Here is a 72,089-nt window from a genome sequence, read left to right on the forward strand (position 1 = left end):
AAACTGTGAACTTGTGTATTAGCATCTTTTCGACACTAGGAATCGTAAATCTGAAATTTAGGTAAGAAATAGAATAACACGTCATAATTGGTGATAAACTATTGTAAACGCAATAAAGTAGTTCTATTCACACTATATTTTTTAAACAACACAGTGTACTGCACTCCCTATTGACTACCCTTAGGTATTTTACTTTAAGGCTACCATGTTTATGCACAAAGTTGTAAAGCTATACACAGTACTTTAGTCATAATAACAATGTGTTGCTAGGACAGCAGAGGCCCAGCGTTGAAAAGATAAAAGAAAATATAGTTTACTAAGAAGAAACATTCATATCAGTAACCTTTGTTGGTCAGTAATAACAAAATTCTACTTACAATTCATTATACTACTCATAACATCATCATTCAAGTGCCATTTATAGCTAGCTACAGGCCACCAAAATATCTTGACTTTGAAGGCAAATTTTTCAGAGCAAAAAAATGTAAGCACCGGAACGTCGATTTCTTCTGGTAATACAATGTTTGAAATTAATAAAAATAACTATGAATAGTCTTGGAAAACTTTAGAATGTTAGTTTTAGGCATTTTCATATGCTCCTTTTGCCCCTGTCGGAAAAAAAATACGTTCTTGACAATGAAATGTTTTTCTTTCGTTTTCTTGCTTTTCACCATAGCCACCAACAATTTTTTTGTCTTCGCCAACATGTTATCAAACATTATAAAATTAAAACAAACGCTTTATAGTCATGAAAGTCAGCCTTTGTTCAAAATCAGTAGAGCATCCAATTTGTAAAACAATGTTTATCAGGCATGCGACGATGTCTACCATCTTGAAAAAATTACAAAATATTTCGCGAATGTTGCGCACGCGCATTCTGAATTTCACATTCTGAACGAACGTGGGGTCAACAACTTCGTTTCCAGATTTTATATTTTAGCCGTAAATTTAATAAACGAGGCATTTAAAAGAGACGAGTGTCTCATATATTTGTGATTTTTTGTACTGATACAGGATAGTTGTACTTTAGGGTCAACAACCTCGTTTCAAGTTTTTATACTTTAGACGTAAAATTGATAAACGAGGCATTTAAAAGAGACGAGTGTCTCATATATTTGTGATTTTTTGTACTGATACAGGATAGTTGTACTTTAGGGTCAACAACCTCGTTTCAAGTTTTTATATTTTAGACGTAAAATTGATAAACGAGGCATCAAAACGAGACGAGTGTCTCATATATTTGCGATTTTTTGTATTGATACAGGATAATTGTACTTGGGTCAACAACCTCGTTTCAAGTTTCTATATTTTAGACGTAAAATTGATAAACGAGGCACTTAAAAGAGACGAGTGTCTCATATATTTGCGATTTTTTATATTGATACAGGATAATTGTACTTTAGGGTCAACAACCTCGTTTCAAGTTTTTATACTTTAGACGTAAAATTGATAAACGAGGCATTTAAAAGAGACGAGTGTCTCATATATTTGCGATTATTTGTATCAATACAGGATAATTGTACTTTAGGGTCAACAACCTCGTTTCAAGTTTTTATATTTTAGACGTAAAATTGATAAACGAGGCATTTAAAAGAGACGAGTGTCTCATATATTTGCGATTTTTTGTATTGAAACTGGATAATTGTACTTTAGGGTCAACAACCTCGTTTCAAGTTTTTATATTTTAGAAGTTAAATTGATAAACGAGGCATTTAAAAGAGACGAGTGTCTCATATATTAGCGATTATTTGTATCAATACAGGATAATTGTAATTTAGGGTCAACAACCGCGTTTCAAGTTTTTATATTTTAGACGTAGGATTGATAAACGAGGCACTTAAAAGAGACAAGTGTCTCATATATTTGCGATTATTTGTATCAATACAGGATAATTGTACTTTAGGGTCAACAACCTCGTTTCAAGTTTTTATATTTTAGACGTAGCATTGATAAACGAGGCACTTAAAAGAGACGAGTGTCTCATATATTTGCGATTATTTGTATCAATACAGGATAATTGTACTTTAGGGTAAACAACCTCGTTTCAAGTTTTTATATTTTAGACGTAAAATTGATAAACGAGGCATTTAAAAGAGACGAGTGTCTCATATATTTGCGATTTTTAGTATTGATACAGGATAATTGTACTTTAGGGTCAACAACCTCGTTTCAAGTTTTTATATTTTAGACGTAAAATTGATAAACGAGGCATTTAAAAGAGACGAGTGTCTCATATATTTGCGGTTTTTTGTACTGATACAGGATAATTGTACTTTAGGATCAACAACCTCGTTTCAAGTATTTAGATTTTAGACGTAGGATTGATAAACGAGGCACTTAAAAGAGACGAGTGTCTCATATATTTGCGATTTTTTGTATTGATACAGGATAATTGTACTTTAGGGTCAACACCTCGTTTCAAGTTCTTATACTTTAGCCGCAAAATTGATAAACGAGGCATTTAAAAGAGACGAGTGTCTCATATATTTGCGATTATTTGTATCAATACAGGATAATTGTACTTTAGGGTCAACAACCTCGTTTCCAGACTTTATATTTTAGCCGTAAATTTGATAAACGAGGCATTCAAAAGAGACGAGTGTCTCATAAATGCGATTTTTTGTATTAATGCAGAATAATTGTACTTTAGTGTCAACTACCTCGTTTCAAGTTTTTATATTTTAGACGTAGGATTGATAAACGAGGCAATTAAAAGAGACGAGTGTCTCATATATTTGCGATTATTTGTATCAATACAGGATAATTGTACTTTAGGGTCAACAACCTCGTTTCAAGTTTTTATATTTTAGACGTAACATTGATAAACGAGGCATTTAAAAGAGACGAGTGTCTCATATATTTGCGATTTTTTGTTTTGATACAGGATAATTGTACTTTAGGGTCAACAACCTCGTTTCAAGTTTTTATATTTTAGACGTAAAATTGATAAACGAGGCATTTAAAAGAGACGAGTGTCTCATATATTTGTGATTTTTTGTACTGATGCAGGAGGACACTTTGGGGTCAACAATCTCGTTTCAAGTTTTTATGTTTTAGACGTAGCATTGATAAACGAGGCACTTAAAAGAGACGAGTGTCTCATATATTTGCGATTATTTGTATCAATACAGGATAATTGTACTTTAGGGTAAACAACCTCGTTTCAAGTTTTTATATTTTAGACGTAAAATTGATAAACGAGGCATTTAAAAGAGACGAGTGTCTCATATATTTGCGATTTTTAGTATTGATACAGGATAATTGTACTTTAGGGTCAACAACCTCGTTTCAAGTTTTTATATTTTAGACGTAAAATTGATAAACGAGGCATTCAAAAGAGACGAGTGTCTCATAAATGCGATTTTTTGTATTAATGCAGAATAATTGTACTTTAGGGTCAACTACCTCGTTTCAAGTTTTTATATTTTAGACGTAAAATTGATAAACGAGGCATTTAAAAGAGACGAGTGTCTCATATATTTGTGATTTTTTGTACTGATGCAGGAGGATACTTTGGGGTCAACAACCTCGTTTCAAGTTTTTATATTTTAGACGTAAAATTGATAAACGAGGCATTTAAAAGAGACGAATGTCTCATATATTTGTGATTTTTTGTACTGATGCAGGATAATTGTACTTTAGGGTCAACAACCTCGTTTCAAGTTTTTAGATTTTAGACGAAAAATTGATAAACGAGGCACTTAAAATAGACGAGTGTCTCTTATATTTTCGATTATTTGTATCAATACAGGATAATTGTACTTTAGGGTCAACAACCTCGTTTCCAGATTTTATATTTTAGCCGTAAATTTGATAAACGAGGCATTTAAAAGAGACGAATGTCTCATATATTTGTGATTTTTTGTACTGATGCAGGATAATTGTACTTTAGGGTCAACAACCTCGTTTCAAGTTTTTAGATTTTAGACGAAAAATTGATAAACGAGGCACTTAAAAGAGACGAGTGTCTCTTATATTAGCGATTATTTGTATCAATACAGGATAATTGTACTTTAGGGTCAACAACCTCGTTTCCAGATTTTATATTTTAGCCGTAAATTTGATAAACGAGGCATTTAAAAGAGACGAATGTCTCATATATTTGTGATTTTTTGTACTGATGCAGGATAATTGTACTTTAGGGTCAACAACCTCCTTTCAAGTTTTTAGATTTTAGACGAAAAATTGATAAACGAGGCACTTAAAAGAGACGAGTGTCTCATATATTTGCGATTATTTGTATCAATACAGGAAAATTGTACTTTAGGGTCAACAACCTCGTTTCCAGATTTTATATTTTAGCCGTAAATTTGATTAACGAGGCATTCAAAAGAGACAAGTGTCTCATATATGCGATTTTTTGTATTGATACAGGATAATTGTACTTTAGGGTCAACAACCTCGTTTCAAGTTTCTATATTTTAGACGTAAAATACGAGGCACTTAAAAGAGACGAGTGTCTCATATATTTGCGATTTTTTATATTGATACAGGATAATTGTACTTTAGGGTCAACAACCTCGTTTCAAGTTTTTATACTTTAGACGTAAAATTGATAAACGAGGCATTTAAAAGAGACGAGTGTCTCATATATTTGTGATTTTTTGTACTGATACAGGATAGTTGTACTTTAGGGTCAACAACCTCGTTTCAAGTTTTTATATTTTAGACGTAAAATTGATAAACGAGGGATTCAAAAGAGACGAGTGTCTCATATATGCGATTTTTTGTATTAATGCAGAATAATTGTACTTTAGGGTCAACAACCTCGTTTCAAGTTTTTATATTTTAGACGTAAAATACGAGGCACTTAAAAGAGACGAGTGTCTCATATATTTGCGATTTTTTGTATTGAAACTGGATAATTGTACTTTAGGGTCAACAACCTCGTTTCAAGTTTTTATATTTTAGAAGTAAAATTGATAAACGAGGCATTTAAAAGAGACGAGTGTCTCATATATTTGCGATTATTTGTATCAATACAGGATAATTGTAATTTAGGGTCAACAACCGCGTTTCAAGTTTTTATATTTTAGACGTAGGATTGATAAACGAGGCACTTAAAAGAGACAAGTGTCTCATATATTTGCGATTATTTGTATCAATACAGGATAGTTGTAATTTAGGGTCAACAACCGCGTTTCAAGTTTTTATATTTTAGACGTAGGATTGATAAACGAGGCACTTAAAAGAGACGAGTGTCTCATATATTTGCGATTATTTGTATCAATACAGGATAATTGTACTTTAGGGTAAACAACCTCGTTTCAAGTTTTTATATTTTAGACGTAAAATTGATAAACGAGGCATTTAAAAGAGACGAGTGTCTCATATATTTGCGATTTTTAGTATTGATACAGGATAATTGTACTTTAGGGTCAACAACCTCGTTTCAAGTTTTTATATTTTAGACGTAAAATTGATAAACGAGGCATTTAAAAGAGACGAGTGTCTCATATATTTGCGATTATTTGTATCAATACAGGATAATTGTACTTTAGGGTCAACAACCTCGTTTCCAGACTTTATATTTTAGCCGTAAATTTGATAAACGAGGCATTCAAAAGAGACGAGTGTCTCATAAATGCGATTTTTTGTATTAATGCAGAATAATTGTACTTTAGGGTCAACTACCTCGTTTCAAGTTTTTATATTTTTGACGTAGGATTGATAAACGAGGCAATTAAGAGAGACGAATGTCTCATATATTTGCGATTATTTGTATAAATACAGGATAATTGTACTTTAGGGTCAACAACCTCGTTTCAAGTTTTTATATTTTAGACGTAACATTGATAAACGAGGCATTTAAAAGAGACGAGTGTCTCATATATTTGCGATTTTTTGTTTTGATACAGGATAATTGTACTTTAGGGTCAACAACCTCGTTTCAAGTTTTTATATTTTAGACGTAAAATTGATAAACGAGGCATTTAAAAGAGACGAGTGTCTCATATATTTGTGATTTTTTGTACTGATGCAGGAGGATACTTTGGGGTCAACAACCTCGTTTCAAGTTTTTATATTTTAGACGTAAAATTGATAAACGAGGCATTTAAAAGAGACGAGTGTCTCATATATTTGCGATTTTTAGTATTGATACAGGATAATTGTACTTTAGGGTCAACAACCTCGTTTCAAGTTTTTATATTTTAGACGTAAAATTGATAAACGAGGCATTTAAAAGAGACGAGTGTCTCATATATTTGCGATTTTTTGTATTGATACAGGATAATTGTACTTTAGGGTCAACACCTCGTTTCAAGTTCTTATACTTTAGCCGCAAAATTGATAAACGAGGCATTTAAAAGAGACGAGTGTCTCATATATTTGCGATTATTTGTATCAATACAGGATAATTGTACTTTAGGGTCAACAACCTCGTTTCCAGACTTTATATTTTAGCCGTAAATTTGATAAACGAGGCATTCAAAAGAGACGGGTGTCTCATAAATGCGATTTTTTGTATTAATGCAGAATAATTGTACTTTAGGGTCAACTACCTCGTTTCAAGTTTTTATATTTTTGACGTAGGATTGATAAACGAGGCAATTAAGAGAGACGAATGTCTCATATATTTGCGATTATTTGTATCAATACAGGATAATTGTACTTTAGGGTCAACAACCTCGTTTCAAGTTTTTATATTTTAGACGTAACATTGATAAACGAGGCATTTAAAAGAGACGAGTGTCTCATATATTTGCGATTTTTTGTTTTGATACAGGATAATTGTACTTTAGGGTCAACAACCTCGTTTCAAGTTTTTATATTTTAGACGTAAAATTTATAAACGAGGCATTTAAAAGAGACGAGTGTCTCATATATTTGTGATTTTTTGTACTGATGCAGGAGGATACTTTGGGGTCAACAACCTCGTTTCAAGTTTTTATATTTTAGACGTAAAATGGATAAACGAGGCATTTAAAAGAGACGAATGTCTCATATATTTGTGATTTTTTGTACTGATGCAGGATAATTGTACTTTAGGGTCAACAACCTCGTTTCAAGTTTTTAGATTTTAGACGAAAAATTGATAAACGAGGCACTTAAAATAGACGAGTGTCTCTTATATTTGCGATTATTTGTATCAATACAGGATAATTGTACTTTAGGGTCAACAACCTCGTTTCCAGATTTTATATTTTAGCCGTAAATTTGATAAACGAGGCATTTAAAAGAGACGAATGTCTCATATATTTGTGATTTTTTGTACTGATGCAGGATAATTGTACTTTAGGGTCAACAACCTCGTTTCAAGTTTTTAGATTTTAGACGAAAAATTGATAAACGAGGCACTTAAAATAGACGAGTGTCTCTTATATTTGCGATTATTTGTATCAATACAGGATAATTGTACTTTAGGGTCAACAACCTCGTTTCAAGTTTTTAGATTTTAGACGTAGGATTGATAAACGAGGCACTTAAAAGAGACGAGTGTCTCATATATTTGCGATTTTTGTATTGATACAAGATATTTGTACTTTAGGGTCAACAACCTCGTTTCAAGTTTTTATATTTTAGACGTAAAATTGATAAACGAGGCATTTAAAAGAGACGAGTGTCTCATTTATTTGAGATTTTTTGTACTGATACAGGATAATTGTACTTTAGGGTCAACAACCTCGTTTCAAGTTTTTAGATTTTAGACGAAAAATTGATAAACGAGGCATCAAAACGAGACGAGTGTCTCATATATTTGCGATTTTTTGTATTGATACAGGATTAAATTTGATAAACGAGGCATTCAAAAGAGACGAGTGTCTCATATATGCGATTTTTTGTATTAATGCAGAATAATTGTACTTTAGGGTCAACAACCTCGTTTCAAGTTTTTATATTTTAGACGTAGGATTGATGAACGAGGCACTTAAAAGAGACGAGTGTCTCATATATTTGTGATTTTTTGTACTGATGCAGGATAATTGTACTTTAGGGTCAACAACCTCGTTTCAAGTTTTTAGATTTTAGACGTAAAATTGATAAACGAGGCATTTAAAAGAGACGAGTGTCTCATACATTTGTGATTTTTTATTTTGATACAGGATAATTGTACTTTAGGGTCAACAACCTCGTTTCAAGTTTTTATACTTAAGACGTAAAATTGATAAACGAGGCATTTAAAAGAGACGAGTGTCTCATATATTTGTGATTTTTTGTACTGATGCAGGAGGATACTTTGGGGTCAACAACCTCGTTTCAAGTTTTTATATTTTAGACGTAAAATGGATAAACGAGGCATTTAAAAGAGACGAATGTCTCATATATTTGTGATTTTTTGTACTGATGCAGGATAATTGTACTTTAGGGTCAACAACCTCGTTTCAAGTTTTTAGATTTTAGACGAAAAATTGATAAACGAGGCACTTAAAATAGACGAGTGTCTCTTATATTTGCGATTATTTGTATCAATACAGGATAATTGTACTTTAGGGTCAACAACCTCGTTTCCAGATTTTATATTTTAGACGTAAAATTGATAAACGAGGCATTTAAAAGAGACGAGTGTCAAATATATTTGCGATTTTTTGTATTGATGCAGGATAATTGTACTTTAGGGTCAACAACCTCGTTTCAAGTTTTTATACTTTAGACGTAAAATTGATAAACGAGGCATTTAAAAAAGACGAGTGTCTCATATATTTGTGATTTTTTGTACTGATACAGGATAGTTGTACTTTAGGGTCAACAACCTCGTTTCAAGTTTCTATATTTTAGACGTAAAATTGATAAACGAGGCACTTAAAAGAAACGAGTGTCTCATATATTTGCGATTTTTTATATTGATACAGGATAATTGTACTTTTGGGTCAACAACCTCGTTTCAAGTTTTTATACTTTAGACGTAAAATTGATAAACGAGGCATTTGAAAGAGACGAGTGTCTCATATATTTGTGATTTTTTGTACTGATACAGGATAGTTGTACTTTAGGGTCAACAACCTCGTTTCAAGTTTTTATATTTTAGACGTAAAATTGATAAACGAGGCATCAAAACGAGACGAGTGTCTCATATATTTGCGATTTTTTGTATTGATACAGGATAATTGTACTTTAGGGTCAACAACCTCGTTTCAAGTTTCTATATTTTAGACGTAAAATTGATAAACGAGGCACTTAAAAGAGACGAGTGTCTCATATATTTGCGATTTTTTATATTGATACAGGATAATTGTACTTTAGGGTCAACACCTCGTTTCAAGTTCTTATACTTTAGCCGCAAAATTGATAAACGCGGCATTTAAATGAGACGAGTGTCTCATATACTTGCGATTTTTTGTAATGATACAGAATAATTGTACTTTAGGGTCAACAACCTCGTTTCCAGATTTTATATTTTAGACGTAAAATTGATAAACGAGGCATTTAAAAGAGACGAGTGTCAAATATATTTGCGATTTTTTGTATTGATGCAGGATAATTGTACTTTAGGGTCAACAACCTCGTTTCAAGTTTTTATACTTTAGACGTAAAATTGATAAACGAGGCATTTAAAAAAGACGAGTGTCTCATATATTTGTGATTTTTTGTACTGATACAGGATAGTTGTACTTTAGGGTCAACAACCTCGTTTCAAGTTTCTATATTTTAGACGTAAAATTGATAAACGAGGCACTTAAAAGAAACGAGTGTCTCATATATTTGCGATTTTTTATATTGATACAGGATAATTGTACTTTTGGGTCAACAACCTCGTTTCAAGTTTTTATACTTTAGACGTAAAATTGATAAACGAGGCATTTGAAAGAGACGAGTGTCTCATATATTTGTGATTTTTTGTACTGATACAGGATAGTTGTACTTTAGGGTCAACAACCTCGTTTCAAGTTTTTATATTTTAGACGTAAAATTGATAAACGAGGCATCAAAACGAGACGAGTGTCTCATATATTTGCGATTTTTTGTATTGATACAGGATAATTGTACTTTAGGGTCAACAACCTCGTTTCAAGTTTCTATATTTTAGACGTAAAATTGATAAACGAGGCACTTAAAAGAGACGAGTGTCTCATATATTTGCGATTTTTTATATTGATACAGGATAATTGTACTTTAGGGTCAACACCTCGTTTCAAGTTCTTATACTTTAGCCGCAAAATTGATAAACGCGGCATTTAAATGAGACGAGTGTCTCATATACTTGCGATTTTTTGTAATGATACAGAATAATTGTACTTTAGGGTGATTAACCTTGTTTCAAGTTCTTATATTTTAGCCGTAAAATTGATAAACAAGGCATTAAAAAGAGACGAGTGTCTCATATATGCGATTTTTTGTATTAATGCAGGATAATTGTACTTTAGGGTCAACAACCTCGTTTCAAGTTTTATATTTTAGACGTAAAATTGATAAACGAGGCATTTAAAAGAGACGAGTGTCTCATATATTTGTGATTTTTTGTACTGATACAGGATAATTGTACTTTAGGGTCAACAACCTCGTTTCAAGTTTTTATACTTTAGACGTAAAATTGATAAACGAGGCATTTAAAAGAGACGAGTGTCTCATATATTTGTGATTTTTTGTACTGATACAGGATAGTTAAACTTTAGGGTCAACAACCTCGTTTCAAGTTTTTATACTTTAGACGTAAAATAGATAAACGAGGCATTTAAAAGAGACGAGTGTCTCATATATTTGTGATTTTTTTGTACTGATACAGGATAGTTGTACTTTAGGGTCAACAACCTCGTTTCAAGTTTTTATATTTTAGACATAAAATTGATAAACGAGGCATCAAAACGAGACGAGTGTCTCATATATTTGCGATTTTTTGTATTGATACAGCATAATTGTAGTTTAGGGTCAACAACCTCGTTTCAAGTTTTTAGATTTTAGACGAAAAATTGATAAACGAGGCATCAAAACGAGACGAGTGTCTCATATATTTGCGATTTTTAGTATTGATACAGGATAATTGTACTTTAGGGTCAACAACCTCGTTTCAAGTTTTTATATTTTAGACGTAAAATTGATAAACGAGGCATTTAAAAGAGACGAGTGTCTCATATATTTGCGATTTTTTGTATTGATACAGGATAATTGTACTTTAGGGTCAACACCTCGTTTCAAGTTCTTATACTTTAGCCGCAAAATTGATAAACGAGGCATTTAAAAGAGACGAGTGTCTCATATATTTGCGATTATTTGTATCAATACAGGATAATTGTACTTTAGGGTCAACAACCTCGTTTCCAGACTTTATATTTTAGCCGTAAATTTGATAAACGAGGCATTCAAAAGAGACGAGTGTCTCATAAATGCGATTTTTTGTATTAATGCAGAATAATTGTACTTTAGGGTCAACTACCTCGTTTCAAGTTTTTATATTTTTGACGTAGGATTGATAAACGAGGCAATTAAGAGAGACGAATGTCTCATATATTTGCGATTATTTGTATCAATACAGGATAATTGTACTTTAGGGTCAACAACCTCGTTTCAAGTTTTTATATTTTAGACGTAACATTGATAAACGAGGCATTTAAAAGAGACGAGTGTCTCATATATTTGCGATTTTTTGTTTTGATACAGGATAATTGTACTTTAGGGTCAACAACCTCGTTTCAAGTTTTTATATTTTAGACGTAAAATTTATAAACGAGGCATTTAAAAGAGACGAGTGTCTCATATATTTGTGATTTTTTGTACTGATGCAGGAGGATACTTTGGGGTCAACAACCTCGTTTCAAGTTTTTATATTTTAGACGTAAAATGGATAAACGAGGCATTTAAAAGAGACGAATGTCTCATATATTTGTGATTTTTTGTACTGATGCAGGATAATTGTACTTTAGGGTCAACAACCTCGTTTCAAGTTTTTAGATTTTAGACGAAAAATTGATAAACGAGGCACTTAAAATAGACGAGTGTCTCTTATATTTGCGATTATTTGTATCAATACAGGATAATTGTACTTTAGGGTCAACAACCTCGTTTCCAGATTTTATATTTTAGCCGTAAATTTGATAAACGAGGCATTTAAAAGAGACGAATGTCTCATATATTTGTGATTTTTTGTACTGATGCAGGATAATTGTACTTTAGGGTCAACAACCTCGTTTCAAGTTTTTAGATTTTAGACGAAAAATTGATAAACGAGGCACTTAAAATAGACGAGTGTCTCTTATATTTGCGATTATTTGTATCAATACAGGATAATTGTACTTTAGGGTCAACAACCTCGTTTCAAGTTTTTAGATTTTAGACGTAGGATTGATAAACGAGGCACTTAAAAGAGACGAGTGTCTCATATATTTGCGATTTTTGTATTGATACAAGATATTTGTACTTTAGGGTCAACAACCTCGTTTCAAGTTTTTATATTTTAGACGTAAAATTGATAAACGAGGCATTTAAAAGAGACGAGTGTCTCATTTATTTGAGATTTTTTGTACTGATACAGGATAATTGTACTTTAGGGTCAACAACCTCGTTTCAAGTTTTTAGATTTTAGACGAAAAATTGATAAACGAGGCATCAAAACGAGACGAGTGTCTCATATATTTGCGATTTTTTGTATTGATACAGGATTAAATTTGATAAACGAGGCATTCAAAAGAGACGAGTGTCTCATATATGCGATTTTTTGTATTAATGCAGAATAATTGTACTTTAGGGTCAACAACCTCGTTTCAAGTTTTTATATTTTAGACGTAGGATTGATGAACGAGGCACTTAAAAGAGACGAGTGTCTCATATATTTGTGATTTTTTGTACTGATGCAGGATAATTGTACTTTAGGGTCAACAACCTCGTTTCAAGTTTTTAGATTTTAGACGTAAAATTGATAAACGAGGCATTTAAAAGAGACGAGTGTCTCATACATTTGTGATTTTTTATTTTGATACAGGATAATTGTACTTTAGGGTCAACAACCTCGTTTCAAGTTTTTATACTTAAGACGTAAAATTGATAAACGAGGCATTTAAAAGAGACGAGTGTCTCATATATTTGTGATTTTTTGTACTGATGCAGGAGGATACTTTGGGGTCAACAACCTCGTTTCAAGTTTTTATATTTTAGACGTAAAATGGATAAACGAGGCATTTAAAAGAGACGAATGTCTCATATATTTGTGATTTTTTGTACTGATGCAGGATAATTGTACTTTAGGGTCAACAACCTCGTTTCAAGTTTTTAGATTTTAGACGAAAAATTGATAAACGAGGCACTTAAAATAGACGAGTGTCTCTTATATTTGCGATTATTTGTATCAATACAGGATAATTGTACTTTAGGGTCAACAACCTCGTTTCCAGATTTTATATTTTAGACGTAAAATTGATAAACGAGGCATTTAAAAGAGACGAGTGTCAAATATATTTGCGATTTTTTGTATTGATGCAGGATAATTGTACTTTAGGGTCAACAACCTCGTTTCAAGTTTTTATACTTTAGACGTAAAATTGATAAACGAGGCATTTAAAAAAGACGAGTGTCTCATATATTTGTGATTTTTTGTACTGATACAGGATAGTTGTACTTTAGGGTCAACAACCTCGTTTCAAGTTTCTATATTTTAGACGTAAAATTGATAAACGAGGCACTTAAAAGAGACGAGTGTCTCATATATTTGCGATTTTTTATATTGATACAGGATAATTGTACTTTTGGGTCAACAACCTCGTTTCAAGTTTTTATACTTTAGACGTAAAATTGATAAACGAGGCATTTGAAAGAGACGAGTGTCTCATATATTTGTGATTTTTTGTACTGATACAGGATAGTTGTACTTTAGGGTCAACAACCTCGTTTCAAGTTTTTATATTTTAGACGTAAAATTGATAAACGAGGCATCAAAACGAGACGAGTGTCTCATATATTTGCGATTTTTTGTATTGATACAGGATAATTGTACTTTAGGGTCAACAACCTCGTTTCAAGTTTCTATATTTTAGACGTAAAATTGATAAACGAGGCACTTAAAAGAGACGAGTGTCTCATATATTTGCGATTTTTTATATTGATACAGGATAATTGTACTTTAGGGTCAACACCTCGTTTCAAGTTCTTATACTTTAGCCGCAAAATTGATAAACGCGGCATTTAAATGAGACGAGTGTCTCATATACTTGCGATTTTTTGTAATGATACAGAATAATTGTACTTTAGGGTGATTAACCTTGTTTCAAGTTCTTATATTTTAGCCGTAAAATTGATAAACAAGGCATTAAAAAGAGACGAGTGTCTCATATATGCGATTTTTTGTATTAATGCAGGATAATTGTACTTTAGGGTCAACAACCTCGTTTCAAGTTTTATATTTTAGACGTAAAATTGATAAACGAGGCATTTAAAAGAGACGAGTGTCTCATATATTTGTGATTTTTTGTACTGATACAGGATAATTGTACTTTAGGGTCAACAACCTCGTTTCAAGTTTTTATACTTTAGACGTAAAATTGATAAACGAGGCATTTAAAAGAGACGAGTGTCTCATATATTTGTGATTTTTTGTACTGATACAGGATAGTTAAACTTTAGGGTCAACAACCTCGTTTCAAGTTTTTATACTTTAGACGTAAAATAGATAAACGAGGCATTTAAAAGAGACGAGTGTCTCATATATTTGTGATTTTTTTGTACTGATACAGGATAGTTGTACTTTAGGGTCAACAACCTCGTTTCAAGTTTTTATATTTTAGACATAAAATTGATAAACGAGGCATCAAAACGAGACGAGTGTCTCATATATTTGCGATTTTTTGTATTGATACAGCATAATTGTAGTTTAGGGTCAACAACCTCGTTTCAAGTTTTTAGATTTTAGACGAAAAATTGATAAACGAGGCATCAAAACGAGACGAGTGTCTCATATATTTGCGATTTTTTGTATTGATACAGGATTAAATTTGATAAACGAGGCATTCAAAAGAGACGAGTGTCTCATATATGCGATTTTTTGTATTAATGCAGAATAATTGTACTTTAGGGTCAACAACCTCGTTTCAAGTTTTTATATTTTAGACGTAGGATTGATGAACGAGGCACTTAAAAGAGACGAGTGTCTCATATATTTGTGATTTTTTGTACTGATGCAGGATAATTGTACTTTAGAGTCAATAACCTCGTTTCAAGTTTTTAGATTTTAGACGTAAAATTGATAAACGAGGCATTTAAAAGAGACGAGTGTCTCATACATTTGTGATTTTTTATTTTGATACAGGATAATTGTACTTTAGGGTCAACAACCTCGTTTCAAGTTTTTAGATTTTAGACGTAAAATTGATAAACGAGGCATTTAAAAGAGACGAGTGTCTCATACATTTGTGATTTTTTATTTTGATACAGGATAATTGTACTTTAGGGTCAACAACCTCGTTTCAAGTTTTTATACTTAAGACGTAAAATTGATAAACGAGGCATTTAAAAGAGACGAGTGTCTCATATATTTGTGATTTTTTGTACTGATGCAGGAGGATACTTTGGGGTCAACAACCTCGTTTCAAGTTTTTATATTTTAGACGTAAAATGGATAAACGAGGCATTTAAAAGAGACGAATGTCTCATATATTTGTGATTTTTTGTACTGATGCAGGATAATTGTACTTTAGGGTCAACAACCTCGTTTCAAGTTTTTAGATTTTAGACGAAAAATTGATAAACGAGGCACTTAAAATAGACGAGTGTCTCTTATATTTGCGATTATTTGTATCAATACAGGATAATTGTACTTTAGGGTCAACAACCTCGTTTCCAGATTTTATATTTTAGACGTAAAATTGATAAACGAGGCATTTAAAAGAGACGAGTGTCAAATATATTTGCGATTTTTTGTATTGATGCAGGATAATTGTACTTTAGGGTCAACAACCTCGTTTCAAGTTTTTATACTTTAGACGTAAAATTGATAAACGAGGCATTTAAAAAAGACGAGTGTCTCATATATTTGTGATTTTTTGTACTGATACAGGATAGTTGTACTTTAGGGTCAACAACCTCGTTTCAAGTTTCTATATTTTAGACGTAAAATTGATAAACGAGGCACTTAAAAGAGACGAGTGTCTCATATATTTGCGATTTTTTATATTGATACAGGATAATTGTACTTTTGGGTCAACAACCTCGTTTCAAGTTTTTATACTTTAGACGTAAAATTGATAAACGAGGCATTTGAAAGAGACGAGTGTCTCATATATTTGTGATTTTTTGTACTGATACAGGATAGTTGTACTTTAGGGTCAACAACCTCGTTTCAAGTTTTTATACTTTAGACGTAAAATTGATAAACGAGGCATTTAAAAGAGACGAGTGTCTCATATATTTGTGATTTTTTGTACTGATGCAGGATAATTGTACTTTAGGGTCAACAACCTCGTTTCAAGTTTTTAGATTTTAGACGAAAAATTGATAAACGAGGCACTTAAAGTAGACGAGTGTCTCTTATAATTGCGATTATTTGTATCAATACAGGATAATTGTACTTTAGGGTCAACAACCTCGTTTCCAGATTTTATATTTTAGCCGTAAATTTGATAAACGAGGCATTTAAAAGAGACGAATGTCTCATATATTTGTGATTTTTTGTACTGATGCAGGATAATTGTACTTTAGGGTCAACAACCTCGTTTCAAGTTTTTAGATTTTAGACGAAAAATTGATAAACGAGGCACTTAAAATAGACGAGTGTCTCTTATATTTGCGATTATTTGTATCAATACAGGATAATTGTACTTTAGGGTCAACAACCTCGTTTCAAGTTTCTATATTTTAGACGTAAAATTGATAAACGAGGCACTTAAAAGAGACGAGTGTCTCATATATTTGCGATTTTTTATATTGATACAGGATAATTGTACTTTTGGGTCAACAACCTCGTTTCAAGTTTTTATACTTTAGACGTAAAATTGATAAACGAGGCATTTAAAAAAGACGAGTGTCTCATATATTTGTGATTTTTTGTACTGATACAGGATAGTTGTACTTTAGGGTCAACAACCTCGTTTCAAGTTTCTATATTTTAGACGTAAAATTGATAAACGAGGCACTTAAAAGAGACGAGTGTCTCATATATTTGCGATTTTTTATATTGATACAGGATAATTGTACTTTTGGGTCAACAACCTCGTTTCAAGTTTTTATACTTTAGACGTAAAATTGATAAACGAGGCATTTGAAAGAGACGAGTGTCTCATATATTTGTGATTTTTTGTACTGATACAGGATAGTTGTACTTTAGGGTCAACAACCTCGTTTCAAGTTTTTATACTTTAGACGTAAAATTGATAAACGAGGCATTTAAAAGAGACGAGTGTCTCATATATTTGTGATTTTTTGTACTGATGCAGGATAATTGTACTTTAGGGTCAACAACCTCGTTTCAAGTTTTTAGATTTTAGACGAAAAATTGATAAACGAGGCACTTAAAATAGACGAGTGTCTCTTATATTTGCGATTATTTGTATCAATACAGGATAATTGTACTTTAGGGTCAACAACCTCGTTTCCAGATTTTATATTTTAGCCGTAAATTTGATAAACGAGGCATTTAAAAGAGACGAATGTCTCATATATTTGTGATTTTTTGTACTGATGCAGGATAATTGTACTTTAGGGTCAACAACCTCGTTTCAAGTTTTTAGATTTTAGACGAAAAATTGATAAACGAGGCACTTAAAATAGACGAGTGTCTCTTATATTTGCGATTATTTGTATCAATACAGGATAATTGTACTTTAGGGTCAACAACCTCGTTTCAAGTTTTTAGATTTTAGACGTAGGATTGATAAACGAGGCACTTAAAAGAGACGAGTGTCTCATATATTTGCGATTTTTGTATTGATACAGGATATTTGTACTTTAGGGTCAACAACCTCGTTTCAAGTTTTTATATTTTAGACGTAAAATTGATAAACGAGGCATTTAAAAGAGACGAGTGTCTCATTTATTTGTGATTTTTTGTACTGATACAGGATAATTGTACTTTAGGGTCAACAACCTCGTTTCAAGTTTTTAGATTTTAGACGAAAAATTGATAAACGAGGCATCAAAACGAGACGAGTGTCTCATATATTTGCGATTTTTTGTTTTGATACAGGATTAAATTTGATAAACGAGGCATTCAAAAGAGACGAGTGTCTCATATATGCAATTTTTTGTATTAATGCAGAATAATTGTACTTTAGGGTCAACAACCTCGTTTCAAGTTTTTATATTTTAGACGTAGGATTGATGAACGAGGCACTTAAAAGAGACGAGTGTCTCATATATTTGTGATTTTTTGTACTGATGCAGGATAATTGTACTTTAGGGTCAACAACCTCGTTTCAAGTTTTTAGATTTTAGACGTAAAATTGATAAACGAGGCATTTAAAAGAGACGAGTGTCTCATACATTTGTGATTTTTTATTTTGATACAGGATAATTGTACTTTAGGGTCAACAACCTCTTTTCAAGTTTTTATACTTAAGACGTAAAATTGATAAACGAGGCATTTAAAAGAGACGAGTGTCTCATATATTTGTGATTTTTTGTACTGATGCAGGAGGATACTTTGGGGTCAACAACCTCGTTTCAAGTTTTTATATTTTAGACGTAAAATGGATAAACGAGGCATTTAAAAGAGACGAATGTCTCATATATTTGTGATTTTTTGTACTGATGCAGGATAATTGTACTTTAGGGTCAACAACCTCGTTTCAAGTTTTTAGATTTTAGACGAAAAATTGATAAACGAGGCACTTAAAATAGACGAGTGTCTCTTATATTTGCGATTATTTGTATCAATACAGGATAATTGTACTTTAGGGTCAACAACCTCGTTTCCAGATTTTATATTTTAGACGTAAAATTGATAAACGAGGCATTTAAAAGAGACGAGTGTCAAATATATTTGCGATTTTTTGTATTGATGCAGGATAATTGTACTTTAGGGTCAACAACCTCGTTTCAAGTTTTTATACTTTAGACGTAAAATTGATAAACGAGGCATTTAAAAAAGACGAGTGTCTCATATATTTGTGATTTTTTGTACTGATACAGGATAGTTGTACTTTAGGGTCAACAACCTCGTTTCAAGTTTCTATATTTTAGACGTAAAATTGATAAACGAGGCACTTAAAAGAGACGAGTGTCTCATATATTTGCGATTTTTTATATTGATACAGGATAATTGTACTTTTGGGTCAACAACCTCGTTTCAAGTTTTTATACTTTAGACGTAAAATTGATAAACGAGGCATTTGAAAGAGACGAGTGTCTCATATATTTGTGATTTTTTGTACTGATACAGGATAGTTGTACTTTAGGGTCAACAACCTCGTTTCAAGTTTTTATATTTTAGACGTAAAATTGATAAACGAGGCATCAAAACGAGACGAGTGTCTCATATATTTGCGATTTTTTGTATTGATACAGGATAATTGTACTTTAGGGTCAACAACCTCGTTTCAAGTTTCTATATTTTAGACGTAAAATTGATAAACGAGGCACTTAAAAGAGACGAGTGTCTCATATATTTGCGATTTTTTATATTGATACAGGATAATTGTACTTTAGGGTCAACACCTCGTTTCAAGTTCTTATACTTTAGCCGCAAAATTGATAAACGCGGCATTTAAATGAGACGAGTGTCTCATATACTTGCGATTTTTTGTAATGATACAGAATAATTGTACTTTAGGGTGATTAACCTTGTTTTAAGTTCTTATATTTTAGCCGTAAAATTGATAAACAAGGCATTAAAAAGAGACAAGTGTCTCATATATGCGATTTTTTGTATTAATGCAGGATAATTGTACTTTAGGGTCAACAACCTCGTTTCAAGTTTTATATTTTAGACGTAAAATTGATAAACGAGGCATTTAAAAGAGACGAGTGTCTCATATATTTGTGATTTTTTGTACTGATACAGGATAATTGTACTTTAGGGTCAACAACCTCGTTTCAAGTTTTTATACTTTAGACGTAAAATTGATAAACGAGGCATTTAAAAGAGACGAGTGTCTCATATATTTGTGATTTTTTGTACTGATACAGGATAGTTAAACTTTAGGGTCAACAACCTCGTTTCAAGTTTTTATACTTTAGACGTAAAATAGATAAACGAGGCATTTAAAAGAGACGAGTGTCTCATATATTTGTGATTTTTTTGTACTGATACAGGATAGTTGTACTTTAGGGTCAACAACCTCGTTTCAAGTTTTTATATTTTAGACATAAAATTGATAAACGAGGCATCAAAACGAGACGAGTGTCTCATATATTTGCGATTTTTTGTATTGATACAGCATAATTGTAGTTTAGGGTCAACAACCTCGTTTCAACTTTCTATATTTTAGACGTAAAATTGATAAACGAGGCATTTAAAAGAGACGAGTGTCTCATATATTTACGATTTTTTATATTGATACAGGATAATTGTACTTTAGGGTCAACAACCTCGTTTCAAGTTTTTATACGTTAGACGTAAAATTGATAAACGAGGCATTTAAAAGAGACGAGTGTCTCATATATTTGTCATTTTTTGTACTGATACAGGATAGTTGTACTTTAGGGTCAACAACCTCCTTTCAAGTTTTTATACTTTAGATGTAAAACTGATAAACGAGGCATTTAAAAGAGACGAGTGTCTCATATATTTGCGATTTTTTGTACTGATACAGGATAATTGTACTTTAGGGTCAACAACCTCGTTTCAAGTTTTTATACTTTAGACGTAAAATTGATAAACGATGCATTTAAAAGAGACGAGTGTCTCATATATTTGTGATTTTTTGTACTGATACAGGATAGTTGTACTTTATGGTCAACAACCTCGTTTCAAGTTTTTTATATTTTAGACGTAAAATTGATAAACGAGGCACTTAAAAGAGACGAGTGTCTCATATATTTGCGATTTTTTATATTGATACAGGATAATTGTACTTTAGGGTCAACACCTCGTTTCAAGTTCTTATACTTTAGCCGCAAAATTGATAAACGCGGCATTTAAATGAGACGAGTGTCTCATATACTTGCGATTTTTTGTAATGATACAGAATAATTGTACTTTAGGGTGATTAACCTCGTTTCAAGTTTTTATACTTTAGATGTAAAATTGATAAACGAAGCATTTAAAAGAGACGAGTGTCTCATATATTTGCGATTTTTTGTACTGATACAGGATAATTGTACTTTAGGGTCAACAACCTCGTTTCAAGTTTTTATACTTTAGACGTAAAATTGATAAACGAGGCATCAAAACGAGACGAGTGTCTCATATATTTGCGATTTTTTGTATTGATACAGCATAATTGTAGTTTAGGGTCAACAACCTCGTTTCAAGTTTCTATATTTTAGACGTAAAATTGATAAACGAGGCACTTAAAAGAGACGAGTGTCTCATATATTTGTGATTTTTTATATTGATACAGGATAATTGTACTTTAGGGTCAACAACCTCGTTTCAAGTTTTTATACTTTAGACGTAAAATTGATAAACGAGGCATTTAAAAGAGACGAGTGTCTCATATATTTGCGATTTTTTATATTGATACAGGATAATTGTACTTTAGGGTCAACAACCTCGTTTCAAGTTTTTATACGTTAGACGTAAAATTGATAAACGAGGCATTTAAAAGAGACGAGTGTCTCATATATTTGTCATTTCTTGTACTGATACAGGATAGTTGTACTTTAGAGTCAACAACCTCGTTTCAAGTTTTTATACTTTAGATGTAAAACTGATAAACGAGGCATTTAAAAGAGACGAGTGTCTCATATATTTGCGATTTTTTGTACTGATACAGGATAATTGTACTTTAGGGTCAACAACCTCGTTTCAAGTTTTTATACTTTAGACGTAAAATTCATAAACGATGCATTTAAAAGAGACGAGTGTCTCATATATTTGTGATTTTTTGTACTGATACAGGATAGTTGTACTTTAGGGTCAACAACCTCGTTTCAAGTTTTTTATATTTTAGACGTAAAATTGATAAACGAGGCACTTAAAAGAGACGAGTGTCTCATATATTTGCGATTTTTTATATTGATACAGGATAATTGTACTTTAGGGTCAACAACCTCGTTTCAAGTTTTTATACGTTAGACGTAAAATTGATAAACGAGGCATTTAAAAGAGACGAGTGTCTCATATATTTGTCATTTTTTGTACTGATACAGGATAGTTGTACTTTAGGGTCAACAACCTCGTTTCAAGTTTTTATACTTTAGATTTAAAATTGATAAACGAGGCATTTAAAAGAGACGAGTGTCTCATATATTTGCGATTTTTTGTACTGATACAGGATAATTGTACTTTAGGGTCAACAACCTCGTTTCAAGTTTTTATACTTTAGACGTAAAATTGATAAACGAGGCAATTAAAAGAGACGAGTGTCTCATATATTTGTGATTTTTTGTACTGATACAGGATAGTTGTACTTTAGGGTCAACAACCTCGTTTCAAGTTTTTTATATTTTAGACGTAAAATTGATAAACGAGGCATCAAAACAAGACGAGTGTCTCATATATTTGCGATTTTTTGTATTGATACAGGATAATTGTACTTTAGGGTCAACAACCTCGTTTCAAGTTTTTATACTTTAGACGTAAAATTGATAAACGAGGCATTTAAACGAGACGAGTGTCTCATATATTTGTGATTTTTTGTACTGATACAGGATAGTTGTACTTTAGGGTCAACAACCTCGTTTCAAGTTTTTATATTTTAGACGTAAAATTGATAAACGAGGCATTTAAAAGAGACGAGTGTCTCATATATTTGTGATTTTTTGTATTGATACAGGATAATTGTACTTTAGGGTCAACAACCTCGTTTCAAGTTTTTATACTTTAGACGTAAAATTGATAAACGAGGCACTTAAAAGAGACGAGTGTCTCATATATTTGTGATTTTTTGTACTGATACAGGATAGTTGTACTTTAGGGTCAACAACCTCGTTTCAAGTTTTTATACTTTAGACGTAAAATTGATAAACGAGGCATTTAAAAAAGACGAGTGTCTCATATATTTGTGATTTTTTGTACTGATACAGGATAGTTGTACTTTAGGGTCAACAACCTCGTTTCAAGTTTTTATATTTTAGACGTAAAATTGATAAACGAGGCATCAAAACGAGACGAGTGTCTCACATATTTGCGATTTTTTGTATTGATACAGGATAATTGTACTTTAGGGTCAACAACCTCGTTTCAAGTTTCTATATTTTAGACGTAAAATTGATAAACGAGGCACTTAAAAGAGACGAGTGTCTCATATATTTGCGATTTTTTATATTGATACAGGATAATTGTACTTTAGGGTCAACAACCTCGTTTCAAGTTTTTATACTTTAGACGTAAAATTGATAAACGAGGCATTTGAAAGAGACGAGTGTCTCATATATTTGAGATTTTTTGTACTGATACAGGATAGTTGTACTTTAGGGTCAACAACCTCGTTTCAAGTTTTTATATTTTAGACGTAAAATTGATAAACGAGGCATCAAAACGAGACGAGTGTCTCATATATTTGTGATTTTTTGTACTGATACAGGATAATTGTACTTTAGGGTCAACAACCTCGTTTCAAGTTTTTATACTTTAGACGTAAAATAGATAAACGAGGCATTTAAAAGAGACGAGTGTCTCATATATTCGCGATTTTTTGTACTGATACAGGATAATTGTACTTTAGGGTCAACAACCTCGTTTCAAGTTTTTATATTTTAGACGTAAAATTGATAAACGAGGCATCAAAACGAGACGAGTGTCTCATATATTTGCGATTTTTTGTATTGATACAGGATAATTGTACTTTAGGGTCAACAACATCGTTTCAAGTTTTTATATTTTAGACGTAAAATTGATAAACGAGGCATTTAAAAGAGAAGAGTGTCTCATATATTTGCGATTTTTTGTACTGATACGGGATAATTGTACTTTAGGGTCAACAACCTCGTTTCAAGTTTTTTATATTTTAGACGTAAAATTGATAAACGAGGCATCAAAACGAGACGAGTGTCTCATATATTTGCGATTTTTTGTAAGGCATTAAAAAGAGACGAGTGTCTCATATATGCGATTTTTTGTATTAATGCAGGATAATTGTACTTTAGGGTCAACAACCTCGTTTTAAGTTTTTAAATTTTAGACGTAGGATTGATAAACGAGGCACTTAAAAGAGACGAGTGTCTCATTGCGGAGAGAAGCGGAGGGCGCGTCAGCGCCCGGAGCGTAGCGGAGCCCATTTCCTCATTAAATAAGCCAAATATAAGGGACGGAGGAGAGTGTATAGGATTTCCGCACGGATACATCAAAATTTTCAATTTTCGTCAACTTTTTTGACTGGGTTGCCCAGTAGCTTACTGTGGTCATTTTCCCCGTAAATTTATGATTCAGCGAGACAAAATCTAAGGTACGGCGATGGAGTGCTTTTGTTATTTTTAAAGATGGGCTAGTGGGGATTTCCAGTTGAGATTAAGTTAGCTTTAGCCATGTGATATATGGTCACTTTGACTAATATCATGTGACTTTTTCTCGGATAACATAGCGCCTCAAACTCAAACTTCCGTTAATCTAAGCTAGCTATATCGCAGCCGACGGAGGAAGGGCTTGTTCATGAAAACGAAGAAAGGGTATGTTTAGCTCGCTAGTATATCACTATTTTTTACATGTAATGAACCCATTCTTATTCTCACTCACACCTAAAGCTAGCTAGCTTAAAACTGCAGATTTGGATAGAATAATAATAGAACCTAGATAGCATTTAGCTACCTAGCTACTGTAAGAGTTATCTAGCATAAAAACCAACAAACAATGCCATATAGCTAGCATAAAACTAGCTACAAAGCTTGCATAAAATTAACTACTTAGCTGGGATAGAACTACCCATGTAGCTAGCAATAAATTTCTATTTTTGCTGGCATAAAATAAGCAACATAGCTAGCATAGAAAAATTCTTTGAGAAAGATTTTCTGCCTATCCTCTAGCTAGCTATTATACATATATACTACACAGTGAGTGAGATAATTCTACTCTGTAGGAATGTCCCATCATACAGCTTGTTCTAGCTACAATCGTCCACAAAATGGCCAAACATAGCCAGCTAGATATTTTGCAGATAGTACGTTCTGTTCTCACTCGTGATCAATGTTTATATACAGCTATGTCACGTGTAATTGTTTACGTTGTTTAGCCACAAAAGGGCAGTTCTTAACATTAAGGGGGAATAGACAGCTATATTTTCGTGGACGATTGTAGCTAGCTATATATATTGTACACACGTCAGGAAATAAACTTTTCCCATAAAATATTGCAGTTTTTTTTGCTTTAAGAGGGTAAAAACAGGTTATAAACTGTATTTTTATTTTTAAATGTTACAAAATTTTCCACAAAGTAAAATTGTTTTAGGTGCGTAGGATAACAACAGCTTGTTAACTGTCTGTTTGTTTGAACCGAAGTTAGGATAGTTTTTTGGAAATGGGTATTATGCCGAAACGTATGTGCGAAACAGTATACCTGTGCAAATCACTCAGCCCAGTGTTAACAGCAAGCTGTTACCTGTGTTTCTATTTAACAGAGGTTGCGCTAATTTTATGTTTGAAATGGTATTAAACCTATATGGATGTGCAACATTGTTTACCTATACTAAGCGCTCACCCTGGATTAAAATTCACTTTTAAGTTTTGAGAAATTCGCTAAGATGGGCACAACATATAAACTGTATTTTTGAAGAAAAGTTATTATTTGAAAAATATATTACACCTGAAACATCTTACTGTTGTGTGTGGTTCACATAATTTATGATATACAGCATACTTGTACTAAAGCGCTCCACATGAATGTGTAGCACAGTTTACAAAACGTATAAATCGCTCTACACCAGACGTTTAACGACGGGTGTTACAGTTACTTGCGACTAAACCAGACATTTCAACGCCAGGTACCCCTGTCTAGTTAGTAAAAAGGCTATGTGAGCATATATAAGATGCACATGTGAAGTTTTTCATATATATATATTTATGCCCTGTTGGTCTAATGGCTATGACACTCATGCAAATGAGAGATCCAGGTTCAAATCCTGGACAGGGCTAGGAAAAATATAATTATCTTGCATCTACAACAAGCAGGTATTCATAAGTATATGATATTAGCTATATTGAGTATAATAGGTAATCTTTTGAGTCGTAGAGGGGGAATTGCGTACATTTATCACTTTCATTTATAGAGCCCAAAATGCTTTGTTTTTGTAATAGATCTATCACTTTATGGTAAAAAGTTACCATGTTTGTTTACATTTGAGCAGTTTCTAATTCGTCAGATTATAAACAAAAAATAATGTCATTGGCCCGTGAAATATTGCGTCTGAAACTGGGAATTTGCTAATACCGAAGCGCTCTGGTAAATTTTCCAAAAACAAACATTTTTTATTTGATTGGACAGAATGGATCACGTGAATCTTTCCAAACACAAACATTTTTTGCTTTGATTGGACAAACTGGAACACGTGTTTTAGGCGATCGAAATATACTCTTTTGGCGCAACTTTTTTTCAAACCCTCTGGAAATTTTCTGGAGCGCGTTGTGTTTGTTTGCTGGAACGAAATTGATACTTCCTGGATTATTGGATAAGTATTATTTGATAATTTTGTCTGTGCCTTGTGTTAGAAAACAAACAAACATTTAGCTAGGTATAAATTGCAGCTAGGTGCATCTTTATATCTGATTTTTTTGCGCCTGATGTGTCCCTGCATTTTGGCGTAAGCTAGATAGCTAGCAATTGTAGCTTACTGTTTGTATCTCTTTTTTGTCCCCTGCTCTGTCCTGTATTTTGATGCAAGGACTATAAATACATTGCCACAGTCAGCAAGGAAGTAGATTTACTTTTGTTTAATCTGATTTAGGTGCTAACTGCAGCTCTAGGTAGCGGTAGCAACCGTAGCATCGTAGAAATCGTGTCTCATTGTAGTCAATTGTAGCATTGTAGAACAATCAGACAAACTAATCATGATATCTGTCCAAGCATATCGTGCCACCATTGGTTCTTTTTATAATGTAGCTGCTAGCCACTCCAAAAATATGACAAATGAAACAATAAATTTTCACAGCTATTCAGGAATGGTTTTTGATGACAAGGTGGATAATAACAACGACTTCAATCATTTTTTTGAAACTTTTTATTTCAATAATTTTCATGTGTTGTCTGAGCTGTAATATCAATCTTGCATCTTTGAAGTTACTGTTATTGTTATCTGGTGACATTGAAAGCAATCCTGGACCCTTTTAATAACAATGATATTGACTTCCAAATATCACTACAGGAATCTTATGCCATCTTCTAAATCAGTCGAATTCTGCTGATCGTATAGTCGCTTATGCTAGAAGTATTGGTCTGTCAAATATAACATATCAAGAAGTGACAATAGGGGATGGCAACTGCTTTTATAGAGCAGTAGTACAGCAACTTAGTCGCCCTGAGATCAGACAAATTGTCCCCCCTGACCTACACTTTCAAAATCACATTCAACTACGAGCAGCTGTGGTCAAGTTTGTTCGCGAAAATAGTAATGTAGGAATTTTTCAAATTAACAGAGACTTTTTATCCATAAGCTCTGAAGAGTGGGAACGGGACTTACAAATTCAGTCAAGGTCTACTGTTGATGTTGTGGAAATTTTCATACGAGCTGCGTCAATAATGTTGGGCGTCAACATTTTGATAACATCCGATACCAGTACTGCAATACACCCATATACCCTTATTAGTCCTACTCATGATGAAACACATAATATTCCTGGTGAACAACAAGTGGCACATCTATTGACTGATGGTACCACTGCTGGTGCTTTTATTTTGCTTGGTAGGGTTAATGAAAATCACTACCAATCGTTGGTCTTTGATGACAAAGTGAGCAATCCTTCCGTTACATCACCCACATCACTCAGTCCATCTAAAAAATATCCCCGTTTGTCATCACAAAATCCTAAAAATATAACCAATCAAAAACCTGTTGAAATGGAAATTACTACTTTGAATCAAAATCCAGACTTCCTAGTAGAAAAAATAATGAAATCTTATATGTCTGCTACTATAATACCAAAAAGAGTCAAGTCTAAACGCAAGCCAAATTATAATAAAGAAGCTGCTTTGAAGCTAAAGTGTCTGCAGTTAAATATTAAATATGAAGAACCTAAAGTTAATGAAACAAATATCGAAACAATAAACAGACACAGGCGAATAAGTTATAGCTGCAAAAAAACCGTTTCTAAAACAGCCATGGATAAGCAGAAAAATGCTAATTTGAAAAAACCACCTGCCTGCAAACGTACATGCGCCCCGCCACCTAATACACTTCCAATTATTACACACAACCAGGTGAATATTTTACCAACCACACAGTCCATACCATCCACACAGTCAGTGCCTACAATTGTCACAGACAACCTGACCACTGAACAAGATCAAATTTATGAAAATGAAACATCCACCATTCATCAAAATCCTGATGTTGTGGCAGCTGTAATACAGTTTGAGGAAGGTGAGAAGTTACATAGCTTGGCAACCTGTAAAACTTGTCGTGAAACCGGGCCAGTATTTCATGCTACTCCCCCTATCAGTCCTACTGCAGAAAATGAAACAAAACCAATTACCGTAAAGCCTTGGAAAATTTTTAGCGATAAAAGGTGTGACAGGTGTCATCGAGAGAGCCTTAGTCGTTTTAAAAAGAATGTAACAACTCCTGCTAGATTTTCCGGTATACTGTCAGTTGATGATGATGATTTGGGCCCATTACACGATAACATCCGCCATAACGATATGCATTTTTTACCGGTACCACCATATCTCCAAAATTTGACCATACTGGAAGTAGCATTGATTCGTCGTATCACTGTTATCATGAATATACACCTCCTGCGATATGGCATGCTTGCATCAAAAGGACATTGTATCAGTTTTCCTCAGAGAATGCAAATTGCTAAAGAATTGCCATCGTTACCATCTGAGGTTGGAATAGTGGTTATTAAAAAGAAAGGAAGTCGAAATTCAGTTCAACAGTATACTGTGCAAAGGAATAAAGTTGAAAATGCATTACGAGGGCTGTGTTTTGGATACCCAGAAGGTGGCACTGAATATTCAGATACTAATAGTGAACATCTATACAATGGCTCTGATCACATTGACAAACCTTTAAAAGGACGCTACTTTCAGTTCCTACCGAATGAGTACTATAAGGATGTTTCGATAAAATATGAGCGCATTCAAAATTTACTAGAGATGCGTTCTGAATTACCTGGCTTGCCTGTTGTTGAAATGCCACATATTATACCAGAGGAACACAAGGGTCCTGCTGAAAATCAATTTCTGGAAAACTTACCTCAAGATGACGAAAGTATAACCCGTTCTGGTTTAGTTTGTCCACTTGAATCTAAAGATGCTGACAAAGAGTTGCGAACAATACTGCAGAAGCTCTTGGGCTCTGAAGATGCAGTTAATCAAGCTCTTGAACATGGCACAATTGCGAATGCAAATTTGGAATATACGCGAGAGCAGCCTATTCGAGAATTAAAAACTCCTGGTTTTTTTACTATGGCATACCCAACTGTTTTTATTAATGGAAATTGCGACTTAACGGTTCCAAGGTTGAGTAAAATTAACTTTGAAGAATACATCGAACATATATATTATTGTTCTGATAATCGCGTAGCGCGTCATCCGTACTTAAAATTTTTCTTATTAAATATGCGTTTACGAATGCAAGCACTACAGCAGGGTAGCTTTCTTGTTTCCCAACAATTAAATGATGCGCATCTCACAATTGCTGAACTGAGAGATAATTTACAAAATGACGATGATTCAGTTCCACGAAAAATTATTAGTATTGGAAAAAACCTGGTGAATACTGATCCATACTGGAGAGACCAAAAAAAAAAAGTGGATGCTCTGTTGTTTTTCAGACGAAATGAGTTTGGCGATTTACCGGCCTATTTTGATACCAACAGTTGTGCAGAATTTCATTGGAAACCATTACATGAATTACTTATTAAGTATCATGCCTTAATAAACAACTTAAACGAAGATACTGTGCGGCAACAAATGGAAAACGACAGCAAATTCAAGCGGGAAATGATTCTACAAAATCTTCATATCGTCACACAGTATTTTGATGCAAGGACTATAAATTACTTTGCCACAGTCAACAAGAAAGTGTTTCAATATAATGATAGTTGGTGGCGATATGAATTCGCTAAAGGTCGAGGTGAGATACATGGTCACGCAATTATATCGTCCTCTAAACACGCTCAAAAGGTCAAAACAATCATGGATGGATTGTCGAATGATGTACCTGACTCACAAGCATCCCAAACTGCTGCACAAGAACTTCAAAATTGGTTGCAAACCACAAATGAAGACAGTGATGACATTTTTTCACCCATATTTACTTCACTGCATCCTGCTGGGGGGAATGAAATTATAGATGCCTCTGGAATTAGAACTTGGGTTCCAAACAAAAATCAATGGGCAACACCAGAAGGGAGTCAAGCTCCTCCAGACCATAACCCATTGGTGCAAGAACTTGCAGATGTCGCTAACCATGAAGGTGGTATTGGAGAGCAACATACTTATCTTGTTAATAGAATAGGTCTCCATAATTGTAATTCCAGTTGTTTGCGTTATCGTCGTAAGAATAAAAAGGAAAAGGATACCGCTCCAAAAAAGTACTGTCGTTTTCATTTTGGTGATCTTGATCCACAAACCAAAAAAACAAGTGGCAAAGAGATTCATCCTTTTCATGCTGTCATAACAAAAGGGGAACATCCTAGATATGAGGGACCACGCGATCATCCTCGCCTAATGATGCATGTTAAAACACGTCTGCTTAGTTGGCTAGCAAATTGTGACAGTCAAGTCATTATCGATCAGGATCTTCTGGCTCTTCAAAAATACATTGCTGGTTATGCTTGCAAGGGGGCAGCCTCAACTGAAGATTTGGTACATGTTTATCAGCATCTCATTGAAAACACTGCTGATGGAAGCACTGTTAAAAATTTGGCTTAACGACTACTTCAAAAAATTGCTGGTCTAGTAGATGTACCAGGTGCTGCGGCAGATTTTATTAATAGTGGTGGCCGTTTGACTAGATGTACCAGGAATTTTCGATACATTGGTATCAGTGGCTTCCGAGCATTGGATACTTCTGGTGAAGATGGAACCGTTACAAAGAGTAGCACATTGGATAAATACTTGAGCGATAAGCGTAGAGAAACTGAGCCAGAAATATCATTATGGAACTGGAGCAAGAAATGTAATTGTACCTGCAAAGTAGATCACGTGCCAGTTTTTACAGGAATATCTACAAAACCTGTTTGGCCTGTTACTGAGGACTATGCAAAAGCTATGCTCGTTATATTTTCTGTTGGAACGTGGCATAATACTGAAGAATTGAAGGGACAACATGAGTCATTTGCTGCTGCTTTGGCTTCCCTTGTTCAAACTGAAAACTGTCCCCCTATATTAATAGATGCATTGAAGGAGGCTAAACAATCATTCAATAAAAAGAGTGAGAGAAAACAAAGTCACACTCGTGTAATCAATAATGAAACCGATAATCAGTCTTCATGTCAATCATCACAATATACAGATGCAAGTCCTCAAAGTTCCCAAAATTCAGTCATTGCACAAATGAACATAGGCAGAGCGATAATGAGAGATATTGCAAGGCATCACGTTGCTGATATCAATGAGCCGGATGTACAACAAGTTCTTCCCAATGGAGGGCCTACATTTGATTGGAATAATTATGCAGTTCAAAGTTTTGGTAGTCAATGGCCAATTAATGCTGACACATGGTTACAATCTATATCTGAAGAAGCAGAAAAAAATGAATTGCAGCTGGCTGATGATTGTACCTTACCCCAAATAAACATCTTAAATGCTAATGAATTACAGAGAACAGTCATTGGTATAAATCTTCAGCATTTATTGCAAGTTGCAAAAGGAACTTTGCCAACAGGCACCCAGCCATTACGTTTATTAATACAAGGAACAGCTGGTGTTGGGAAAACATTCATCATTACTGCGCTCACCAGAATCGTTCGTCGTATTTTTAAGCGAAATTCTGCTGTTATGAACTTGGCCCCAACTGGTGCAGCAGCAGTCCTCATACCTAATGGTCGCACCATACATTCAATGACTCCACCACCACACAAACTAAAAAAAGATAAGAATTTAAATTCTGTCCAGTTTTCTGACTATCCGTTGGGTGATGTATCTCTAAGAAAGCTGAGAAAGTATACAGGTATGCATGAAAACAATGAGCTGAAATTATTTCAACTTAATATTGATGAACGTAGCATGCAGTCGAAGCTTCTTGTGGCCTGGTGCAGCCAAAGATTATGCGAGGCTACGGGAGACTTTGATAATTATTACGGTGGTGTACCAGCTGTCAATTTCTTTGGTGACCTTGGTTAGCTTGGACCAATTCGTGCTTTGGATCTACATCAGCCACCAAAACACGATGATTCGACAATCAACTTCGCTGGCTATGCAATCTATCGCTCGTTTCAAGATGTTATTGTTCTTACAGAAACAATGCGTCAAGGCCCAGATCAGTTAGCTCTTTTGCAGCGACTACTTAGAATACGTAATGGATCGATCACTCAACAAGACTGGCAAGATATAAATAGTCGTTACGAAGATGCTTTGCCACAAACCGAAAAATGTAACTTTTCGCATGGTCGTGTCCTTACATTGATGGAAACATGGAATGAAGTTAATGAGGAAAATCACAATAAATTAGCTAGCCTTGGTGTGCCTGTTGCTGTAATTCCATCAAGAGGCCGTGGTAAACACCACTCTTTGACTGATAAGCAACTGGGTCAAATACCGCTGAGATCTTCAATGGCAGTTGGTGCAACTGTAATACTCACTAAGAACCAAAAAGGTCTTACGGGCCTCGGTCTTAATAATGGTGCGATGGGGAAAGTAATTGCAATCCTTTATTCGCCAAATATGTCACCACCTGAATTTCCTATAGCTGTCATTGTCGATTTCCCAAATTATAAAGGCCCAATATGGATTCCAGAACATCCAACATGGATACCAATTACTGCTGTTGAAGGTCGATGTGAATCTAATTGTTGCAGCAGAAATGGCCTGCCATTGATGCCAGGATATGCGATAACAATTGCTAAAAGTCAGGGTATGTCGATTGGAGATGGTAAAACTGCCACCCACATGCGTATCAAGTTACAACAATCAATTCAGATGGAAAAAAATAACCTTGGTACAGCTTACACTGCATTTTCAAGATGCGAAAAAGAAAGGAATTGGGCACTTGTCGAGCCAATTACTCAAGAACGTCTCTTGTACGTTAATACACATCCTCGTATGAAAGCCAGACAAGAGGAAGAGCAACGGCTGAAAGCATTATCGAATGAAACCATCAAAAAATTTGATATCACTATAGTAAAGTATATTAACTTGCTGAAAGACCTTGACGAGTTTTGCGATGATGATATTGAAGATGCAGTTTGTCCTTCACCATCTACAGATTGCTCATGTATTATATGCACATGTCAATCATAATGATAATCACAACTGAAATTAACCTATGTTGCAGATAATATATACATTAAAAATCATTGTATATGTTCATATATTTGTTGTGAAATCAATATGCGAAGTAAAATTTTGATTTAGAAAATAAACAAAATAAAAACCGTCTGACCATGAATTCGTAATTATTGGATGTAATAAGCCGAAGTCAAATACTTGATTTAATATCAATGTATAGTAAGCTGTATCCAAGAATCATGGTAAACATTTTTAATTCAGCAGACAGAATAGTTGTTTCTCAAAACAACCGTCTGCCCATGAATTCGTAATTATTGGATGTAATAAGCCGAAGTCAAATACTTGATTATAATATCAATGTATAGTAAGCTGTATCCAAGAACCATGGTAAACATTTTTAGTTCGACAGACAGAATAGTTGTTTCTGAAAACAACCGTCCGCCCATGAATTCGTAATTATTGGATGTAATAAGCCGAAGTCAAACACTTGATCTAATATCAATGTGTAGTAAGCTGTATCCAAGAATCATGGTAAACATTTTTAGTTCAACAGACAGAATAGTTGTTTCTCAAAACAACCGTCTGCCCATGAATTCGTAATTTTTGGACGTAATAAGCCGAAGTCAGATACTTGATTTAATATCAATGTATAGTAAGCTGTATCCAAGAATCATGGTTAAAATAAAGTAAAAATACTCTGCCTAACATCAGGCATCACGATGTGTGATTATTATCAACAAACTCAATTTAAAGGCAAATTAATCCTCGTTTTTTGTAAGAAGCCTAAGCATTTGTGTGCACTCAAAGTTTATTAAAGTTTTGATAATTTGTGCATCAAATTTAAATTGTCCTTATTTAACACTGAAAAATCTTTTATTTACAAGGCTTTTTGTCTAAAATACATGCTCATTAACACATACCAAGTCTTAAATTACTGAAGGCCCTAATATAATCAAGTTTGTAACCTGACTTTTCGGTTGATTTACCTTCTTGTCTTTTTTCCTTCTAAGAATGTAAAACAAAAGGTTTTTAACATTAAGCTAAGTCAATTTAAAAGTGGGTCACTTCTTGGTTTCCTCCCCTTTTTTTGTACTAAATTTTATGTGTTAATAAAAGCATACAGTGTATGACATTCTAAAAATATATTGCGTATGTATATATACTTAAAATTATGCCAGGGGTTCATATAACTTAATTTATGGAAACGTTACTGAGAGAAAACGTTTAAGCCAAAAAAGAAATGTTTTTTTTGCATAAAATGAAATTTAACATTGTGATTGACTTTACTAAGTTTCAAGTTTTACTAAGTTAACACAAAAATTAGATTTGAACTTTTTGTGTTTATTTTGCAAAAGTTTTTACAAATTAAGTATGATCCATCATTGAGTATGGTAACTATTGAAACCAATGTCAGTAAATCCTGAAATGTAAAATCTTACACTTTAATGTTCCTCAAAATGAGTATTATGAAAATATTTTATTATATGATAATTTTTAACTGGCCATGATGATACTTATGATCCCCTAAGATATCACACAGTCTTGATTTTAAACCACGAAGGAAAAAAATTAAAAATTATGTGAGGACATTAAAGAGATATATCGGTGAGGATAGGTCCGGTTGTAAGGGGATGGAGGAGACCGGCAATTAATACCTTATGCGTACAAAAATTTTGTGGATCTGGCCCAAAATGCTTTATTTTTAGATGACTTCATTTTCCAGAAATATGAGGTATAAATTTTTGCAGATGCCAAAAAGGTAGTAAAGGTATTCAGAAAAAAGTATTTTTAAATGTGCAACAAAGAACTCGATGTCCTAGGTTCTGGTTTAAAGTACGAACAAATAGAACATTTTTACGGATAAGAGATTTTTAAAATTTTTCACAGATTTTATTATTGCACTTTTCAGCCAAATCCACAAAAATAAGTTGTACGCATAAGGTACAATCAGTGAAAAAGGAATTGAATTTGCACTAAATATGTGAAAGTTAATGTATTTTGTAATTTCACTGATACTGTACAGTTTCAGTTCCTCCGTTGCTCTCTTTTGTCTTTTTTCTGTTTTCAGGTACTATAATAAACTTTCAAGGAATTTGTAGAAGACGTTTTTTCAAATTCTACTGGAAGATATAACATGGCAGTTATTTTAAATGAAAAACAATCAGATAAGTACCTCTTATTAATTAATTTTATATTTAAATGTGTACTATACATAAAGGCGAGACCAATTTCATTGTGTAATGTAATTTTTAAGTTAATTTAACAATAAACCACACCCTTTTTAAATTTCCTTCTGTATAAAATTTGACATGATTATGTCACTGTACCACCAGTAAAATTTTTGCTAATTTTTCACATCAGTATTTTTCATGACTACTCTGTCACAGTGAGTTTGGACAGCCAAATGATCATGTCATTTGATTTTTGGACTGCTTAATTCATAATGCAGTTACTTTAGTACGAAAATTAACATTCTAGTTGTAAATAATTTAGGAAATTTGTTTACATTAACAATGATATCCATGAAGCACCCTGGCAATTGATCACATGAGGAAAAGGTAGAGGATGAGGCATACGTGGAGGATTTATTTGGTAAGCATATACTTTACAAGCTTTTTTTCTGAAATCGTAGCATTAAGGGTGGGGAGTGGTAGAGCCTTAGTTCTAGCCTGTGTTTGGAAATTTGATTGTTCTAACTTTATTTTTAAGAGTTACACAATTTTCTAATCATCATAATCCTCAAATAATTCCCCTTGTTTATATCAGTTATTATTATAGTATCTTACTGTTATAGGACCCCTCATAGTTGCTAGTGACAACAAGGCTGCAAAGTGAGAAAAATCATTAGAAGTTTACCAGTATTGCAATAATAGACAGATTGAACTTGTTTGTTAGGTCTACTTTTATACGGTAGCAGTAACGTCACGTAGAATTCAAATCAAGATTTTAAATTACCTGTGAAGCTACTTACGTTAAACGTCTTCTGGATACGTATGGCCGTATATATTAGGCGAGATATGTTGCTACATTTACTTGTTATATAAAACCATTTGGCACTGAATATTTCCTTTGATATAGTTTTGTTCCATAGCATAGATTATTTGTGAGTTTAGTCAGTAAATTTTTAGCTACCACAAGGGAATTAATTTAGCAAGCTTTTGTCCATTTTGCGAAATTTAAATTCTTGCTGAATTTCTCTTTATGAAAAATAAATTTCACGACGTTATTCGTACTAATTTTACTACGAATACATCTTAACTTCAGTAGTTTTATTCCATGTCCTCTACATAAAAGACGATAAAAAGACAGCATAAACAAAGAAAAATAAATTTCTCACCAAAAATAGGACTTCCGCGAAATTAATTCCCTTAAGATATGATCTTTGTACAAAGTTGTATGTAGTGAATAAAGAATATTAGTATACTAGACAGTTAAGGGATTGTTCACATATTACGTAATAAAATGTTCATATATACCCAAATAAATATGTATAAAATTGACTACTGTATTTTTTTGTCACTATGTAGCATTTTTTGACCATTAATAAGGCATCGTTGAAAAAAGAATCTTTCTAAGTATCCAAAATTATATTGATAATCTAGAAATAATTCATAGCAATAATTTGTGATGTTTTGCAACTGATTTATTTATGTTTTTTAGCAAATTAAAAAATTATGTCGTCTCCAATCGATTTAGAACTTGGTAAGTATATTATTCTTATTGTTGCTATTAGTGGTATTCAGAAATAAAAAAATTATCGCTGACCTCGTCTTTTTAGTTTCACTATATGCTAAATTCGTGGAGCACAGGATTTTACATCCTGGCTCCATGAATTATCGGTCATTTGGACGTTGGATTAAACAGGGTGGGGTTGAGTGGACCAATGAAGAAGACCCCACCAAAACGGCTCCAGACATGGAACTAAGTAAGAAATCACTTTTTTAAATATTTAAAATTTTGTTAGCATGTAAAACTAAGATATACCTTGGGTATTATCTATGTAATGCATTTAATTAACCTTAAATTATTTTTCTTTTAGTGAACGTATGGACGAAGTTCCTGCAATTTCGTCTTTCCCATAGCGGGTCTATGGACCTGGAGGTTTTTGGACGTTGGGTCCACAATGGCGGCCACGAATTTAGTGGTGGTCGACGTGATCGTGGAGGGCGACAAGGTCGTGGTGGGCGACAAGGTCGTGGTGGGCAACGAGGTCGTGGTGGGCGACGAGGTCGTTTTACACCTTATTACAACTAATCTATAACTAATTTATTGTTATTTTTTTGTTAACCTTTCGTAGAACGAGGTACACTTTTTAATGAACAATTCTAATTTTAAAATGGACCCGAATATTGCCCAGATTGTAAACAATTGCTAAACAATTTTTCAGGGCAAATGTGAAATAAATACTTTTAAAAAAAACATTTCGCCCATAGAACTTAACTAGGTAAACAATGACTAAGGTGTATGGACTTAACGTTTTGTCGGTTATAACGGTTAATCCTTGTTTTACGAAGGGTTAACCGTTATAAAATTTTGTTTTAAATATTGAATTGAAAATAGATTCAACATTTTTGTGTGAAACGAAAGTGTCTAAATTAAGCTATTCCAAAAAAATACATTTCAAAATACTACCAATTATTTAAGACTGCTAAAACACGGTTCCAAAAGGTCTGGGTTGCCACTGACCCTTTTGAAATTAGGAATTTAAAAGAAATGCCTGACAAGCCTGAAATCGGCGACTAAACTTAGTATAAAATCCTTGGGAAAAAAGACAAGCGATATTTTCTTGACCATATTGTACTGACTAAAATGTGACTATCGTCATCTGTAATAACGTAGTAAACTCTATTAAGTATACTTACATTTTTCGTGAGGATGAGGGGCTACTTTTTTAATAAACATTTTTCAATAAGGGGAGGTGTTGGTAATTTGAGTGGTAAAAATTTCCCGAAATATATTTTTGTACTCCCCTTTACAATTAGGTCAGCAAGAGCATATTGAAAATATAAGTGGCAACCCTGGAGGTCCAGTAATTTTACCTATCTCTTTAATAATAGCCGTATTCCTCTCCCTGTGCGCGAAGAAAAAGTCGTGTTAAGAATGGGCGAACCCGTGGATTTTTCCGTTTGTCTGTTTGTTCTTCTGTTACGGAAACACGAAATACGATATATAAAGGACGGGTCACCCAGTCTCTTTAATTATACCCATATTTTGTCTCTGCGAGAAAAACGCCGTGGTACAGAAACAAAAAATGCTATATAAAGAACGGGCCACCCCGTACATTTTTCCATGGGTTAAAGTCTAGTCTATAATAATACATTATGTACAAAAACATTCGGACTTCAAATTATCGGACCTTAAATTTTCGGGCGTTTTTTCAGCCGAATTTCGGACTTTTGCTTAACTCTTGTAAAGCTCCAAATAGAGATACACCAAAATTCTTAAAATTTCGAAGCAACCGAGGAAAACTATGAATTTTGTATAGATAATAAATCTTAAAAAAAAAGTTCCGTTGAAAAAGTAAAGTGTTTTGAAACGTTTGGCGAAAAAGTGGTTTGAAAAATTCGGACACAAAAAATTTCGGACGTTATTAAATTCGGACTTTTCAAATGTCTGAAAATAAAAACGTCCGAAATTTTTTGTATTTAATGTAGCCGTCGTCTGCTAGTGCGGGGAAACACGAAATGCGATATATAAAAGAACGGGCAAACCCATGTTTTTTCTACGCGCTACCGGAACTGCTGCATTCTTACTGCCAGTGTTAAAAAACACAATTTACTGACCTACAACTTGACCTGTCTAATACCACTTCTTTTGTGACTTGCCTAAAATGTAACTACAATCTTCCACAAAAATATGGTTCTCACTCCCCTTTTTGTGGCATTTAAGGTGGTCCTATACCTGAAATGCTAAAATCCGATTTACTGCATTGTTTTTGACTGAATGTACCATTATTACATATATAAAATACAATAAAAAACGCATAAATTGTGTTTTATTTTCTAAAAAATATATTACACTCGAAACACCTTAAATGCTGTGTACGCTTCACTCGATTTACCATATACTGCATACCTGCACTAAAACGCTTCACCTGACTGTTTTGGCACGGTTTATAATTTGTATTAATTTTTTCATCAAGCGTTTTATGCCAGGTAACACTGTTACTTGTGTCTTAACAACCCAGGATTTCTCTGTGGTGTAAATTCCAAGTGTATATAATATTCATCTGTAAAGTTTTGTATATATATTTATGCCCTGCTGGTCTAATGGTTATGACACTCATGCAAAATCATTCAAATCCTAGACAGGGCTAGGAAAAACATAATTATCTTGCACCTACAACAACCAGATTGTATTGTATTGGCACATTATTCTGCTAAGATGATTTACTGTATATAGACCTTATATAAATTTAATACCCTTTTCATTGAATTTGAACCTCGATATTTTCTATACCCCTGGACTAATATGACACAGAACTTAGATATATTGCCTTGCCAGCGCTGACCGTTCCTTTGCCTACTCTTCCTATGGCTTTTCTGGTGCCTGCCTACTATGCCCTTGCCTGTGCCTCCCATGCCTTGCCTACCCCTGCCTTGCTGATTCCTCTTCCTGTTTCCTTGCCTGCCTTTGCCGTGCCCTTTCCTTGCCGTGCTTAATGCCTTTGCATTGCCTGTGCTTCCCATGCCTTGCCTACCCCTGCCTTGCTGATTCCTCTTACGTGCCCTTGCTAACCTTCCTATCTATGCCTTTTCTGGAGCCTGCCTACCCTTCCTATGCCTTTTCTGGTGCTTGCCTAACTATGTCCTTGCCTGTGCCTCCCATGCCTTGCCTACCCCTGCCTTGCTGATTCCTCTTCCTGTTTCCTTGTCTGCCTTTGCCGTGCCCTTTCCTTGCCGTACTTAATGCCTTTGCCTTGGCAACCTCTCCGCAACACTTTCTATACTAGTTTTATCAAATCGAAGAAGAAAGCTTAGTTAACTAGGCTATACTGCTGGCGCTTTTGTTAGTTTCGTAAAATTGTTGACAATAGACATAATCGTGTAGCAAAACGTTTGCTAAAGTATTGCGCCAATGTCTGATTATTAGAAACTAGTCGATAAAGCCCGTGGAAAAATCCACTGAGGCAGAATAAAAATTTTGATGACGTCAGCAACCCATCCACAAAAAAAAGTAGAACTGTGTTTCCACGTTGCCTCTATTGTGTAGAGCTTAAACTGCTGATCAAGAAAATGTATATGATCATGTGCTTTTGATGAGCGGTTAATGAGATATAAGGGTTTTAAAATTTTGCTGACGTCAGCAATGGCCAGTCAAACCCCAAAAACTTTTTTTTAGAAATTTGTATACCTGTTGCCTTCATCGTATAGATCTTGAAACGCTGATCAAGAAAATGTATAGTATCCTAAGTTTTTGACAAACGTCTAAGGAGATTTAAGGGCTTTAAAATTTTGCTGACGTCAGCAAAGTCCCTATCAAAAGTTCCAAAAAAAATTTCTTCACAAATTCGTACACCCGTTGCATTCATCGTATAGATCTTGAAACGCTGATCAAGAAAATGTATAGTATCCTATGTTATTGACAAACGCCTAAGGAGATTTAAGGGCTTTAAAATTTTGCTGACGTCAGCAAAGTCCCTATCAAAAGTTCCAAAAAAAATTTCTTCACAAATTCGTACACCCGTTGCACTCATCATATAGATCTTGAAATGCTGATCAAGAAAATGTATAGGAACGTGCACTTTTGACAAACGGTTGCAGAAATATTGGGATTTGAAGGTTTTGTGATGACGTCATCAACCCGTCCATTCCGGAACGGATTCGGGGATCCAGGTTTGGGAAACTTACCCAAATTGGTCCCAGGTGGTCCCTAGTTACCCACGCAGTGAAAAATCATTGGCGTCACCACCTCGTTTCCAAGTTATTTGGCCTCAAAGTTTTAAGTGCACTGTAACAGCTTCATTAATTTAATATAGGATATTGACGTTAAAGTGGTGTTATTGACGTCGCGCCGTACCGTCAGAAAATTTAGCATATTAGACATGCATTTTTCGGTTACTTCAAAGAAAATTTTGGTAAGATTAAAGGAAAATGAACATATCCACTTTGCCTGTTACAGACACACGGAACTGGCGTATTATTATATAGATTGCATTTTGCAAGTTGTAAGCAAAATTGCAACCAGCCAGTATTTTGTCTGTAGCGCTTGTTATTTCTTTTCGATATATTACGGCGAAGTGCTAACACATTGCAGCTGATGTTGGAATACATCTTAAAGTTAACTGTCATTGATAGAATTAAAGTGCGCCAATAATCCCTGACCGTACCCTTTGTATATCAATTTTGTTATTACTAACTCGTCTATCTACCTGTGATTCTTCGTTAACCCCTTTCACTAGGCATTGGATCTTAGACCACAAAAGTACACCACCAAGAGGTACTTATGCTTACGGAAAGCTTCTTCTTAGTGCCTTTTTATGTAAATAGTTTTTGCTTTTTCTTATCTACGAATTCATAATGAATTCCTTTGAAATTTATCCGTTAAAAGAGATTCACTTCAATAAGTTTTATTTATTTCATGCACTGAATCGCTTGTTTTTATTGTCTCTAAACTGTAGCTGTTTTTATCATTGTTTTGTTTAATGTTTTCTGTTGTATTCAAAGGTTGTTCTTCTTTGTTCCTCTGTACCGTGTTACTTTAATGTTAGTCAAAAAGAATCCTCGGCTTAACGTCCGTTTTCCATGTTAGCATGGGTTGGACGGGGTATATTAATGACCCTCTTCCAATTTGATCTAGACTGTGTTAGATCTAAACTAAAATTCCTCTGTATCAAGTCTGACCTTATAACCTCCTGCAAAATCTTTCTCGTTCTGCCTCTGGGCTTTGCCCCACGAACTATATCTCCTCCATTCTTTCCAAATGCCCCAGCCAATTCAATCTTCTTATCTTGATAACATTTTACAGATACTTAACTCATCTGAACTCTTTGTGTCTCTCACACTGGCGTTACCCATCCACCTAACCATTCTCATATCATTTCTTTCTAAACGGTCAAGATCTTACTGCTTCACTGCCCATGTCTTACTACCGTACAACATAACACTTCTTACACAGGCCTCATATAACCTACCTTTTACCTCAATTAACAAGACTCTGCTAGTCAAGAAAGGAAGTAAGTCTCTGGACTTTTTATAAGGAGAGCCTTTTTGACTAGGCATAACTTTAGATACACATGTGATTAAGTGCTAAAATTTTGTGACTATTCCTAACTATTATTATTGCATCTGATGAAAAAAAAAATTTGTACTTTGCTCGGGGTATTGCTTTTTTCGGACGGGGGTAAACTTTTTGGAATTTTAAAAACTGTTGAAATTCATGTAAGAAAGTTATAAGATGTTTTATTGGGTATATAAATATTCTATTATTTCTATTATTCTATTAAAACCACTGCACCACTTCGATGAAAACTAACATATTATTTGTGGATGATCCTGTGTTGTGACATTGGTTGCTTTTAATCAATGTTAGTTTATTACTCAGATATGCCAGTGCAATCTCATGAATAGCTTTAAAGATGGAAATACATGAGTTGCATAACCCAAGAAAGTTTCATCACTCATAACCAATTTGTTAAATTTGTTGACTGCGGCGATTCGCTGTGCAGTTGACATAGCTCTGTAGTTTTCGACAATCCTCCAATCACCTGTAAAAAAACGCAATATAATTATGCACCGAAACCGTCTCCAAGTCCTACAACCTTTAAATTAAATCTCCTGAAAAGGAACGTTACAATAGTTGAACGTAGTTTGCTCACTTTGCTTTCAGGATTGACAATCCTGCTGCCCTTATTCATTTTAGAAGAAGCTTTGCAAGGGGGTAGATTTTCTTATCTGGTCTTCGTGGTGTTACGCCCACGCATATTACCCCAGTTATGACAGGCTGGTACTGTCATTAGGCAGGTCCACAGCAACAATTATCTGTGTAAGGCTGAGTGTTGGAGCTCCATAACACATGTGGAAAGCTACAGCCAGGGTCACAAGTCCTGGCGCGCAGATAGTTGTTTGCTTCTTAAACACATTCGCTAAAAAATAATTTTAAATTTATCCGTTTAAGGATATTCACGTTATGATAAGTTTTATTTATCTCATTTGTACCTATTCAATTCATTTTGAATTGCTTTAATATTTATTGTTTAGTGTTGTGTTCTGTCGCTGTTGTATTTTTCTGCCTTTTACGGTCAATGTTTTTAGGAAATCCTTGCGAAAAGGGGGATTTTGCTTTTTTGAAAAATCTCTAGAGGGTTGCAACCTCTAACTATAGTAGACCCAGCTGTCATTAGACAAGAAATATTACAGCAAGCTGTTTTGTCACCTCATCATCAATCATCCTTCACTTTTTACGTTTTATCCTAGCGTGAAGTTTTTCATTTCAATTTAATTCAAGATTAACTTTCTCATCTTATTTATTCACCCCGTGTTGGATCAATTTGATGATCTCTTTCAAAGTTAACTTGCCAATGCTTTTGCTTCTCTTAACCATAGAATAATTGATTTGTTGTTATTTTGTGTGTAATCTGCTGGTTGATTACCTAAACCACACGCTGTCCTGGTGGAAGCCAGCATATTTGTCCATATATGTTCTTTTTTATACTGATTCATGTGTTTAATAATAAACTGCACGTCTATCCGACCATTTACACTACTAAACCCACTTTTATTAAATAGCGCCACCGTCAACGTTTTCACGTTAACCTTTAATCAATTTTATTAACGGTCAATGTTTTTTGTTGCCTGTTAACTTTTCTTGTTAACTGATAACAGATTTAATTGACAGTCAGTTTAAAAGATTGACTGTTAATAAAGTTAGTTGATGGTTAATAATTTTAATTGTCGGTCGTTACAGATATTTCATAAATATCAAAGACAAATTAACCGTTAATAAAAATTATTGACGGTCAATCAGAAAAATAACGATTAATTAAATATGTTGTCTGCCAATTTTAAACGTTGCCAATCAATTTAAACTTAAGTCAAATGCACTGAATCTTTGTATCGCTTAATTCTTTCTGTCATTTTATTTTTGATACAACTTTTTCGTATTATCAGAATTATAAAGTTCGTATTATTTCAATGAAATTCGTATATATAGCTCGTATCGTTTCAAAGAAGTTTGTATCAAAAGTTATTTAAATTTTTTTAACTAATATAAAGTTCGTTTCCTTATACGAAATTCGGTCATTTTATTTGGACTTATTATCTAGGGTATTTATATTCAAACGTAGACACGTGCTGATTCAGATATATTTGGATCCGGCAATAGAAAAAAGCTCCCTTGAAAGTTGAGTGAATTTAACTTTGTAAGGGAGCTTTTGAGCGATAGCCATTAAGATCACTTGAAAATAAAATGATTGCATCAACCTTTACATCGCTTGCAGCAAATAAAAACAAATTACCATTTGAACTAAATAGAAATCACACAAGTGATGAAATTGCCGTCCCAAGCAATTTACTTTGTTTAAAGTTCGTATCATTTTCTTCTTATAATAAAAAAAAATTTGTATCATATTTTTAAAAAAGTTTATATTTTTTATTTTAAAGCACTTTGTATGACATTCATATAACGAAGTTATTTGTAGCGTTCGTATAATGATAAGAAAAAAACATAAGCATCTTTTGAGACGGTATTGATATTGGCAGTTAACAAGATTTGTTAACCGTCAATAATGTTTACACTCTGTTAATTAACACTTTTTTAGCACGTTCCTCCTTTGGATGTTAGATAACAAGTGCTTTGTGGAATTAAACGTTGCAATGAATATATCGTAAAAATTTTTCTTACAGTCTGTTCCAAATGCTATCAAGTTTTTTAAGCTTGGTAGGAATCTTACCATATTTGAAGGCAATGTAAAATAATAATCGTAAGTCTCGTTGGAATGAATTAGCATTGGTCCCAACTTAACTGGATGATCATTTGTACCATTTTGTACTAGAAGTGGGTGCTTGAAGGCTGTTATAGTAACATCGCCACCCAGAACACTCCAACAACGACTTCTAGTACAAAACCTGTTAATGTCATTCAATTGGGTATCAGTCACTAGGAATATTGACACTTCTGGCACCGTTCTCATCACTAATCTCCAAGTTTGTTTGTGTCAACAATGAATTCGACTTTATATTTAACATAAACTGGAGTAACCATTTTAGTAGTTTCTGCTCTAGCAACAGCTTTCTTTACCACTGGAGTATACAGGAAGCACTAAATTGTTGTTGTTGTAGCGTATACCTGGTAAACGAATGCCATAACTTCAAGAAATGTTGGAAACAGTCAGTGTATCTAATTATATTGTACGCTTCGTGTTACGGAAGATAGTTTCACAACTTATATTCAAAAGAGTAGTAGAACAACTTTTACTTGTGCTGGTATATTCCTTTTCATCATCGCCAGAGCTCACCACTTGAATATGGGAAGCAATATCTAAATAAGAATGAATGACATGAATGATTTTTACTAAACTGAAATCACACCTTGTTTAATTAGACAAACTTATTTTCTAATAGTGGCCAAAGTTACTTTAGGAAGAAAGGGATGTCTAGTTTCTGCTGATGACCGTCCGCGGACCTCTTCGAGGTGACCCAGCTAGATATCCAGGGTACTTAGGTTCAGAAATATGGGTCGAAACCTACCTGCCCTTGGTTAAAGTTCTGTTTATCTTTCCAAATGTGTTGTGTCCTTTTTATTTTTTCTTATTTCCAAAGACCTAACAGGTTGAGTTCATCATTGCGATGGCTAGCCACCTCTTTGTAAATTATTTTCCTATATAATAATACGGAGTGTTTGTGACGGTCATAGTGGATATTGTCATTTTCCTTTAATGTTGCCGAAATTTTCTTTGAAGTTGCCGAAAAAAAGTATGTCTCAAATGTTAAATTTTGTGACGTCACGGCAATATCCTTATTAAATTAATGAAGTATTTACAGTGCACTAAAAAGGCCAAATAACTTGGAAACGAGGTGGTGACGCCAATGATTTTTCACCGCGTGGTTAACTAGGGACCACCTAGGACCAATTTGGGTAATTTTCCCAAACCTGGGTCCCCGACTCCGTTTCGGAATGGGCGGGTTAATGACGTCATCAAAAAACCTTTAAACCCTAATATCTCTGCAACCGTATATTAAAAGTACATGATCCTATACATTTTCTTGATCAGCGTTTTAAGATATATACGATGTAGGCAAGGGTTTTTGGTCATTGTTGACGTCAGCAAAATTTTTAATCCCTTATATCTCATTAACCGTTAATCAAAAGCACATGATCATATACCTTTTCTTGATGAGCGATTTAAGGTCTGCACAGTAGAGGCAATGTGAAACAAGGTTCTAAATTTTTTTTTGTGTGGATAGGTTGCTGACGTCATCCAATTCAAATGACGCTTTTTTCTCATTTTTATCTTGCCCCAGTGGATTTCCCACGGGCCTTATCAACTAGTTATAATCATCGTACCCGTCTAAAAACAATTTTCACCTTTTTTAATTATGGATCTTCTTCTTATCTTCAATGGCGTGAGATCACCTTGCTGCTCTTCAGTTACAAACTCGTTTGTAACTTCGTTATCGCTGGATTGATCGTATTATTTTCGTCACCTGAATATAAAAATGAAGTAATCAGTTATTTTTACCATCAAATGATTTTTTTGGAATTTTTTTCTTTTGGAATTTTTGGTTTTATTTCGAGATACTTTCAATCTTTGAGTGTTGGAGGCATTTGGCCTCAACAAGCTAAAGGTCTATAAGACAGTCTGAAATTACCGTGGTTTTGATATAGCACACTATGAAGTAAAGCTGTAAGTGGCAGTGTAGAATTTTAGTTGTTATTTTGCGTTTGTGAACTTTACCAACTTATTCTAGTTCAACTGGCTGGAAATATTAGGAAATACCAGCAAAATTTTAACCAGCACAGTCATTAACGGATAATAATTTCGACTTCTTTCTTCCAAATATTAGTAAAGTCTTTGCTATGTACACACATAGGAAGAAAAGGTTAATTGGGTTCATCCGGGCTTGTAGCTTTCAACATAAAGGAATTATAACTGAGGCTGATGTCACCATGTTTCTACATGACAATACCGAAGTATGTGTCATTCTTATGTACGGACACATCCTGCAACATAGAAAAAAAGAATTTGAACCGCATTTAAAGGTGTTTATATCAAATAAGAAAATCATCTTGGTATGTCCCGAAAGTGTCTTCATAAATTAGCCTACAATGGTGCTGCAGAAAATTATTTTTTTTACTAATTTAGCAACAACCTTAAGTCTGATTGGGTGAAGTAGGCGACAACATAGTTCCGACATTTACCCAATTAGATGTGCGTTTTCGAATGTATCCTAGGAGTATAAAAAGAAATTTTAGTGTTTTGCATTGTCTAAACTGCCATGATTTAATCATGTACATAAACAATGTTAAGCAACACCACCACCGCCACCAAAATTACTAATTAGCAAATTACTTACCAGAATTATATTGCATTACACATTATTTTCCTGATTTTGATGTTAAATGAAAATATTTGTATACAAGATCCGTGCAAAAATCCACACAGGCAGAAGAACAAAGGCAAAAAATAGGTTGTTTTCGGCGTTAAAGTTATTTTAAGAAATAAGTTTTTGTGAGGAGCTGTTACAGAGATGTTGGGATTTAAATGTATTTAAATACGCTATCAATCCGTTTGTTTCAAAATGGATGATTGACTCAGCTTTTGGAAATTAGTCCAAATTTGGTCTCCTAAAACACTGGCTAGAAACTTCGATTATTTCTGCGACACTGGACATATAAGTTTGTGAAAAGCTATTGGCCAAAAAGAAAATGGCCAAACAGTACAACTTATCCAGTGCTGGAAAGGTTTGTGAACTTTGCAATTATTGAACCAAGTTTGACTCATGTTGAAGATATTTACATCAAATAGGGAAATTACCTTCACAATGTTGGCATGTCCCGATTGCGTCCCCATAACATCAGCCTCCAAAGCTGCGGTAGAACAGGATTTGACAAATTTAACAACAACCTAAAAGAATAAAACAACTGTTTAAATTGGATTGGATGAACGAGGCGAGAACATAGGTCCAATATTTACCCAATTTTTTTGCCCTTTAATATCAAAAAGTCAAAAATCCGTGTGAATGAAAGCTGTTCGGCAATATTCAAGAATAGCCCAAAACATGACCAAATATTATGTTTCATTGTTGTAGTTCCAAAGAAATGGTGAATCGAATTATTAAAATTTATTTTGTGCCATGGCCTCACCGTGCTCATACACACACAAGGTGTATTAATATATAGATAATGGAAAATCAGGCTGTGTCCTGTGTGGTAACATAAGGCTAACTTACTTTGAGTATCCTTTGTAATTATGATCTGTGGGTCCATTTGATTTTTTCAACAGCGAGCTTTCCTAGGCAAGTTCAACAGCATCAATCTTTGAATGACAATTATTGAATTAACCTGTCAGTCGATGCATTGAAAGTATAGTACCAAAGCTTTTTCCAATTGGAGGTGCAATTGTATGACCATTAATTCGGCAATTAATGGATGGCAATAAGAAAAATGGCTGTTTGTACTCCAAGTTTATTTCTTTTCACCAGATTTTTTAATTCCCTGTGTAAACGTTCATTCCTATTGGTCCCCCCATACCTACATAAATATTAGAAACGCATCCAACAGCAATATTCGGTTTAAAAGTTTTTACTTCCCTTTTAAAAATTTGATTAAAAAATATTCCAGCAATTGTAATGTTTTCCTATTTCTTTACGAAACAATCAAGACTGTTATTGATTTGTTCAATGCTTGCTGTACATTTTATTTTCTTGTTTCCAAGTCATTTTTCTTTAAAAAAATCAAGCCTACACACATGGAAAAATGGATATTTTTAGAGAGAGTCTTGATAAGTTGCTAAATTGCATAAAATCAGTCTAGTTTCACACTACGCGTCGGAAACATTTCTTGAAGCTTGTTCCGCGAATGACAACAATTATACAAACTAGCCGGAAAAACAATTGGTCAATTTAATTTTACTTTGCGAAATAAGTTTCAATAAATGTTAACAAATTAATTGTGACACTGGACCCAGCGCTTAGTACAGGTAAATCGTGCGGCATATGCGTTTAGGCTTAAGACCCTATTCCAAAAAACTATTGCAGCTTTCATTTACAAAACACAGGATAACTCTGTTAAAACGCCGGGTTAAGCCGCAAGTAGATGTGTTACCCAGTGTTAAACACCAGATAAGTGCTTTAGTACAGCCATATAGTGTGTAGAAAATGAAGTGAAGTGCACACAACTTTACGGTGTTTCCGGTGTAATATACTATTCAAAAAATAACTTTCGACAACTTATGTAAAACAAAAACACAGATTACAATTTAATGTTACCCCGTCATAGCGAAACCAGCTGGCCAACCTTTTATTTTTCAGGGAATGTTCCCTGACAATGTGTACTTTTTTTCTGTAAAAAACGTTATCACAACTTTGGTTAAACAGAAACACAGGAAAGAGCCCGTTGTTACCACCGCACTAATGGCCTAGTACAGGTAGACTGTGTCGCACATAAGTATAGGTATATATAACACCATTTTGTAAAAAAACTTTATAGCGACTTCAGTTAAAAAAAAAATCAGAAAACCTCCTGTCGTTATCAAGTTCAGTTAAAAAATATATACTCAGCAATTTTATTTTTCAGCATAAGCTTTCATAGCAGTAATAAAATTGGTAGCTGCAATGCTTTTAATGGCTCAAGTGTGACGATCGTGCCATTACTGCGGTGGATTCATTGCAACTTAACAATCGCTCAGCTTACATACTGTTCTTTAGTAGAAGTTCTATTCTGCAACAAAGTGGATCGGTGAAGAAAATTTATATATTTTTTTCTATTTGTGCTAATTTTTTGACCTTTGTAGCATAAAACCTCAATTACAATAATCTAGTCCCGTTGTTAGGCTGGTCCATTGCAGCAAGGATCTGTGTAAGCCTGAGTGTAGGGCCCATTAACACGTGTAAAGCTACTGCCAGAGTCGCACGTTCTGGCGCACACAACCATGCTTGCTTGTTCTTATCTACGAATTCGTAATGAATTGCTTTGAAAAATTTACCCGTTAAAGGATATTCACTTTAATAAGTTTTGTTTATTTTATGCACTGAATTGCTTGGTTTTATTGTCTCTAAACTGTGACTGTTTTTATCATTGTTTTGTTCAAATTTTCTGTTGTATTCAAAGGTTGTTCTTCTTTGTTCCTGTGTACTGTGTTATTTTACTGTTAGTCAAAGTGGTCATCGTATAATTCGCCAAATCCTTGCACCTACAAAGATTTTGGATTATTTCAGAATCTTTAGAGGGTATAACCTCTACATAGCCATAACCACCTGTCTTTAGACAAGTATTATCATTACATGTTGCTGTTTTGTCACCTCATTATCAATTTCCAAATGATCGAGAATAGCGATCTAAAAATGACCCACTCGATATTTGTTCAAAAGCTGCAAAATTATTACTATTCTCAACCAAGCGAACTATATTGTCGAAAACAGTTTTCATCATGCCCCTATCATTACTGAGTAAGATATCTTCTTGGTGAATTTGATTAAATATCCCAGAGTGATACGACACCATTTTGTGGTTATTTGAGCACTGTTATATTCTTCCAACCAAAGCTAAGTGCCAGTTAAAATCCAGGATGACACAAGGAGATCTACCAGAAGTCAAACCTTTATCCTATTCTCCAGTGGCATCAAGCTTTGATTTTTTTGCTAATGGGGGCAGTGTAATTCTTCAATGAATGTCCTTTATATGAAAGTGGCATCCTGCTACAATGAGAATGCTGCAATTTATAAAATATTAGTAAGATATGTAATCCTTTCTTGGCATCCAAAATTCTGAGTCGGCGTTACTTTCATACCTATGAAATAGGGCTGTTTCACGTGACTGGCATCCATAATCTACATTTCACACAGTATTAGAAGTTATTACAAATCATGTCACACAGTGCCATATATAAATTAGATACCGTTTCTGGATGACAACAAATTATTCCTTCCACAGCCTTTGTTGTTAGCTCATGTGACATTGGAATTACAGTATGGTTAAACACGTGTTGGTTTTTTGTATTAAAAATTTCTAAATTGCTCAACATCCAGTATTCTTGCGCTTGAGTCTGGGGCAAAGTTAGGAAGAATGGCTGATGGCTAAATGACGGATAGAATAGATTGTTATTGGCGTAAGGTGGAAAAGGTTTCAACTGATTTTGCCTTCTTTCTTTTAGGTGTTAAGGCAAAATTTGATAGCAAAGTTTATGCTCTTTGGAATAGTGGATTATTATCATCATTTCGATTATTTAATCGGGTTATAGCCACTTCAGTGTTGGAAACATGGTAACAATGTGGGTCCTGTGTTCGCAATGTATACATTAAGTATACACCGGCTTTACCTAGCCAGTTTCCCTCACATGGCATGGGTTGACCCGTAGCTGTGGTAAAAACACCTGCTAAACATGGCCGCACTGTGAACCATAACCACAGGGCCACGCGCCACCCAGGCCACACGCTGGCCGGTGATAATGGCGGCTGATCAGGTGGAGGTGGCAGAGAATTAGAAAGATCGAACACATGTGTTGTTGCGATGCTGCTATTATGGCCAGGAAAGGAAAGTTGGATGGGTGATAAAAGCAATGCTCTGACGATTTCTTTGGCGAGGATCGGCTTAATTGTTGTCGTGTTAATTGGTGTACTGTTAACAAACGCCAACAATGGTTGGAGCTGCTTTGTAAGGCATCTCATCAGGAGCTCTTACCATCATTTTCTAACGTCTTTCCGTAACTCATCATGGCGTTTCGTGAAGAGCCAAAACAGGAAGCAAAGAATGATTATTATATTAAAAAAGTTAATATACTCTATCAGTTGATATACAAGTACGTGAGAAAATATTTATAACTACCTCTTGCATTTCTCTCACTTGTTTTTTGTTTTCCAGAACAACTTTTAAGTAAGCAAGCATTTCTTTGCAATTATCGCATTTACTTTCTGTCACGTCCTTAATAATCTCCTGTCGTAACTCTACCATATCACCTTCCCCTTCAACAGAGGTAACGCCAGCGCCCTAAATAAAAATGCGTTAATTAAAAAAAATAATTTTTTGAACCTTTTTTTGAACTTTCTTTTTTTAACGTTTTCTAATTTCGCTTTTTCTTTACTTTTTTTAATAATTTTTGTATGTTTATCGTCCTGTGTGGGTCCATTACGTCGTCTCTTTTTGTTTTATCATCTATGCCTTCGTCGCCGACTTCTTCCAACGTAAAATAGGCAGCAAACCTCTCGTCATTTTAATATTTGTTATCTATCTCATCCAATTTCTTTTCCTTATCTAGTAAAAAAGAGGAAAAATATAAAATATACTAATGAATTTCCACTGCCTGCTCTGTTAACATTATAAATTAAAAATTTTCTTTTTATTCTATTCGCCATTGCCAGAGCCAGAAAGACCTGTTCTTTTTTTAGTAGCATATTATAAGCAAAAAAGCCCGACGAGGGAGAATGCACATTCTAAAAATTTAGGTATTCTAATTGTCTAGATCTGATAATGTCTCCGTAAGGAAACGACTAACTGTTTGAACAAAGGAAAATAATTAAAAAGTAAGACAGCTAGCGAGGCGTAGCCCGGGTTCCTGACGCTCTCGCCATCACAGGGAATACACGATATAGGGGTGTGAAAAGTAGAAAAAATCCAAAGTTCAAGTCAAACAAAAGAGATTCAGGTGGACCCTCCTTGAATTTGAATTTAAGTTCAACGAGCCTCACCCACAAAAAGAAATCAAAACAAAAGCCTTTTAATCAACCTAGACCCCAATGTTAGTTAACATTATTTTTTTAAGTTGTCGAGAATTAAGTAATAAGTTGTTCAACCGGTGCCGTCTAATTTACATATGAATAGATGGCAACTTTTGGAGATGGTTTCCATGACCATTAGCTGTTAGGGTGGTTTGTTCTTGCTTTTTAATAAATAATTCTGCTTATTGTCATTTCTTTTACTCTTATGTCATATTCCAAACTCCATAATTCCATTTTATTGCTTATAAAATGTTCATAAACACCCTACCTCCTGTAAATGGCTTTCGCTAATTGAGCAGGACATAGCGTACAACTAAAAAAAGTAAAAGTACTGATGATAAACACCAGGCTTATCCGCAAGTTTTCTTTTTTACGTTCCTTGTGACCTCACATGCTGATACGTCCTATGAAAAAGCAACCACAGTTTCTTCAAAGAAATACATCTATAGCATGTCCACAGCGTTTAAAACAAAGTGCTCAACAAACAGAGAGGACAAAGTAGCGCAGTTAAAAAGGAGAGATATATAGGAGATTTCTCGAAAAAGGAGAGAAAAATTCGACAGAAGCACAATCATTGAGGTAAATCTGTATAACCGTATCATGTTGCGGTGTATTCATATGCTTGCTCTCGAAGCTTTGGTTCGTTAAACATATCAATAACATTGCATTTGGTATGAAAGTTTATTTTAAGTGCTGGAAGGCCTTTCTAGGGTGACAGGTTTATCATTTTCTGATCACTGCTTCTATTACCCCTACCCTTTTTTAAGTAGCATTTAAATTCGCATAATTATGAGTAATTACAAAACTATGCGTGAAAATTTCGAAAATTCAAAGTTCTTTTTTTTAAATGTCAAAAATTGAAATCAGGGTCCACCTGACTCTTTTTTTCTTTCCTCACTTAAAAACTGCAGAAGAAGAATGGGGAGGAAAAAGGTCAGGTAGGCCGGGCTAGTGAGGCTAAGCTATCTTCAGAAACAAGAAAAAGAAAAGGTCGATGCTGCAAAGAAGTCTGATTTCAGTAAGTTTAAACGTTTAAATAATAAAGAATAACACAGGAACTGCGATTGGTTTATCTGATTTATCATTTTCGGAACTTTGTTGATATATTTATAAAAGCATTACGATGGAAACACAGCTCCCTCATTCATTTTTTTTTCTGTAATGGCATAAATCCAGCAACCATGCGATCCATTTTGCTGTGCATTTATTATCGCATGATTCGTGCAATGTAATGACGGTTCTGTAGGCTTGTCAGTTTTTAATAAAATTTCAGGATAATGTTTTCTCGTGTATATCTTTCAATTTTTACAATTAAAAAGGCACATCAAAAAAATAGCCTACAGGGTGATTACGCGCCTTTAGAGAACTTGGCGAAATGATTCTTGCAATATCTGGTAAATGTGTGGTTATAGATTGAAGTACATTCCATATAATTTTTCTAATTTCGGACTCATTCTAAAGACATATATGCAGGCAACTCAACACTCCTAGGATGGACTTAGCAGATCGTTGAAGGGATTTTTGATATGTTAGCCTGTTGATCTCCATTAGGGTATAAAGTAATTCTTGGCAGGCAATCTTGATACACCTGATAATACTCTTCTAATGGCCTTTTCTTTTTCTGCCTTGTTCTCCTTCAGCATATTCTGAAGTCCTTTGTCCACAACTTCAATAGCAAGTTCATCCACAAGGTTCTGAAATAGATTGATTACATTTTTCTTTCCACCAGTCGTGCTTGAAATTACCTGACAAAGAAAATATATGCATGAATCAATTGATCATATCAATGGTATCATATCATGGTTGTATCGACAAATTTCTTCGTTCCTCAAGTGACAATATATTACTAGCTCGAAACACACATGCACCAAATCAATAAAGCATGTAATTAAATTATTGCATAAATTAAGGTATGTAGATTACTATGGAAGATAAATATCCTTTAATACAAATTTTTAAAATTTCAGGCTAAAAACTGAAAAATGTAAATAAAAGAAAAATAATAAATAAACAAAAAGGGGAAACAAACTAGAGCAAACATGCTGTTTCAAGTCTAACTTTTTAACTTTATTCCAATTTGCATAAATAAAATACTAAAATACTAGAAAATAAAATTAAAATAAGTTTTTCAACGAAATTGTATATATATCATACCTTAAAAAAAGCGCATTGTATCACTTACTCTGTTTCCATTATCTATTTCTAATGGTCAATCCATTTCCCAAACAACTTCAATCCTGGTGTTGACATACGTAAATTTGTCAGCAATACTATCATTGATTTCACCCATTATGTAAATGGATGGTCTTTCAACAAGTTCTTGTACATCTATAGTTATTCCTGCAAAAGTTTCCATCTCTTTATCTGTGTAAAAATATTTTTTGAATAAATAACTCTCACTCTCATATAACTAAATATCCAGAATTCATAACTTCTGCATGATCACTCCAAATAATCAAGTTGCGTTTGACATGTCCTGGTCGTAATATGTTTGCTTTAACATTTTTTGAATTGTTTTGGTTCAATCTATTCTCCTAAATTATATTTCCCTCGTGTACACTTCGTGACGTGTTTTTTGATTTTTGTGTATGATCTGACCATTGGGATAGCAACACCAGATCCACCTTGAAAAGCGAATTGATATTTTTATTTTAGGTGCAACAAAAATCACAACATAATACCTGGCATTTTGGCATAACTGCGACGAACTTTGTTGGAATCAAAAAACTATTATTGAACTTCGAAGGTCGACCCCTTCATTTTCCAAGAATTCTTTTGCAACTATATTTCCAATCGAATATGTTATATTTTTGTGCAAGATTTTGTCTTTGTTTATGTACCTGTTTTATAATACATAGTAATTTTTTGATTTACCCATGATAAATATCCTGGAAAGTCCTGGAATTTACAACAATTTTAAGAAAAATCTCTTCCTAAGTCCTGGCATTCTTAAAGCAAATTTCCTGAAAAATTGAAAACTTTTTCACAAATAGGGACAAAAAATGGTTTGGTTTGTTTGGTGTCCATGCAATCTACAACAGCATAAAATATCAGTATTACGTGTAAATGAAATTATTTCTTCTTGCCTCTACGTCGCGCATGTACATTGCCATTTCCGGCTTCGTTACTTTCAAGTTAAACAAGTGCCTGCCTGCAAGCAAGTGTAAATCCCTTAACGTTCTTTCCACTCTCCTCTGAAAAGAAATATCAAGTATATCTTCATAAACGTCCTTTTTTCGCATTTGGACGGCAGGAAAACATGTAAACAAATATGGCTACCTTCCGTGACACAGGAAATGTGCTCCTGGTTGCCTATGACCTATGAAAAGATGATGAATTTGCGTTGTTTTTCGATATTAACACTATCAAAAATTTAGATATTTGACTTGGGTTTGATGACTGATGCTGATTGGAAATTAGAATTTCGTTTTTATCACCTTGTCAACCTACGTTTGGAACTTGAAAAACCAAAACACTAGCTAGCTATAGGTAGAATTATAGCTATATATACCTTACTAAGAACGCCAGAGTGCTTGCCTGGCTAAACTTTGGATTTTTACCATCATGGTTTGACAGCTAGCTAGCTATAGCTAAATATTCTTATTAATAGTATATATAAAAATAAAATCAGTAAAATGAGTAGTAATAAAAAAGTCAGTCAAAAATACAAACTTTATATAGAGGTCTTATACCACTGCAGATTAGCTAGCTGAATATTTGTGTGTGCTTGGCTTGTCTGGCTGGCCCGTTTACCGAGATCTCGCTCGTTCCTCATTTTCCCCATATTTTTTCTGACCTGTTTATATGGTCAAACAGGCGTGGTCGGTAGACGAGATCTCGATTCTTAGAGAATCGGGCTAGCTCGCCTAGGCGAGATCATTGTTCAGAGCTAACCGCCTAACCGAAGTAGCTTTTTTCTAAACCACTACTACCACTACAGAATATAAAGGTAAGGTAAAATATTTTGTATTTATTCTTACGATTTCTGATAGTAAACATTACTGTTATGGCATTAAAATTTGTTGCTATGGGTGAATTCAATCTCCCAATGTTGTTGTTGTTTCTTAACATTAATTAATCTGGGTGAATTCAATCTCCCCTTTGTTTTCTTTGTTGTTTCTGATTAATGGGTAAATTGGACCCCCCCCCCAATCCTGTTGTTGCTTTGAAAATTTGTTTCTATGAGTGAATCCAATCTAGTGGGTAAATACAATCTCCCCTCACAAAACATTTTTTGTATATATTTGCTATATTTATTTATATTTATTTTTTATAATAGTTTATATTAAAAAAATATTTTCAACTTATTATAGTCATTACTCGGTAACAAGCCCAAAAATAAGAATTGTTAATAAAATATCTGCATCTTGCTCAATTAAGAACACAGTACATTGCAAGATTAAAGCAGTGGGGTTTTTCTAGAAAGACAGTTTTTTTAAAGTTTCAAATACCGTATTTCCTCTAATAAGCGCCGCGGCGCTTATTTAATTTTTGTGATTTTAGGTGCGGCGCTTATTAGAGGGCGGCGCTTAATAGAGGGCGGCGCTTATTTCGAAATTTCAGATTTCAAGTTCCTGAAGTTTTTGCCTATTCTTCAAATTCAATCCGTTGGTTGAATGCTATCCTTAGTAAAAGTTTTTTTGATAGATTTGGGGTTCTATAGAGGGGTAAGTAACGTACGAGAAAGAAATAACGGGTGAATTATCGTGTCTTTTCCTGTTCTCTTTCTATCAAATATAACAAAGATAATTTCAAACATCAATTTCTTCGTCGCTTTCTTGATCAGAGTCAATCAAATGAAACGGCCCGCATGCATCCTCAACATCCGAATCTGTTATGTTCTCAAAAGGATTTATTTGACTCTCTTCCTCTTGCAAGATATTCAGGGATTCTCTTAGCCGTGATGCCCCATCAGGACAAGCTCCCTCCTTTTTAAAACAGTGGATCTTGTCATCTTCACTACCATCGACTGGAAGGCTTAAACCGCATGTTTTAAAAGATTTCACGATGAGCTCACTTGACAGCTTTTTCCAACCTTCTAAGATCCACTCGATTACTTTCCTACGCGGAGGTGGCTTCATATTACCTGCTTTTGTATATTCGTGGATCCCTTCACTAAGCCATGTATCGTAAGCTTCGGTAACATGAGCTTTGAATGGCTTATTCCACGAAACATCGGGGGCTTAAATATACGGAGTACAACCACCGGGGACGATAACTGAATCAACATTGAAACTTTTCAAACGTTGCTTGATTGTTTGCATCATGTGGCATTCAAAGGAATCCCAAGCTAACAATCGCTTTTGAAAAGAAAATTTACCAATAACTGTTTTAATGTATTCTAATGTCAATTCCTCATTCATCCAAGCATTTGAAGATGAAGCGATAATACATTTAGATTTGTATTCTTCGTTTAGAGCATTACATTCCCGCTTTGCACCCCCAAAAGAGGTCAATAAAGAAGTTGTCGAAATAGATTCAGACGATCTGGGAGAAAAGGATGATGAGTTTTTAGTCGGACATTTACCCATTGAACTATCCAAACTAACGAAACAATTTTTGAAATCTGATAAAAACAACACGATGATCGCAAAAGTAACGGGAAAAAGGAAACGAGAGCTTGGCTTGGTCGTCCCTGCCAAGTTTCTTTGCTGTTCAACCAACAGTAAAATTGCAAACATTCTTTATGAGGAACTTAATAAGAAGAAATGTAAATTTAGCTATTTAGAACTTAATGTAAATGAATATTGCAATAAGAAGACTATAGAGTTCGAATAAAAGCATTGAAATCTCATTTTCTCTTGATTTTCTAATAAGCGCCGCATTTGAGGGTGCGGCGCTTATTAGAGGGCGGCGCTTATTTCGAAATTCGAATTTTAGGTGCGGCGCTTATTAGAGGGCGGCGCTTAATAGAGGGCGGCGCTTATTGGAGGAAATACGGTAGTCTTTTCATAGCCATGTATAACTAATTTTGACAACTCGCCGTCAATGTATTCAGGGCTGTTTTTACCAAACGACATTTCCAGCAAGCACATTCTATCGTATATCGTCTTAAACACTGCGGCATGTATTTTTCAAACCCATCCCAATCGATTTAAAACATTTATTTGCAGCCTTATTTAATAAAATTACCAACAAATCGACCAGAAGAAATATCCTACACCTGATTAGCTACCATGAACATAGTATTAATTTCGTTATTTTTAAAGTTTTGTTTTTTCTTGTATATGCCCAATCAGTTTTGCTTTGTAATCTTTGCAAAAGTCTTTTTTACGCAAGTTTGCGTTACAGTAGTCTAACTAATCGTCTTCACAGCATACTCGCATAATTTTACTTCATTATAACTTCTTCGTTTTAGAGCTTAGCACGTGACATATATGTTATACGACTTACTACACACCTTACAGACTACATGTGCCAAACCTTCACCACCTGGACTGAAGAGTATGGTATAACCTGCTGACGAGTCATATCAAAGACTAAGTATAAATAGACACATTCTACGTAGGGATTAGCTTGAGAATATCATTGATGTCTTACTAGCTCTTCAATTAAGCGCTGTGTGTGCTTTCACTGTTTCTGTATCTCATAAAAACGTGAAACACAGTTCCAATATTCTAATTGCTTAGCAGTGGCAACTGAAGAGGCTATGTTAAGTAAAGCGAGAATATAAGTAACTACATCGCAATTCAGGCGGAAGTAGTATTGTAAGACGGAAAGTTTAATGAGATGCTAGAAAATCTTTGTATTCTTCCCTTTACAGAAATGATCGGAAACATAATGGATTTCAGTTATACTCAAACAAACACCTATGAATGTCAAAACATCTCCCACCTTTAACACAACAGTCACATCTATTGATACCATCCGCTAAGAACAAAAACTTTTGTTAAAAGTTGAAAAAAAGAAGATTCGGCAGCTATATAATACACACCATATGTTTTTGAGGAGTGTCTGAAGTTTGTTCATTATTAACATCTTTGGCTATTCCATTTCATCAAATGGAAAAAAGTATAAATAATGATGACAACGTAAAAGGATATGTTTTCCTCCTTTTAGAAATGTCCAACAAAAACATGCGAATGGCTTAATCGTCCAAACGTGGCTTTATCAGAGTTGGCAGAAACTCTGGAAATCAATTCTAAGACCATCGAGGAAAAATGACCTTGCTTATATGTCGCAAGTTAAACAACATTGTAAAAGAATCTTGCAAGCTTTTAACAGAAAATCGGATGAACAAAAACCGTCAAAATCTAAATTAAAAAAAACATACATTGGCGGTAACAGGTGTCGCAATTCCCGAAAAGTTGTAATTCTGTTTTTATATTTAGATACCTGTCTTTTGTTGGCTATGCTTGCTGACGTGAATGAGGAGGACAGCGTTGCACCATCTGAAAAGTCGGAGAAACGATAAAAATGGAATTGTAAAAAAGTAGTAAGAACTAGTCAGAGTGCAAACATGTGGTATTGCTACTATTTGTAAGTATTTTTAGAACTAAGCAACAAAACTTTACGGCGGGAATAATATAGCGCTTCATAAAGCTGAAATGGCATTTTATGGAAAGACATACATAGTTCTGATGCATTTTTAAAAACTTTAGAAACGACAAATCATTTGACTTGTCACACACGGTGGAACATACGCTGTCACCTACTGCTTCATGATGAAAAAGTATATACTTTTCAGAGTATTAAATATCATAAAGGTGCTATTACTTTATACCATAAATGACTCCATTATATATATGCCAATTTAGATAAAGGAAAAAGCACAATCAACAAATTACTACGTGCGCATGTGTTGACAAAAAATATACTGTACCACAATGTGCAACGTGCCGACGCCCTTTGTTTTAGTCATTACGAGTAAGTTGTGAGTAATGCAAAAATTCCTTTTTGGAAAATAATGTACAATTTGGCCTTGCAAGTGTTAAAACGGCAACTTGTGTGAAAGCAAAATTGACAGTGGTTCAACCAAGCTAAGTGGAAAAAAGGCATTCATTGTGAAATGTAGTATATATTGAAATCCTGGATTAGTTTTATTAGTTTTGGTAGTTTTACTTCTTTTTAAGTGCTATGGAAAGTGGGAAAAGTTTGGCTCTACTCCAGTCGCATCATTTGATAGCAACCTTTTTAGCAGTGGTTACTGAAAATGGCAACATTGATATTTGGTAGATGCTGTGCGCCAGTTTGGATATCCAAATCTTTTTAGAAGGTACTTTAACTTTAATTATGAATTGCTGTACATAAAATTATTTTTTAAATATACTTTTAGCCACCGTAGTTGGAAGAACTAATATAGCTAGCCAAACGTACTCCAACAAACCTGTCTGGCCCAGAAACACTGCATATTTCACATGTGCTAGAGGAAATAATGAGAGGTTAAACGTACGGTTGAAATACAAATTGATGGCTACAGAATCTCTTCACAGATACCAGGTCAGTTGAACTTTTCTTACACAAGAGAGATCCTGATATACCCTTTGTGAATGAAATGTTCTTATATTCGTTATATTTAGAAACCTGGAACGTTCCATTATACAAACATATTTCTACTGTTTCGAGTTTATGCACAAGGGAACACATGCAAGGTCCAAGAGTACATGGATGTGTCCCAAATAGCAGCTCATATACCCAATGAGAACGAAGACTATGATTTTCAAGTAATTACTATCGTCAGTTTATATCCATAAACAAATAAATATGTCAATTCTTTCATCTCTTATAATAATATGCTAAGTGTGTCCGTCTGTCTGTGACAGGCAAAGTTGATATCGTCATTTTCCTTTGATTTTGCCGAAAAAAATTTTTGATGTTGCCGAAAAAAATATGTCTTCTTTGTGGTGAAAAGCCGCGAGTTTTGTGTGGTTTGTTAAATGAAGTTCTAGCACAAAGTAACGGAAATTGTGTTTGCAAAAAAGATGGCTGTCCTTTTTAAGCATTTGTCTTTTCTTGCCTTCAAAATAAATCTTTACAAAAGCATTTAAAAAAGGGCATGGTATATAAATGAAGTATATAAAGGTTTCTGTAAGGTTTGGTTATGTTTTTTGAAGTTTTGATGATATTATTGATGCGAGACATGTTTGTTAGCTAGCATCAACCACACCAACAGCTAACTAGCTATGTAGCTAGGAATTTATAAATTTGTAGCCATGTTCTTTATACCTAGCTAAGTCTCCAGTTTATATTTAAGTGACCAGCTATTAGCTGCTGTAGCTCCCTTATGTTAGCTTCGGTTTTATGTTGCTTTTTACATGTAAGCTAATCTTGGTGGTCTTTGCTAAGAATGTGACTGTAGCTAACTTATTTTAATTGACATTTTAAGCTTAAATTAACAAGCCACAACAACTTTTAAAAAAGTGTTACATAATATTTAAGAAGAGTTTAAGGACTGTTTTTAAGCAAATAATGTATTTTTCACAATTAGTGTATGCAAATAATGTATTTTTCACATTTTGTGTAGTTAACTAAACTTATATACATCGGTTACATGCAATATGACGAAACGATTTTTATTTAACATGTAGTAATTCTGGTACCTTAAGTGTAGTGATTTTTGTTGTTCTAGATGTTCTGACTAAAATGTTTTTGTTTATGGCATTTTGTCTCAATTAAGAAAAGTTAACTTTTTTGAGGGAGTACAACACCGAAAAACTTGTGTTTTTTTTATATTTTGTATAAATTCTTACCGGGCAGGACTCTGTACAACATACCGAAATGACTGATCCCTCTCTATTTATAAATTTGATGCGTTCCAAATCACAGTTTTTGAAATTTTGGGTAATATTTAATGAGTACAAGATGCAAATACTGATTTTTGTTGAATCAGAAGTATTTCCTACAACCATTCTTTTTTTACACTTTTGTGGAGAAAAAGTGTATGCAATATCATCAGAATATGCAATATCATCAGAATAACTTGAAATAATATCTTCAATAATAACTGATTTTGTTGCAAACTGTTTTTCTTTTTCACATTTTGGATTGAAATATTGTTATAAAGGGCATATATCAATAGACATATATATATATACCAAAATAATTAAATTCTGCAAACTTTGATTTTGTCGTTCACCTCTCATCTTTTATATTTTGATTAAACTTTTGAGGAAAACCATAGGAATTATTTAGAATTTGTATTTTGTGTTGCAAATTTAGTGCAAAAATTTAACTGTCGTGAAGGAGGACCATATGCAATTATATATACTAAAAATAATAATTTGATATTCTACAAGTTGTATTTTTGTATGCACTTAAATGACTGCTTTTTCTGAGTAGAATTTGATGGGTTTCATATCAATTTTGTGGAAGATTTTATGGGTGAAAACAATATAAAACATGCCAATTGAACTGATTTTTGTTCATATTTTGATTTGCTCCTCATAAACCTTTGTGTTCTACATTTATTGTAAACTTTTGTGAGGAAGGACCATATATATATATATACAATGTTTTCAAAATAATGATTTTTGTTGATTTGAAATTTACTCCTTGCTCATTGCTTTTTCGACATTTCAGTTTAAAATGTTTGGTAAAGTCAGTACGGATCATGAGACAAAAAAATTGTTTTGTTAACCGGTTAATTTTTACATTTTGTGCATATTTTTGCGGGAGATGATGGTATGCAACCGAATAAATGATTTTTCAAAGTTTAACTTTTTGTTTTTTGGTGTTTTGGGTTTGTTTAATTTTGGCTTTTTTATCTTGTTCAAGTTGTATTGTTGTAAAAGCATTTAGGGAAAAGACAATGTTTAAAATGCATAAAGAACTTATTTCATAGATCTGTGCTTACTGTTGCAAGCCTTTCTTTTCGACACTTCAGATTAAAATATTGAAGGTTTTCAACATAATCACATAATAAGATGTATACATATTTGAGATATGTGTTATTTCTGACATTATTATTATTGTTGTCGTAACTGTCTGGGTTGCGACTGTCAATATTGTAACTTTCTACTAACTAGATTTTACACCTTGCACGCCGTTGTTTTTCATATTTTGTCTGAAGTTTTGTTGGGAGGATTTCATGCGATTTGACATTTGATATTTTGTGTTAGATATTAAGAACTTTTTTGTTAAATTATGACTTATATACTTTCTTTTTATGCATTTTCAGATTATTTTTTTTAGTAAAAGGTATATTCAATATACTGAAATATTTGCTGATGTCATCAAAATTCAAATGACAGAACTTTTCAATTGTTTTTCTGCCTAAGTGGATTTTTCCACGGGCCTAATCGACTAGTACGTTATAATTTTGAAGTCCCAAGTTTCGCCAGAGTACAGCGAGAAAACCACTTATGACGACAATGGCCTATTTTATTTATTAATTTATTTTTCTATACAGTTGAGGCACATAAACATAACGTGCTAGTTTATATCGATACGTTGGCAAGAAGCTTGCAGTGGTCAATGGACGATTAACACGCTGACGGCAAAAGTTTGCTGTTGAAAATGTTGCCTCTTATGTATCAATTTAAAGATACGCGTATTTCAATTACTTAGTATTTTCTCCACTTCTGTATCCACTTAACACGGCATCAAGCCGCATTTTGATTTGTGAGAGATCTAAACCCTTGTGAACCTGGCGCCGAGCGAGAACAAAGCAGAGTGGACAAGTTAACGCACAAAACGATTTGTGGTACCACCCTATGAAACAACAGAAGATAATAAAATCATTTGCTGAGTTTCCGTGAAAGAATCCACTGAATCTCTCATTAAAGCGATGTAAGGCATACCAAATAAAAACATACAACACAGTAATTTGAATTTTCAAAACTTACATCTCAACCTCGACCACCGGGCTCTTTGTCTCTTTTATAACGGGATGGCAAAAAGAGAAAAAAGCCCTGTGATCGAGGTTGCTCACAATCTGCATTATTCCATGTTTATAACCGCTGAAACAAAACGTCTAAAAGTTACTATGGCTAGCTTAAGGCAATTTCTACTACATGTAACGGCCCATTGGTTGGACACACAAAAGTTCAGTTCGTTTGGTATACAATGAAAAAGGTAAACTTCTAACCAATTTTGTGCGTCATACCAATGTTCATATTTAAAAGACACAACAACAAACTTATATTTAAGGAAAAATGCAGCTCTGAAAGTTAAAACAGCTAAAACATCGTTATACACGTTATAAAATTCGTTTCTCTATCAGATAATTTAAACAGCACACCTGATTCTCTTTCGCTTTGCCAGTAGGCCGCTATTAGGGTTCTCTGAATAGAAGTCCAATCAGTTTTTTACTACGATTACTGAATTTCGCTTCATCCCAAAGAGAACGAATTGAAAATGTATAGCTACAATTGAGCTTTAAGCTAACATCACAATGAGTAAACATTTGCATTTGAAATGACTTTTTCCAGGATTAATTTGTTGATAAACAACTTGTTTCCGTTAGATACGGTGCGCACATGGTAAACCTGGGGTGAAATTAAATTATTATGAGCGTAACGACCGAGAATGGCGTTGTAGCATAAATAAGAATTGGACCCACTCTTTTCTCATTTGACGCCTTTCTTTTTTTAGTAATTTTTAGCGTATGACCAGGTCATAAGAGAGTGAGCCATGATTTGCGTGTCGTGAACTCACATAGTTATTGGCGGAAGGGAATTAATATATTAATATATAACATACAAAAGTACCAGTCACGGAATTTGAATCTATTACAGTATTTACGACTATATGACACTGAAAAACCCATCCAAATGAGTATAAAGGTATTCTTAGGTAAACCTACATGAAATAGATAATATAATAATACTTATTTTTATTGATTTAAGGTAACAACACTTTTGTTGGTGTAAAATTTAGCAATATTTTCCAACAATTATATTTTTGGCAACACATAATAATGAACATGCCATTTAGATCGGTGCACAATGTAAACGTGTGAAGAAATATATCGGATTATTTGAAGTTCTGGAATGATAAAACAGTTTGGGCAATCGTGATTACTATAGAGATACCTTTATGTACTATTTTGATTCTTTTTTTGAACGTATCGTTTATGACAGACAGAAGCATGCAATTGGCGTCATTAAACTGCTTTCTAAATATATGACTGAACGTGCTACAGAAGGTGGAAAACACTGTCCTACTAATACACAGTCATTTGTTAAGGATTTTCATGAAAACATGGAAAGCTATGATAATAGTAATTATGCATGGCATCCGCGAAACAAGCCATACATTCTAATAACAGGAGGAACAGGAAGGTATTTCATGATTTATATCAATGTCTTAAATAACTTATTAATGCAATTGATGAGTATTTCTAAAATTTTAGGGAAAAGTTAAGTATTGAAAGAAGTAATTATATATTAAAGAAGAAGAAAATTGCTTAGTTGCCTAATGAATTAGTTTCCGTGTTGCTATATGAAAATTATGAAAAATTAAATTTATATAGAGGTACATTGCTTTAAAAGTTAAAATTTATTTTACAAAAACCTTTGCAATATTAATAACTATAAAATCTTTTCTATTACAGGTATGGTTGTTGTTATCACTAGAAATATTTGCAAATCAAGTGGTGTAGTTTCTCTATCAAAGAAACTACACCACAAACTACACCCAGGTTTTAGATGTGTAGCTGCTCCTTGTGTCAAAAGATTTAGTCACATTAAATTCCTAACAGCAGCAAAACCTGATCATTTTATTCCAAAAAAATTAGTAATACCATTGTTCGCAACTGGATATTATTTTTACTGTTATGTTTTATAATGTCATAAAATTATTCACAACTGGGTAAAAAATGTTTACAGTTGTGTTATTTTAACATTAAAAAAACATTTACTATAAAGCAATGTCTGTTGAATACCACCCAATTATGTCTGAACAACCAGAGTTGGAAATTGTTGCTGAAGCATTATTCCATGTTTATAACCGCTGAAACAAAACGTCTAAAAGTTACTATGGCTAGCTTAAGGCAATTTCTACTACATGTAACGGCCCATTGGTTGGACACACAAAAGTTCAGTTCGTTTGGTATACAATGAAAAAGGTAAACTTCTAACCAATTTTGTGCGTCATACCAATGTTCATATTTAAAAGACACAACAACAAACTTATATTTAAGGAAAAATGCAGCTCTGAAAGTTAAAACAGCTAAAACATCGTTATACACGTTATAAAATTCGTTTCTCTATCAGATAATTTAAACAGCACACCTGATTCTCTTTCGCTTTGCCAGTAGGCCGCTATTAGGGTTCTCTGAATAGAAGTCCAATCAGTTTTTTACTACGATTACTGAATTTCGCTTCATCCCAAAGAGAACGAATTGAAAATGTATAGCTACAATTGAGCTTTAAGCTAACATCACAATGAGTAAACATTTGCATTTGAAATGACTTTTTCCAGGATTAATTTGTTGATAAACAACTTGTTTCCGTTAGATACGGTGCGCACATGGTAAACCTGGGGTGAAATTAAATTATTATGAGCGTAACGACCGAGAATGGCGTTGTAGCATAAATAAGAATTGGACCCACTCTTTTCTCATTTGACGCCTTTCTTTTTTTAGTAATTTTTAGCGTATGACCAGGTCATAAGAGAGTGAGCCATGATTTGCGTGTCGTGAACTCACATAGTTATTGGCGGAAGGGAATTAATATATTAATATATAACATACAAAAGTACCAGTCACGGAATTTGAATCTATTACAGTATTTACGACTATATGACACTGAAAAACCCATCCAAATGAGTATAAAGGTATTCTTAGGTAAACCTACATGAAATAGATAATATAATAATACTTATTTTTATTGATTTAAGGTAACAACACTTTTGTTGGTGTAAAATTTAGCAATATTTTCCAACAATTATATTTTTGGCAACACATAATAATGAACATGCCATTTAGATCGGTGCACAATGTAAACGTGTGAAGAAATATATCGGATTATTTGAAGTTCTGGAATGATAAAACAGTTTGGGCAATCGTGATTACTATAGAGATACCTTTATGTACTATTTTGATTCTTTTTTTGAACGTATCGTTTATGACAGACAGAAGCATGCAATTGGCGTCATTAAACTGCTTTCTAAATATATGACTGAACGTGCTACAGAAGGTGGAAAACACTGTCCTACTAATACACAGTCATTTGTTAAGGATTTTCATGAAAACATGGAAAGCTATGATAATAGTAATTATGCATGGCATCCGCGAAACAAGCCATACATTCTAATAACAGGAGGAACAGGAAGGTATTTCATGATTTATATCAATGTCTTAAATAACTTATTAATGCAATTGATGAGTATTTCTAAAATTTTAGGGAAAAGTTAAGTATTGAAAGAAGTAATTATATATTAAAGAAGAAGAAAATTGCTTAGTTGCCTAATGAATTAGTTTCCGTGTTGCTATATGAAAATTATGAAAAATTAAATTTATATAGAGGTACATTGCTTTAAAAGTTAAAATTTATTTTACAAAAACCTTTGCAATATTAATAACTATAAAATCTTTTCTATTACAGGTATGGTTGTTGTTATCACTAGAAATATTTGCAAATCAAGTGGTGTAGTTTCTCTATCAAAGAAACTACACCACAAACTACACCCAGGTTTTAGATGTGTAGCTGCTCCTTGTGTCAAAAGATTTAGTCACATTAAATTCCTAACAGCAGCAAAACCTGATCATTTTATTCCAAAAAAATTAGTAATACCATTGTTCGCAACTGGATATTATTTTTACTGTTATGTTTTATAATGTCATAAAATTATTCACAACTGGGTAAAAAATGTTTACAGTTGTGTTATTTTAACATTAAAAAAACATTTACTATAAAGCAATGTCTGTTGAATACCACCCAATTATGTCTGAACAACCAGAGTTGGAAATTGTTGCTGAAGATGCCATGGAAGAGGGCGAAAGGAGGCATTGGTGTAATGAAAATAACGAAAACAGCGAAAGTAATTTAGAAAAGGATAATAATTCTAAGTCATTCTTGTGCCCAATTAATTTAAGTAATTAAATATTGTTACCTATATTACTTTTAATTTAGATAACGTATTTCGATTTAAGGCGTACAAAGAGTACAGAAAAAGCCACCCGGGACCAACATACAAGCGTAGTTTTCGTGTGTGGTGCCACAATGGTGGCAAGGATAGAGAGGATTTTAAGTGAACAAGAAAAAATAAAAAAATAAAATCATTTTCTCTTTTCTTGCTTTGATACTTACCCTGCTCATGTGTCCAAAAGTGGATTAGCATGCTATATATTAACACAGTTCTGGTCTGTGTCGGCGGTGCCAAAACAATACCCCTTTTCCGCGGTGCATATGAACACAGCGGCAGTAAATGTTTACGGTCTCTGCCTTGGTGTTGGAAACTTGAGAAATGCGCTATATAATAAGGGAGAGCGGACAAGGTATGCAGCGGACAAGGTATAGGTAATATGACAGTTCACTGCAAGCACGCCTACATTGCACGTTGCGGAAAGTTGTAATGGTAGGGTTATGTCAAAATGAGGTTATACCTTCGTGGGATGTACACCCAACCACCCCACTGTTTGAAAATTAAACAGTGGGGTAGCGTATTATTTAAAATTTATATCACACGGTGATGTCAGGAACTGGAAAATTGCGCTATATAGTAGAGCTGTCTGTAATTGAGATATAAAAAATGCCGTCCATATAACCAAATGTTCCCCTTGATATTTCAATGTTTAACTGTTTTTTGTTTTTTTAGTAATATAAATGAAAGCATTATGTTATCGTTTTCTATAATTTCTGGAATTGTGACATCGTCAATTTTAACTGTCTGCATAGATGCATCTGTATCTGATAACACGACACCTGCAGTAATTAGGAATGTTTTAAACTCAACATTGAAGACTTGCCGACGTTTATAGGAGATCACATACGGTGTGACTTAAAGACGTATATCTTCACTAAATGACATCGTCGCTCAATTATAATCAATACATTAATCATAATAAGCTAAGACGTTTTTATGTCAGCTGGGCTAGTATCAATAAGTAAAAAGTTAAAAAAGAGTCTTGAAATATCGTTTGCAGGGGAGGATGACAGGCTACGATCGCTAATATTTAAAAAGATATGCTAACTATTTAAGAACAATAGTAAGAGAATTTTAAAATATCGATAAAATGAATGCCACACGAAACACTTTCAGTCGGAAGAAATAGCCTAAGGTTAGATATATTCTTCACAGGCTACATTCTACATGTTTTGACTTTAAGCCGTATGTTTTATTTTTACATGTCCAAAGTATTTTTTCACATTTTACAATTTTTAGATTTGCTCGCAATTATTAAAAAAAGCCGGTTTGACAGTTTGAATCCACGTCATGACCTTTTATCTATTGATAACATCGTCGTTTGTTGCAGTTATAACTAATACATCTATATAATAATACGCCAGTACCGTGTCTCTGTGACAGGCAAAGTTGATATCGCCATTTTCCTTTGATGTTGCCGAAATTCTCTTTGAAGTCGCCGAAAAAATTATGTCTTCTTTGTCGTGAAAAGCTGCGAGGTTTATGTGGTATGTTAAATGAAGTTCTAGCACAAAGTAACGGAAATTGTGTTTGCAAAAAAGATGGCTGTTCTTTTTAAGCAATTTCTACTCTTTCCTTCAAAATAAATCTTTACAAAAGCATTTAAAAAGGCGCATTGTATAAAAATGAAGTATAGAAAGGTTTCTGTAAGGTTTGTTTATGTTTTTTTCAGTTTTGATGATATTATTGATGCGAGACATGTTTGTTAGCTAGCATCATAAAACCAACCACACCAACAACAACCTAATAGCTAGCTAGCTCGGACTTTATAAATATGTAGCCATGTTCTTTTTACCTAGCTAAGTCTCCAGTTTATATTCAACTGACTAGCTATTAGCTGCTGTAGCTAGCTTATGTTTGCTTCAGTTTTATGTTGCTTTTTACATGTAGCTAAGCTAGCTACCGTAGTATTATCTTAGTGGTCTTTGCTAAGAATGTGACTGTAACTTATTACATTTGACATTTTAAGCTTAAATTAACAAGCCACAACAACGTTTTAAAAAGTATTACATAATATTTAAGAAGAGTTTAAGGACTGTTTTTAAGCAAATAATGTATTTTTCACAATTTGTGTATGCAAATAATGTATTTTGCACATTTTGTGTAACTAAACTAATATACATCGGTTACATGGAATATGACGAAACGATTTTTATTTAACATGTAGTAGTTCCTTTACCTTAAGTGTAGTGACTTTTGTTGTTCTAGATGTTCTGACTAAAATGTTTTTGTTTATGACATTTTGTCTTAATAAGAAAAGTTTCAACTTTTTTGAGGGAGTACAACACCGAAAAACTATATAATATTATATCTCTGTAATAATAGCCGTCGTCTGTCTGTCTGTGTGTCCGCGAAAGCCGTGTCCCTTAACGGAAACACGAAATTTTTAAAATGCACATCAATACCAAATGCGATATATTTCTGTCCACTTTGTTGCAACGGGTTGATTTAGAGGACGGGCGACCCCGTGGATTTTTCCGCGGGCTAACGACTAGTTAATCTTAATACGTTAGGCGTTTCTGTTTGAGCTCTGAAATCAAAGTTTTGGTTTTGTTCCTATTGTAAAAATACTTAAAATCGCGTACAATTATCCACTGCATTTTATAACGTAATACCTTTCAAACGTTTTTTCTTGCATTAAGTGAATGTTATAATGATAATCAACAGCAACAACTTCATGTAATTGACTTAGT

General features: G+C 33.7%; 1 long non-coding RNA gene across 1 annotated transcript; it reads right to left on the minus strand.

Annotated features, from left to right (window-relative positions):
• Positions 1 to 11,240: 11,240 nt before the first annotated feature.
• LOC130649251 (uncharacterized) lies at positions 11,241 to 17,264 on the minus strand. Its single transcript, XR_008983026.1, has 3 exons — positions 16,693 to 17,264; positions 13,877 to 16,192; positions 11,241 to 13,751 (listed from the first exon to the last, which is right to left on the minus strand). It is a non-coding gene; the product is annotated as an uncharacterized LOC130649251 (long non-coding RNA).
• Between the last annotated feature and the right edge of the window lie 54,825 nt (positions 17,265 to 72,089).

Source organism: Hydractinia symbiolongicarpus, chromosome 1, assembly GCF_029227915.1.
Source record: "Hydractinia symbiolongicarpus strain clone_291-10 chromosome 1, HSymV2.1, whole genome shotgun sequence".
Classification (NCBI taxonomy): Eukaryota; Metazoa; Cnidaria; class Hydrozoa; order Anthoathecata; family Hydractiniidae; genus Hydractinia; species Hydractinia symbiolongicarpus.